The sequence below is a fragment of the Chaetodon trifascialis genome, chromosome 10 (genome assembly GCF_039877785.1).
Source record: "Chaetodon trifascialis isolate fChaTrf1 chromosome 10, fChaTrf1.hap1, whole genome shotgun sequence".
Taxonomy (NCBI): Eukaryota; Metazoa; Chordata; class Actinopteri; order Chaetodontiformes; family Chaetodontidae; genus Chaetodon; species Chaetodon trifascialis.
The window spans coordinates 8,546,932-8,617,501 of NC_092065.1; the positions used below are offsets into that span (position 1 = coordinate 8,546,932).

General features: G+C 42.9%; 5 protein-coding genes across 6 annotated transcripts in view; 3 read left to right on the top strand and 2 right to left on the bottom strand.

Annotated features, from left to right (window-relative positions):
* Nucleotides 1-565: 565 nt before the first annotated feature.
* On the top strand, nucleotides 566-36,995 carry LOC139337127 (A-type voltage-gated potassium channel KCND2-like). 2 transcript variants are annotated; one of them, XM_070971541.1, is made up of 7 exons: nucleotides 566-1,162; nucleotides 1,467-2,648; nucleotides 30,194-30,356; nucleotides 30,816-30,914; nucleotides 31,867-31,965; nucleotides 32,987-33,207; nucleotides 34,733-36,995. In XM_070971541.1, the coding sequence occupies exons 2-7, from the start codon at nucleotides 1,537-1,539 to the stop codon at nucleotides 34,908-34,910; spliced, it is 1,872 nt and encodes a 623-aa protein (XP_070827642.1). In that variant the 5' UTR covers nucleotides 566-1,162; nucleotides 1,467-1,536; the 3' UTR covers nucleotides 34,911-36,995. The 2 variants fall into 2 exon arrangements, with proteins under 2 accessions (XP_070827642.1, XP_070827643.1); XM_070971542.1 differs by lacking the exon at nucleotides 30,816-30,914 and having other exon boundaries at nucleotides 629-1,162; nucleotides 34,733-36,989.
* A 5,033-nt stretch (nucleotides 36,996-42,028) lies between these two features.
* parietopsin lies at nucleotides 42,029-43,882 on the bottom strand. The gene is made up of 4 exons (XM_070971336.1): nucleotides 43,531-43,882; nucleotides 42,707-43,035; nucleotides 42,315-42,560; nucleotides 42,029-42,184 (listed from the first exon to the last, which is right to left on the bottom strand). Exons 1-4 carry the CDS (start codon nucleotides 43,880-43,882, stop codon nucleotides 42,029-42,031), a joined length of 1,083 nt encoding a protein of 360 aa, XP_070827437.1.
* A 479-nt stretch (nucleotides 43,883-44,361) lies between these two features.
* Nucleotides 44,362-53,381, bottom strand: nt5dc3 (5'-nucleotidase domain containing 3). The gene is made up of 14 exons (XM_070973197.1): nucleotides 53,006-53,381; nucleotides 51,898-52,082; nucleotides 51,535-51,609; nucleotides 51,372-51,427; nucleotides 51,050-51,140; nucleotides 50,821-50,958; nucleotides 49,426-49,486; nucleotides 49,115-49,217; nucleotides 48,132-48,233; nucleotides 47,868-47,949; nucleotides 47,663-47,749; nucleotides 45,976-46,116; nucleotides 45,834-45,898; nucleotides 44,362-45,748 (listed from the first exon to the last, which is right to left on the bottom strand). The coding sequence occupies exons 1-14, from the start codon at nucleotides 53,289-53,291 to the stop codon at nucleotides 45,490-45,492; spliced, it is 1,731 nt and encodes a 576-aa protein (XP_070829298.1). The 5' UTR covers nucleotides 53,292-53,381; the 3' UTR covers nucleotides 44,362-45,489.
* A 1,715-nt stretch (nucleotides 53,382-55,096) lies between these two features.
* On the top strand, nucleotides 55,097-61,571 carry hsp90b1 (heat shock protein 90, beta (grp94), member 1). The gene is made up of 18 exons (XM_070973189.1): nucleotides 55,097-55,233; nucleotides 55,750-55,852; nucleotides 56,177-56,318; nucleotides 57,129-57,245; nucleotides 57,367-57,698; nucleotides 57,930-58,041; nucleotides 58,166-58,297; nucleotides 58,526-58,642; nucleotides 58,745-58,882; nucleotides 58,997-59,074; nucleotides 59,179-59,244; nucleotides 59,374-59,643; nucleotides 59,792-60,037; nucleotides 60,164-60,300; nucleotides 60,438-60,516; nucleotides 60,673-60,828; nucleotides 61,092-61,208; nucleotides 61,296-61,571. The coding sequence occupies exons 1-18, from the start codon at nucleotides 55,185-55,187 to the stop codon at nucleotides 61,320-61,322; spliced, it is 2,418 nt and encodes an 805-aa protein (XP_070829290.1). The 5' UTR covers nucleotides 55,097-55,184; the 3' UTR covers nucleotides 61,323-61,571.
* A 4,017-nt stretch (nucleotides 61,572-65,588) lies between these two features.
* The window catches only part of LOC139338204 (cAMP-dependent protein kinase type II-beta regulatory subunit), a 7,423-nt gene continuing 2,441 nt past the window's right edge, over nucleotides 65,589-70,570 (top strand). The window contains exons 1-6 of the mRNA XM_070973190.1: nucleotides 65,589-66,193; nucleotides 67,274-67,309; nucleotides 68,278-68,330; nucleotides 68,449-68,532; nucleotides 68,752-68,858; nucleotides 69,112-69,265. Coding sequence (XP_070829291.1) covers nucleotides 65,929-66,193; nucleotides 67,274-67,309; nucleotides 68,278-68,330; nucleotides 68,449-68,532; nucleotides 68,752-68,858; nucleotides 69,112-69,265 — 699 coding nt within the window. The 5' untranslated portion in view covers nucleotides 65,589-65,928. The remainder of the gene's footprint in view (nucleotides 66,194-67,273; nucleotides 67,310-68,277; nucleotides 68,331-68,448; nucleotides 68,533-68,751; nucleotides 68,859-69,111; nucleotides 69,266-70,570) is intronic.

The following is a 70,570-nucleotide window of genomic DNA, read 5'->3' on the forward strand; positions in this document are numbered from 1 at the left end:
GACCGAAATCCGTTCAAGGCTGAGAGGGAGCGTGCTCTTCATGTCCTAATATGTGGATCTGAAGCCAAATACGGTCCACGCTGCGAACACAGCGGACGCAGCTGCCTCGAATCCCCGCGGAGATGCCAGTGTTGTGTTTTGGAACACAAGAGACATTTCATTGATTATGCTTATTTTGGAAAATGTCAGTAGAGCAGTGCAGCCCGATGATGTTGACCTTTTAAAGCTCTGTAACTCCGTCGGACAGCATCACAGAACGATGCAATCCAAGAAACATTATTGATCACGATTTGTTGCTGATCTGAAATCCGTACATGTATTATTATTCAAAAAAAAATGCACGATACACCGCAGGAGTTTTAATAGCAAAACAAGGATGTCGCTCTGAACTCTCCAAACTGAGCAGTATCAGAATTATTATTTTTATTCTGTGTATTCGCAATTTTTCCAAAGAAAAAAGGACGAAAACTTCAGAGGACTTTGCGTATTAATGTGGCTATAGAAAGCCTGAATCAATTACGACCTACACAGAAAATAAGCCACCTTACTCAAGATATTTCATGATACAGTATCACATACGATACACTTGGGGTAAGTTGAATGGAGAGGGCTGATGGTGTGCAGCGGGAGGAAACACGCCAACATGAGCGTTAACTTGAGATTTGGGAGATGCCGCCTACTTAGACCACCATTACGCATTGATTAGTCCCCCCGTGTGAAGCAGCAGAGGAATCTCTGGGTGCAGATAGGACCACTCCTCTCTCTGCATATGATTCTCTCTCCTCTCTCCACAGTCGGGGCTCGGTGGTGAGGAGGGGGGGAGGGTGGTCTTGCAGTCGACGCGAGGAACAGGAGTTTATTGAGGAGTAGCTGCAACGAGAGGAAAAACGCATGCAACTGAGCGCCGCTGCCTCACGGATGGTGAGAAGAGAGGAGAGAAAGGAGGAGAAGACCGCGCTCGGACGAATGACCGCTGGCTGCTGAGAAAACTGCTGCTTGAATTGTTTAACTTGTTGATGCGACGTTATTCTACTGTTTTTCCTCTATCGTCTGGCCGCAGTGAAAGATAGATGGGTGGCGGAATCGCAAGTATTCTCTTCCGAGGATAGGTATTTTTATTAAACTCACCGTGGATGCAGTTTAAAGAGCAGCCTTACCTAAGGTGGGTGGTTTTCTGTTACTTGGATTTTCGTTGAAAATAAAAAATAAAAAATAAAAAATGAAAAATCTATTCCTGCTTATTGATGGGTGACGTTTCGAAATCCAATTCATATTCTGCCGCAAAGTAGGCTCCCATAACTGAACAATTACAACGAGGAAAAGGCTTGAGAGTGATACTCAACAGTGCTATGCGCAGTATCAGTGCAAGTAAATGGGTTTGTGTGTGTTCTTATCACATTCTGTTAAGCCTTGGTGCTCCAGAAGCCTAACCATCAGTGTCTCTCTATCTGCTGTTCCTCCTGCAGATGCAATTCATCTCTGAGCCATAGCACTGTGATAACCGGAGCAGGGTTGTATTAAACACTATAGGTCAGCATGGCAGCAGGTGTAGCGGCATGGCTCCCATTCGCCCGAGCGGCGGCCATAGGATGGATGCCCGTGGCGAGCACCCCGATGCCCATCCCTCCCCAAGACAAGAAGAAGGGCCAGGACGGACTCATCATCCTCAACGTAAGCGGGACCAAGTTTCAGACGTGGCGAACCACTTTGGAGAGGTACCCGGACACTTTGCTGGGGAGCACGGAGAGAGACTTCTTTTTCCACGAGGAGACGAATGAGTACTTTTTCGACCGTGACCCTGACATCTTTAGACATATCCTCAATTTTTACCGCACGGGGAAACTGCACTATCCGCGCCAAGAATGCATATCCGCGTACGACGAGGAGCTCGCTTTCTTTGGTATAATCCCCGAGATCATCGGGGACTGCTGTTATGAGGAGTACAAGGACCGGAGGCGCGAAAATGCGGAGAGGCTTCAAGATGACGAGGAAATGGACATGAGCAATGACGTCACGCCGGTGAACCTGACTTACCGGGAGTTCCTGTGGCGGGCTTTTGAAAACCCTCACACCAGCACCTTAGCTCTGGTCTTCTACTATGTCACAGGCTTCTTCATTGCCATATCAGTGATGGCCAACGTGGTGGAGACGGTTCCGTGCGGGACTCTGCCCAACAGGTCGAAGGAGATGTCATGTGGAGACCGTTACGCGCTGGCTTTCTTTTGTTTAGACACTGCGTGCGTCATGATCTTCACTGTTGAGTATCTCCTCCGTTTGATCGCAGCTCCCAGTCGCTACAAGTTCATGAAAAGTGTGATGAGCGTCATTGACGTGGTCGCCATCATGCCTTACTACATCGGCCTGGTCATGACCGACAACGACCAGGTGAGCGGCGCTTTCGTCACGCTGAGAGTCTTCCGGGTTTTTCGGATTTTCAAGTTCTCCCGACACTCCGCGGGTCTGCGCATCCTGGGCTACACCTTGAAGAGCTGCGCCTCTGAACTGGGCTTCCTACTATTCTCCCTCACCATGGCCATCATTATCTTTGCAACGGTCATGTTTTATGCAGAAAAAGGCTCCACAGCCAGCAAGTTCACCAGTATCCCCGCAGCGTTTTGGTACACCATTGTCACCATGACAACACTCGGGTAGGTGGCTGCATAAGTCCATAAAAGCCATAAAGCCGTCTGCTCACCACAAATCACATCTTCAGCTGAGTTATTGCCTTCATGAAACGGCAGTATTTTTTAACCAAACACTACACAAAACAAATGCGCAACAGCTTAGTTTGAATAACATCATGTATTTATCAGCTGTTATTTATATTTCTAATTTTTGAACGGTAGTTTGAATGAGCTGTGGCAGTGTAATTGGCACAAATGTTCGGCCACTCTTTCAGCTAATTGTGGAGCGGCCACAGGTGTGCGTTTATTGGCCATATTAACGACCTCGAGCGCCGCTCAGCCAATATGAGGGCAGGAGCGATCTGTTTTATAGAGGGCTCTGTGCGCCATTCACTGCCTATCAACGAGCTTGAACCCCACAAGTAGCTCTTATCTGAAGGTTAGGCCTCGCTCCTGCGCGTTTTTAAGGGTCTTTGATGGAAGCGCTCCTTTGGAAAGGTTACCGCAATGGACACAAACACTGTGGCCAATCAACAGACGGCGTAGGGGTGTTTTTTCCCCTCCTTTACGTTAAAGAGAAGCTGATAGGACAAAAAAGCACCCAACTGGCCAAGATCCTGCATACCGCATTTATAAGCAGAACTGAGGCGCTAGTGATTCATTTAAAGGCAAAGTAGTTTACAAAACGGATAGACTACACACACACACATACACACACATACACACACACACACACACACACACACACACACACACACACACACACACACACACACACACACACACACACACACACACACACACACACACCCTACACCACCACCCCTCTGTCTCTCATTCATTCTCCCTCAGCTTTAACGAGGTACAGTAAATATTTGAATGCTAATTTCATGCTCATGAACAACGTCAGCTGTGCTATGTGCTGATGTGGCATAAAACAATTAAACGCGCTTAAGACGATTACATCAAATTAATTTGTATTGATGAGCGCACTCAAGCGCTCAGCTGCTCGGCGTGGGTTAATATTATTATTGTTATTATTACCACGATTCGCTCCAGCTCAGCGTTCTGGTGCGGTGCGCTTTCCAAGGTGCTGAAAAGTTGTGTCAATTAGCTGATTGGCTTCCATTTGGTTTTTATCTGATCAAAACGAGTAAAGCCAATGCGGCGTTTTGGCTGCCTGAAGCGCGATTGCGAGTTATACAGTAGGAAGTAATAATTAGACCGTTTCTAATTTGTGTGTAAAAATATCCTGGTTGCTTTCTTTACTCTGCACGTCTGAGGTTGAACAGCCACTCTGACGGACTTAGTCCTCACACCCTCCTCTTCACTGCTGACACAGAAATGAGGTCCTGTTGAAATAATGTTGTCTTTTAATTTCAAAGTCATAACACCACAGATCAAACATTGCAGAACAAATTGCCACCGGCTGTGTGTGCTTGTGTGTGTCCGTGCCTGCCCGTGTGTCTGCAGGTATGTGTGTCTGTTTGGGATGAGGCATAATTCTGTGAATATAAAGTTTGGATGCACACTAACCGGCATTAGTTTTTGCTTTAACTGATGCAGGAACGTTCATCTTTTGTACATACCAACTGAATTGTGTGCTCGGCTTTTCATGTGTTTGATATCGGTCCTCCTTGTTTTTGTCTGCTCTCATATCTGCATTGATGCAGCCACTCTGCACCTGTTATTCCTCAGCTCTGCAGGCATCATATGTTTTTGTTATTATTGTTATTATCATTCTTATTATTACATATTGTAATGCCAACAATGCCAGCCTCTTTCTGTCTGCTGACACTGAGTTAGTGGATTTCTTGTCTTCTTAATGGCATACAGAGCATTCCCCCTGCACTCACTCAATACCAGTCGAACTACCACTCACCCTCAAAACGACCAATGAGTGCATAATTAGTGATATGCATGATCTGGTGATTGAAGCTGCCACCTCAAACGTAATGCTGCATTGGCCGCGCTCTCCATTCGGATTCAAAGCGCAGATGAGAGATGAGTTGTGTAAGAGGGGACATTATTTATCTTTGGGGAGTAACAAAGATATTGCTGCATTCAGCTCGGGATCCCCTTTGTGTTGCTTAAGATGGATTTGAAAAAGATGTTCTGTCGTGCGGGAACAAAACCGAAATGTCCTTGATAATGGGGACGTTTCTGTCACTCCATTGTGAACTATGACAGGCTGGCTGACAGATTTGCACCCTGAACTGAAGTCTTGCAGTGGTGCAGAATGCTGCATAGTGGACCACCGGTGGAGAGGCTGAATACCCATCACTGAAAGACAAAGTCGGCTCCTTCTCATGATCTATCATTGTCTTGAGGTGTGCTTTTAAAAAGACATATCTCATGCAACCCTACAGTAGAGCTGAGATGTGGTTGTCATTGTCTACCGAATACACTGAAGCGAGGAAAATATCTGTTGTTGCACTCTCCTCCAGTAACCTTCAAATGCTTATCTGATCTGGGGAAATGAGGTTATTTTGATGGTTTGTTTCAGACCTCAGCATGCACAAAAATCAATCCACTCCTAACAAATAGTTATTTAAGTCAGATATGAATAGGCTAGTCTTTTCATTCGGTTGCAAATAAGCTCTTTAAAGACTAGCGGGGGCGCTACTGGCTGGAACCTCCATTTGAAGCATTTGATTTCATTCTGATAGTCAATGATGCTTTATGCCTGCATGATATCATGATGCCTTTCCACTACATATATTTTCAATTTCCCTGACTCACACCCTGTGGAAGTAAAGACAGTGGCATGCGTTCTCTCCCCTGCTGATGGCCCATTGATTGTGCTTAAGCAGACGTGCAGACATTGGTAGAGCAGGGGCTCCTGTTCAGAGGCACTTGGCAGGCAGCCTGAATGAAAGGGAAGGGTGCCTGGAGACCAGTGGAGAATCAATAGCGCTGTGCAGCTGCGTGTCACACCTCTGTGTGTCTAGTGCTCTGTGCCACCAAACACAGGACAAGACCCACTTATCCCTCCTTATTTATTGAGCCTAATCTCTATGGCTGCTTTCGGAAACCCGACAAGGAGGAATGTGCCTCTGTCAGAATGCTCCTGCAGAGATCTTCAAGAATTGGGTGACTGGGTGTAAAATCCATGATTTTTATCTGTGGCATTGTGCTTTGCAGTATCTCTGCAAAGCTCACCACAGTCTGAGAGTATAATTTCGCGACTTGATTTAATGTTGTCCGTTTAAGGCAGCGATAGACTCCAATATAAAGATAGCGTTGCACTTTATTAGTCTGGAATCAGATGTTGCAGTGTTTTTCTGCTCTTGTTTTCTCTAGATGATCCACACGGTCAGGGTGAATTAGCTGCAGAGGGAGTTTTTGGTGCTTCAGATCTTTTAAGTGATTTAAGGTGTAATGGAGTGCACTGCTGAGAGCAGCTGTGAAAACGGTGGAAGTCAAGCGCAACCCACAAGGGAAGAGGATTGGTGAGGACAGGGTTTAGTCTGACACAGAGGCACACAGGTTCCTCTGGACACAAACAGACATTACCTTTGATAGACGTAGCAGGCCTTAGCTTCCAACACAAACACACACTTTGATCTCCAAATCCTCGCATCAATATCCTTTTCTCAGCCACTGCCTCTGCATAATGCTGAGAGGAATAATCTTTCTAATTACTGATTTCTTGCAACATTTACTATGTGCATTGTCCTACGGTGCAGCAAAGGCGGCTGTATATCGTAGTTACTCAACAAATGCAGAATTTATCATCATGTCGTTTGTCCGTGCTACAGCTCCACCCACCAAATACGACGGGAAAGGCTTGACAAGTGAGCCCTATAAACCTCTCAGGATAGGATTTATAAGACAGAGGAGGCAAGGTTAACAGACACGAGGGTCACTGTAGGGCCCATAAACCACAAGACGTATAACCATTATCATGCTTGCCAGTTTTGACACCTCAACCCCACGGCAATCAAAGCCTACAATGCAAAGCATTAACTTCATGGTTCGACGTGGTGCAGAGCAAAGCTTTTTGAAGTCCAAACCCTTCACTGCATGTCAAATGTAATTGAAATGTTCAGGGACAATCTGGAGGGCCTTCTACTGTATCTGTACCCAAGAGATAACAAATGTATTCTTGATGATGTAGTACTCATGTGGTTGGATAAGTTACCATGCCCCTGGCAGGCAATGCAGAGGATTTTCACTCTCTTTTTTTTTTCAGAGCACGACAGTCAGCGAGAACATTTGGTGTGTTTGATTATGTACTGCAATGGGTGTAATTTTTGTGTTCAGTTGAATACATTACACCACTTGGCATTGTGTATGTTATGCACATTAGGAAAATCAGCAATCCATTATGAGCGATGTGATGTATTACTGTGTAAGGCATAAGTGGCTGATGTGAGATGTGTAGGCTGCCATTAGCCAGTAGGCTCACAGTGCCCCTCCAGGTGCTTTATTGGGGAGGAGAGGTGATGCTAATATGAGGCTGGCATAATAGTCCTGAAGTGACAGGTGACTTAATGAGGGGAACCTGGCACTGAGATGTGTTCTGTGCGAGCGCCTTTCTGCCCATGTAAATGACTGCGAAATGGAGGAGGGAGAGCGAGGGATGGGAAACGGGCAGCCTTCTTCATTGGAGATTAAGATCATTGTGAAAGACAGAATCTGTGAGAAAAAAAAGAGAGATGCTGTTTTTTTTCTCCTGCTAAATTGAAAATACGCAAGCCCCTGCATTTTTTTTTATTTTCTTTGTTTTCATCACATTGAAACAGTTTCACACTGGCAGCTAGAGATTTAAAAGGGTGTTGTGGAGGTGTGAGATGAATGACTGATTAGCATTTTATAGGTATTCCTATATGACAGATTTATTACATCATATTTATGTACTTTAATCGGCAGAAACTTCAAAGAATTTCATTCGCATCTTAAATTACATTTTAATGATAGTTTATATATTTTTATGGAATAATACAATGTCAGAAAGAAAATGTATTTGTGGTCAGTCAACCCTGAACTGAAAAACAGATTGTGGCCAGCTGGTAGGTTGATGTGAGGATACTGTGTGTGTGAACTGACTCTAAAAGCAGGCATGCGTCACTGCGGATGGTCAGATTGATAAATAATCTATATGGCAAGGACAAAATGGCTGTCCCTCCATTTGATTCGATTTCTTTGACAACCCGTCTTCGAGGCAGCGCCAATAACACTCATTCCATGCGGGAGGTTTTCATTAATTCACTTTGAATGCGCTGCATTAAGCAGGGAAATAGACTAGCATGTTCTGCACTTGGGCCTGGGTAACGTAGTGTGAGCACATAAAATATGGCATCAGTGTTTTTTACACCGCTCAGCATTTTCATCTTCTTTGTATTGCAAGCAACGCCAAAGATTAATGGAATTTTCCAGAACAAGATTAAAGTTACTCTGAATGAATGCAGCATCACTGCATTAGGAAATAAGGAGATATGTGAGAAAACACATCACCTCAATTTCATTGTTGTTAGAAAGCATTTGCTTTGCCTTGCTCCACTTCCATCCAATCTAACCATCCACAAACCCTGACCCAGCCCAAGTGAATGAATGAAATGGGGAAATATTGCCTATTATGTGGCTATGTCCTGTCTTGAAAGTTGGCATGTTGTAAAAAAAAATATCAGATGTGGTAAACGCCATGAGATCAGTGGATCAAATGATGTGCAAATGATAAACCCAAGCCCAACAGCTATTCCCTCCTCTGGTGCTGCATGGATTATGTACATACTCAAAATTTACATACAGATGAAAATGCCCTGTCTGATCATGGAGATTGCAGACACACATAATGCTTCCTCATCACTTTGTTGAAATGTGCAACAGTATTCAAAGTGGATTCTCTCAGTCTTAGATCCATGCAGCTATCATGCAGGATCACAATATACAAGATTTTAGGATTGGATTAGAGGTCCTTATTCTAAACACTAATGTCTGTTATTGCTATGACTATTAGGACTGTGCCACTGTTGACAAAGGTGCATTTCATTTTAGTTGTTTGCATGAGGGATGAGCAACGCCACAAAATTTGGTTTTCATCCAAGACCAAGTAACACCATGGCCAGAATTACCAGTATCGATCTGAGAGCTCTCCTTATTAAAGGTGGTAATGTACAGTAATGTCACGCAGACATGATTTATGAAGTGAATATCAATTATGTTAATCACTCATCAATAAGCATTTGTTTTTGCCATTCTTTGTTCATAATGTTAATGTTAATGTTAATGTTAATGTTAATATGCAGAAAAGCAGAGAAGAGTGTCCAGAGAGTCCAATACATTCCATTTCCCTTTTGTATTGATCCTATTGGTGTGAGTATCGATACCCAAAATGAGACTTAGCGTTGGTGGTATCAATCCTTCAGGTATTGATCCACCGGTGGCTGCCCATTGTTCCAATGGCCCATTTTTCCGAAACCCCGACTGTCCAAAAATTGTCCCATTGGACCAAAAGCCCATTTGTCCAACAGCCCATTATCCTGAAAATAAATGGCCATTGCTCTGAAGGCCCAGAGCCTCTCCACTGATTTTATTTCCCACCCCCTAATCTGCATCTGATTGGCTCCTTTTGGCTGTTTCATGAGGGTTAGGGTTAGATGGTTGGTTTGATGGTGAGGGTTAGAAAAAAATACCAGGGTCAAAGCCAATCAGAGGCATAGCAGGGGCGGGTCTACAGGTGAGAAAAAAAAAATAACGCGGTGAGAGATGAGAGTGTGTATTTTCAGCCTTCAGGGCAACAGGCGTTTGTTTGTGGAATAATGGGCAGTGACACAGATCCACCCACCTCTACAACACAATGCAACAACACAGATGTTTCCAGGAATAAATAAAAACCAACAAACACACAAGAATGTGCGATTTGCTGAATAGGACTGCTCATCAGTGATGCTGGAAAACGAGCTAACACTGTTTATTTTAAACACTCTGATGTCATGATTCAGATATTGAATCAGAAACTGCTGTAACCCAGTGTTCACCTTTCATTCACAGCTGTTTGGTTCATCAGTTTTGCCTCCTGCTGACGTCCGTTGTTCTGAGTACGACTTGCTCCATTTCTGTGCTTTTGTTTTATATTTCGAGGCGTGTTTCTTTGGTGAACAAATTACTTGATTTGGCTGCTCTCTGGCTGTTTTTCACTTAATACCACCTATGTGTTGTCAGTATGTTGTCTTTTTTTTTTTTTTTTTTTAAATTTGCTTGCGTTAATTCATGAGATTTAGAGGTTCTGGTAGCCAGATTTTGTTAATTCTAGACAGAGCCAGGCTAGCTGTTTCCCCCTGTTTCCAGCCCCTACGCTAAGCTAAACTAACTGGCTGTTGGCTGTAGCTTTTGTAGCATTTTTGTAGCCATTTAGAACAAATCATTTTATCCTGCCATCAGAAAAGCTAGACATTATAGAGGGCAAGCAACATAACAACATTTTGGTATTTAATTCAGCGGACATGTCTCTAACATTGAGTTCTCGAAGCCGCTGTGTTGCTCTCTCATTACTCTGAATGTTTTTCTGTGTTTAATTGTGTAAATTCATATCCTTTCATTGCAGTCAGGTGTACTTTCAATACATTTTCACATAGTGTAGGAAGTTCAAGAACAGCCACTAAAAGTTTCATGGGAGAAGCATATTCACCACCACCATGTGTTTAAATTTTCATGTTCAGGGCTTCACTGTAAGGTCAGAAAAATAATTAGCAACTCAACACAGTGTTGAAACAACAGAGGAATGAATTGATGCGAGTAATTCCCCCACAGTCACATTAGCATTATGAAAAAAGTCCCTGTGATAAATTTTAGAGTGAAACACATGCAAGTCGATGGCCTTACAGTTGTTACTTGTAACGATTGAGCGAATCTGTATACAAAAAACTTGCTTTTCATGGGGAGCTGTACCGTTTTCAATGTCCGCTATGCCTGTCTGAACATCACACCACTCCCTGCATTGGCATGTAATGAGTGCTGGCTGAGGGGGAAACAGTTGTTCTTTTATTTTTAGATGCCACTGTCACTATGCTAAACACTGAGCTAGCCTTCATTATGCTGCATTTCCCACACCCAAACCAGCATTTGCCCCCTTCCTGACCTCCAAGCCCAGCAAGCCCTGCAAAGAAGGTGATGATACTCCCACGTGTCTCTGAGTTTGGGAGGGGCACAATGCTCTTTGCACCCGTTTTGTTCTCTCGAGCACATGGGACAGCACAGCAAACACAATATCTTGAAACGGTGCCAGCTTTTGTAATGCCAGAGTGTGAGTATCCCTCCCCCTGACATTTGTCTCTTTATCAAAATGCCCCTCAGCCAACAAGCCAACATCTGTGATCAGTAGAAATCCAGAGATTATAGCTAACAGCACTCATCAGTCTGCTGTGTGAACGAAGCAGAAAAGAATTCAAAGAGTGATGTAACCTCTGCTTGTCTGATACCTAATCCGAAGAGTGATGGGATATCACTGTAGATACGGCTTTAAAAAGAAAGTTGTGCTGTTTTTACAGCCTCTCAGCAAAACACGGACTGTTGTGAAATGAGACACATCCATTACTTTGACAGTACTCAAATGCTGCGTAGCATGCATTTGTTTCATGGTGAATCGCTTTCATTGTATAATAGTTTGTAATGTTAACATCAGTTCCTCTCTTGTATCCTGTGAGAGTGTTGAAGTCAATATACTTTCATGTGGCAGAGACAAGCAGAAGGCATAGCCTGCCATCAGTTTCAGAGCGAGCAATGAAACTTTGAGGCTCACACATTAATTGAAACTTCCTCTATGGTCCATTCATAACACCTGAACGTGAGCGGCTTCATGGCAAAGTCATGAATATTGATTCAGTCGGTTTGTCTACTTAAAGCTCTACTTCACTGTTCATGAACCGTCTCGTTTTTGTCAGAGCTGAGGAAACTTGCCAGTTCACAGTGCCAGGATACCACAGTAAAAGCTCCTCATGATCAATACTGATCCCACTTGAATGAAATCCACAGGGTTCGCTGTAAAGGCAGAATACAGATCCCTGTAAAGCACACAAGTGCCGCTTCGAATGGAGCTGCCCATACTAGCCACTGTTAACCCAGTTTCATTGTTGAGTCTTTGCCACAGGCGCCATAGATTATTAGTTTCTGTATGCAGTATGAATGATAAGAGGCTATGTCCCATTTCAGTTTAGGTATAAAGAGCTTCCTCCTGTCTGCCTGGCAGGGAGGTCCTGCTGAGATGAGGGATGTCAGCCTGTCACCCTGACGCATGGCAGCTGTTTCCTGCCTGCCCCAGCTTCTATAAATAGCTAAATATATCACCTAATGTAGGCCATTTGGTCAAACAGAAACTAAACAGGGCATGTGCTCTGGGGCTATATATTTCTCTTTCACCTCAAACAAATTTCTCATGCACAGGTGTATCAGAGTCACCACCACTGTCTTAATATTTTCCTCTTCTTCAACATGTGGTCTCAGATGGATTGATGGCATATTAAGTAGGATCATTTTATATGAAGTTCAGACCTTCAGACACCTTCAACTGATTGCTTCTGCTGATGCGATAAATCTGTTAGAGATAAATATTCTAAATATATTATTAGTCTGCTCTCTATCAACACTGTAATGATAACTGCCAGTTGCTATTATTACAGCTACTATTAGGCTGTAGGCTTCTGGCTGTATTGGTGGAGGACACAATAAAGCCTCTACAATAAAAAAGCATACCAATACAATAACTCTGCAGTAACTACCAGCTTGTGAAAGCTGCATTGTTTTTCAGTTATTGTGTAATTTTTTTTGTGTGCGTTGGAAAGATGTTGCTTCTTTTATGAAAGTAGTCTAAAATTCAATCACACATAACAACATGATGCAACTGAATTACCCCAAACTATGGTCTTAAAGAATTACCACAGTGTTAAATCAACACTTCGCTGCCACAGTCACAACAGGGATTGAGCATTAAATCTTCACAAAGGGAAATGGCGATGATGCTTTCATTGTGCCAACCCACTGTAAATCCAGAGCTGTCACATGACAGGTTGAAGGCAGCACATATCAGTGTCTGTCTTTTGTCTGTATTGCAGCGTGATTTACTGTCCCACAATCAGTCATAGTGTTTTTCCAGGTTTCGGCTTAAACACATTATTTATTTGTTTATTTTTAGCCGTACTAGTGGTGTGGCTCTATGGATGCCTGTGTGTCAGCTGGTGGGCCCATCACTTTGGTCCAGACCGAAATGTAGCAAGAGCAATTTGACAGATTTCCATTAAATGTTATGCAGGTATTCATGGTCCCCAGTGGATGAAGGGTATTGACTTTGGGGATCTCCTGACTTTTCTTCTACCGCCACCATGAGGTTAACCTTGACATTTTAAGTGAAATGTCACTGCAACTGTTCGATAAGCGCCATCTTCAGGTCAAAATTTCAATCAATTTTTTTGTGTATGACGTGCAATGACATTCCCATTAGACTCACCTGTACTCTGTGTTTAGTGCTAATTAACAGAAGCTAACGCACTAAAATAAGATGGTGAATGTGGTAAACATTATGCTCAGATCAGTATATTAGCATGGTCATTGTAAGTAAGTTAGCATGCTGATGTTAGCATTTAGCACAAAGCACCGTGGTGCCTTAATCTACAGTCTCCAGGGCAGGTAGTTTTAACTACAGTCTGTTAAGGTTAATGTACGACTAGTTTAAATGTTAAGACCTACCTATTCTTCCTCTAATGTCACATTAGATGACGTTCACACTAGAGGTTAGGACAGTTTGCTGTAATTGTGCTGTAGCGTCACATTTGGAGCAGGATGTTCTTATGGAAAGTAACTAGGTAATATCACATTCAAATATGACGAATATGACGACTACATTAAAGACCGCCTCCAATCAAATTCAAGTTTTTGACCTTGTTAACATGTCCATACAGTCTTTTTATATATGCTACAAGATATGTCGTGTGGGAAATAGGCAGTCATCCCATACCTGAACATTTCCACCTTGGTGCTGCAGTGGACCAGTGACAGTCTCTCAAATCTGGCCAGTGTTTCAAATGTAACATACAGAAGGAAGCAATCCTGTCAACTTGCAGGGTGGGGATACAGTGAGACAAGGGCTATCAGAGGAGAAGCCAGGTGTAGCCACATATCAGTATTCTGCAAGTAAAGTTTCACTATTTTCCAAACGATTGCAGCCACCGTTAGCCTGCCAAGTTACATGATGATTCATGTCAAATGCTGACAGGACGTTTTATATGGCCTTTGGGTGTTGACGACGAAAGTTACAGCAAACGTTTCTCAATACAGGTTGTCAGATAGCCAAGCTGCTGATGAGGTTTGTGTGTTTGATGGGTAAAGCTGCAGGTGAGTGGCAGAGGGGTGGGTAGAGATACAGGTGGACATTATTTAGATCAGAGCATGCAACATGAAGGCAAAGGTGCAGAGTTACATCTAAGACAATGTAGAGCATGAAGGGATGTTTTCATGGGAAAAAATCTAAACATGTAATTGTGCTGAACAGAGAGGTGTTTTCAGGGGTTTGATCAATGCCAGGAGAGGCACTTTAAAGTACTTAGCAGTACATAAAGCAGTTCAAATTAGCCTCACATTGACCAGCCATGTTAAACTGCTGTGTACACTTGAATGCATCACTAATAATAATAATAATAATAATAATAATGATGATGATGATAATAATCTGAAAATGCCATTCTGAATTAGAACTCTGATACTTTAAAGAACAATTTTCTGATAAAACTTGTTTACTTTTACTTTAAGCTCCCATCCACACATGTATTAAGGCATATATAAAATAAGTCTAATGTCTGTCTGACATGATTTTGGCAGGAAAAAACGTATTACCACATTAAAATCCTTGAAAGGGCACCTACTCCATCTCACTCACATTAAAGATTCCAGATGATATGAATATGCAAATAGTTTAACTGCTGGACACAAGATGTCTCCTACTTCACTGCAAAGTCCATTTCTCAGTGTTCGTGCACTGGAGGCTTCAGGTTGCCACATCACACTTGTGCATGCTGAATAGTGGACCAGGATTGGCTTCCCAACTATTTGTAATGTCACAAATCATGCTCGTTGGCCCGCCTCTTAAAATTAGCATCAGTTAGCATACAGAAAATTTGCACTTTCAACAATGAATGTGAAAACAGCCTTCTAGTGTCAAACTCATACATGCACGTACACCACTCTGCCCAGTGAAGCCCAAACATGCAACTGAAGGAGAAGAGGAAAAATGCATTTTTGACTGGAAGAGGAATACATATTGTATTGTATTTATGTGTTGACACGTTCCCCAGTGAAATATATATTACTTTTAATCTGAGTACTACCACCACTGACCAGCTCTTTCCAAGCTTGTACAGTAAAAGTGTAAAAATTCACACTTCCTTTGTGTATTCACTTTAGGTAATTTTTTAAAGCCTACATGCAGGATGTGCACACACACACACTGCAGCGGGTAAGTTAGGCTAACGACTAATAAGGTCACACCAGGTAAGCATATTAAAGTTGAAAGTAAAAAAAACAAATGACAAATTCTAATCCTGTTCTGTTAATGGCTTCTGGTTGGATTTCATTGACTTAAAAATGGCAACAATTTAAAAGCTTTATTTAGAATGGGATATTTGATAGCTACTGTAGATTGATATGTTTGTCTAGGTGCTATTAAAGTGTGGGTTCATCTCTCTCTTAGAGGATTTCCAGCTTGCGTGTCTCTCTGCGGGCGTCCCACACGGGAGTATCTCAACTGCTTAAGGATTGCATTTCCATGTGGGGATTTTTGCTTCTTTTTCAAGGTATTAGTGGAAAACCGTAAACAGTTGATTATTATTTGTATTTTTCCCCTTAGCCAATTGTCCGTAATCCCTGTGGAGGAGCTTAAGAGTCAGATTTCTGGCATGCATGGCCTTATCTTTACATAATGGCCACAGACAAATGGAGTGTGTCTCTTTTTGACTAAGCCACACTTTTGGGCCAAAAGGCAAAGACATGCAAGCGAGTTAGCGGAGAAGAAAGCTGCCGAGACAGTTTGCGCTAATAAAGCCGGACAATGCAATCTATTTCACGTCCAGCTTAGTCTCATTTGCTTTCACATTCAGATGCGCTCTCACATGCGTGGAACACGCATGGCACACACACACACACACACACACACACACACACACACACACACACACACACACACACACACACATGCAAACACCACTCATTTACATTCCTGATGTACAGTGCCTGTTGTGGCGATGCTGGATCCTCTGGTCCTTGCTGTCCTCTGGAGGTCACAGGGGAATCATGCCTGAGCATCCTGGGAGACAGATCCAGCATCAGCCGCTCTAATGTGACATTCAATTACCTCCAAAGGTGAAGCGGTCTCATACGGATCCAAAAATCAATTTTGCATGGACATTGCTGCAGTTTACTCCTCCGGACTCTCCTCCACATATTTTGTGTACACATGTTGGTGACGGAAAACAAGCTGCGTCGCCGTTGTTCCAACTCCCATCGTCTTTTCTATGAAATGGCATCCATCAAAGTTAATGGGCTGTAATCATCACCACAAATACACTGTCACACGTCCCACTGCTCGCTCCTGAGTATTCAACTCCCAGTCAATGGGATGTAAAGGGTGACAAGCGTGAGGAACACAATTTCCCATATCATTAACGGCTCTAAGTGAGAATTGGAAGAGAATCCAGAAAACTTTGCCATTTTTCAGAATTCAAAAATCTCATCCGTTCACTCAACATCTTCGGGGACTGCAGAGGAGGAACATTTATCAGAAGTGCAGGAGACATGCAGTCAATACTACTGACACTGTGTTTCAGCCACCCATCAACATTGTCATCTTGTGAAATACTTCTTATTAAAGTATGTCACTTGCTACTGACAGATCTGCTGTGTTGTAGATAGATTAATTTTCCAAGCAGACTATAATGCCAGCCTCAAACCAGAGTTCAGCACATGCTGGGTATCTAGTTATCTCCAGGCTGTATGCTTCTGGACTTCTGATTATACATCACACAGGCGCACACATATACACAGACTACTCTTTCAGTGCCTGCCATGGCAGCGCTCCAAGAAGACTGTCCCTGGTGTATTTGCGTGTTTGATAGGATGTTTTAGCTGTAGCATCCCCAGAAGACAATTTGTAGACCTCAACAGATGGAGAAGTCCAATTAGAAAGTGGGCAAATGAATGGGAGAAATGGGAGACGCATGTTCCAACTCTTTCTCTCTCCCCCAGGACAGACAGCTAATCTTAGAGAACAGGTACAAAACCAACATCACGTCTGTTTTGGAGGTGAAACATAAAAAACAAACAAACAAACAACGAATTAAATCTGGAAAGCGGGCGAAGAAAAAGCACCTGTGATTTGATTTCTTAACACTACACAGTCAGAGAAGGAAAGCGTTGAATTTGATACAGCTTGCTCTCACTCCACATCTACAGTATGTATAAATATCTCCTTCTGTTGTCTGATTCTTCAAGGGCAGACGTCCCACAAAGCAATTGCCTTGCCATCAGCCAAGACCAAAAAAAGGAGAAGAAATGAAAAAGTGCTTAAATATAGCAACCCCCTGGGATAGTGGGAGGGAGGGCGTGCTGTAGTGTGATTAAAATGAATAACCTTCATTCAGTCACGATTGCTAACGGTACGTTCGAATGTGCTGTGTGTGGTGGAGCCAAAGCTGCGCCTTTACTCCGCCTGTCCTCAGAGTGTTAACCTCATTATTCATCAGGAGGCTTGTCCTCTGCAGTGACAAAGATGTTGAAACTCTAAATAATAGGAGTTGTGTCTTTAAGTACACATACTTTCTCCCACTGGCCCAGGGTCAGTTTAATTCGGGCTGCAGCCACCCCTGCTGTGAAAGCAGACATAGCAATAAACCTGTTGATGACTGATAGATTGTGCGGATGCAAGACCAATTTTCATCGGCAAAATGACCTTTCGGTCGTGTTGTTGTTGTTCCGCCCATGGCCTTGAGTTATTATTTTTCGTGTCATTTTTTTGATTTGACAGGAGAAGTCTCATGGAGTGAAATGGAAAAAGTAATGACGTCCCCAATGCGCATGAAGTAGCATGGTGCAGGTGGGGAGAGGGTGGATATGACTGCAGCTAGCAGCTCTGCTCGGCCCCAGGGGCCAGTCAGCAGCTGTTAGAGGAGATGCAGCTCTTCCCAATACTTCCCCACAGGTTCTCGCTGGTTCCTGGTACTTGCTGTTATCTGGGCTCACTGCTGTCGCCAGTCTGGCTGCTGTCCACACTCGCTGAGAGAGTGCTCAGTACATTTTTACGCTTCACCACTCTTTCTGTCTCATCCCAACCTCCGCTATTCCCCTCAGTTTCACTGTGAGATTTTCAAGTGTTCCTCTGAACTTGCAGCTGTTTTTTTAAATGGCTGGAATTTGTACCTTGATGTTTGTTTCAAAGGCGTCCTCTGAGGAGTTGAAAAATGCTTCTTTCACTGCTGTCATAAATAATCTGAGGCCATTTCTGTATTGAGCTCTGTATCTGCTTACAGTAGCCCATATGAGGCATTAACTACCCTGCATGCGAGTGTTTTGTTTGAACAGGAAGCAAACTGGAAGATGAGGGGCTGCAGCTGTTTGGTGTAAAAGGCTGATGTAGACAATTTAAAGTTGCAACTCAAACAGAATCTAGAAGTTTTGTGGTGTTAAGCATGAAGAAAATCGATCAACATATATTATCACGAGACTTATTCTGTTTGTTCTATGCTTTATATGCTTGCCCAAAGACATTTTTAAAGCTTTCATTGTAACATCAACCTGCCCAGAGACTGCAGAATGATGCCTTAACAATTATTTGGTCAGTGATTCATGTAATTTATTCTTGACCTTGGAAATACAACCCCAATTTCAAAAAAGTTGGTTAATTCTGTAAAATATAAAATACTCAATATTGTTAATTGAAACAGCACAAAGAATATATTTAATGTTTGACCTCATGAGCTTCATTGATTTTTGTAAATATCCGCTTATTCTGAATTTGATGCTGTAAAACCTTTCAAACAAGTTGGGACAGGAAGCAACTAAAGACTGGGAAAGATGTGGAATGCTCCAAAAACACCTGTTTGGATCATTCCACAGGTAAACAGGTTGATTGGGAACAGGTGATAGTGATAGATGGACTGGGGCATAAAAGGGGCATCCTGGAAAGGCTCAGTCGTTCACAAGCAAGAATGAAGTGAGGTCCACCACTTTGTGAACACATGATTGGATGAAGGATATTAGTACATGAGCTCAGGAACACTTTGGAAAACTGATCACGTTCTGTTTTTATTTATGTTTTACACAGCGTTCCCACTTCTCTAGAATCAGAGTTGCACTAGTCTAACTAAACTAAATTAAATCTCAATATAAGCTCCAGTTACATGTTTTCCAGAGCTTTCAGTCTGATCACACAGTTTCCGTCGGAGAGTTCATGGACTTTTCTCAGCTGTGAGTGAGGTGGATCTGTTCACATGTGAGCTTGGTAGTTTTGATATTAAAACCTTCCCTGGTTCCTGCTTCTCAAATGAGAGGAAGCTTTTCTTTGTCTTCTATAATTGGAAATTAGACAACCTTTTCGGTTAAGAGCTGTTGGTCGAGATGTCAGACCAGGTATGGTAAACAGTGATTGGAATTTTTAATTATTTTTTGATGCTTCAACAGTCAATAGATGGAGGCGATGTTCCAGTGATTTATTAATGCATTTCCATTAAGTTTTAAGAGATGAATTAAAAAAAAGATAGAATGTCAACACTGAAACAGCAAAGCTGAGATATCCTGATTTTAATCCCTAGTATGTGTGTCCTGGATTTACAATTACCAAAATGCAACTCAAAAAGCATCTTTCATTAAACCCTCTTTGACTGGCAAATGCCACTTCTTCAAAGCCCACACTTCTAGTTTGTAACTCAGGCTTTATGTTATAAGTTTGAAGTTTCTCAGCCTAAGCACAGATAACCCTGATAGCACCATGAAGACATCAGTGCAGATTAATTTCTTGGATTTGACAAATCTCCTTCAAAGCCACAGAAGACATTACATATCTGTTTTTGGAGTGTCCCTTTAGTCATAAAAGCAATCACAGGATTAATCGATACTGAAAATAAGCTGTAAACACAGGTCTGAATGGCTAAAGGCTGAAACACATTAAAATTAAAAACTACAAAAATGTTCCTCAGTGGTAGGAGCCCAAAATGTGTGAGACACTGTTCTCTGCCTCAAAAATAGCTGATTTTTAAATACTGTAGCTCGTGAATGCACACGCTGCAAACTCAAAGTTAAGGGGCCATTTGGTGGAGGGAGCTGATATCCAGCGGCTGCTCTGTGTGGAATCGCACATCAAAGTTAATCTTGCACCGTCTGCTCTGGTGCCGCGGAGCACTAATCTGCTGTCAGTGTGATGAGGCTCCTGGACCAGTTCCCCTTTCCAACACAGAGGCACTAATCCACAAGACCTTTCTCGTTTCCCCTCTTCCACATCACCTGAGCACACAACAAAGGTCACATGGGTCACTTTGAAATCTCATGTGATCGATACTAGTTGGCCATTTGCATAGGTCCTTATGTACAGTATGTGCTGGTAAGAGGCCAGTTTGGTCTGCTTGTCCTTCTGAGCAGCATCCTGATGCTTCTTCCTGTATAATAAGAATTTCACACCACAATGTCGTTAACACATGCTCCTACTAATGCTATACTGTCATTACTGCTTTCATTTTTGTCTATTTATGTCATACAAACATAAAATGCCAACAAATATGTTTTTAATTGTAGTAAAGAGGATAAACCGAGAGGTACATTCGAATGTGAGGTTTGTTCATCTATGAAATCAGTCGTGTTCATGTGGATATGTGTGTGTATAGAGTCGTGTCAGGTGTGAGGTTGAAAATGAAGCAAAAGACTAAGCAAAGCGAAAGCAGGTTGCATGCGCTGGCAGGGAAGAGAGCGAGCCAAGCTGGAAGGTGAGACTTTTATATCATATGGTGCTCTGAGCCCTGGTGCTCCAGATCTGGCTGGATGCTGCAGTCAGGCTCCTCTGGCAGCTTAAAGGTCCAGTGTGAAGCATTTAGAGGGATCTGTTGGCAGAAGTGGAATATGATATTCATAAGTATGTTTTCATTAGTATATAATCACCTGAAAATAAGAACTGTTGTGTTTTCATTACCTTACAATGAGCTCTTTATATCTACAGAGGGAGCGGGTGCTCTTCCAGGAAGTTTGCCATGTTGCACCGCCATGTTTCTACAATAGCCCAGAGCAGACAAACCAAACACTGGCGCTGGAGGGCTCTTTTTGTATTTAGGTTGTAGGGAAGGTGAAGGGAGGGGTATTCAGTTGGTTGCAATCTACAAGCTCACCACTAGATGCCAGTAAATCCTACACACTGGTCCTTTAAAGACAATATAGGTGGAGAAAATAGCCAATGTAGTATGCGTACACACACACACACACACACACACACACACACACACACACACACACACACACAGCAGGAACTGTGACAATAGGTCATCTCCAAACTTCAGTGTTTTCACCTTTAACCCCAACCCAGGCCCTCGCACCAGAGGTGAGGTTACTCACCGCCTGCTTGATCAAAGCTTTCTGTGTTCAAGAAAATGCCACCACTCCATCGCTCGCATGCCGATTAACCCATGATGAATACGGAATGACTTCATTAGCATAATCGCTTGAGTGTCTGATGATTTCATTTTATTATCACGTCCTCTTATAATCCATAGCTCTGGCACCCCTTCGTGCTTCCAGCCCCTCTTTCATGTTCCTTTGCCCTCCTCATTCAGCCGCGAAGCAGTGTAATTGCATTATCAAAGTATTAGACTGACAATGTGGGAATATATTTTTAGCCCCTGGCTTGCTGAAGAAATGGGCAGAAATCTAAACATGGAACAACAAATTGGAATTAGAGCCATGTTTGAGTCACTTTACCTAGGTTTCATCATGCCCCGGATGATCGGAGAATTACATCATCCAGACCTCCCCTTGACACACACAAATTATTATTCTCATATTTGCCTGTTTGCAGGACAGCATGCTATTTTATGGATCCATGTGGATACTTAACCCTCGTAAAACTTCTATTAATACAGAGCAGCCATTCATCTAGTAATTAAAAGAAATTGCCACAAGGAATTGGTCATAATCATGATGATGAGGAGGCGAAGTAGAGGTGACTTGGCATATAATAGCAGTGAAAAAGGCTGCTTTTTTGCATAGGACAGCAGTTGTTTCTCAAGTGTCAGCAGGTGAAAGAAACTGGAGAACAGCAGAAGAAAAGAAAAATGTCAAGCAGGGCTGTGCTAGCACTGCATGATAATAGAAAAGGAGGAGAAAGGGAAAGAGAATGAAGCGTTTCATCTCCAACTCATAGTTAGAGGCAGGCAGGTCCAGGCAGAGGAAGGGTGAGTCAAAGTCAGGAATGGAAGAGCGGTAGAGAGGAAAGCTTTTTATCATCCCTGACTCTTAAGAAGATCTCTCAAATGAGAGAGGGCGTGCATGCTAATGTCAAAGCTGTGGTGATAACTAGCCGCCTGGTTTCGCGGGGTGAGGGTTAAGCTGGGATTTGGAGGGCTGAGGGAATACATGTTTGATATGTGAGCGAGAGAGAGCTGAGGTGCCTTTGCCAGAGCTATACGTGGGGGATTATTCTATATGGTTTATCTGTGTCTGCATGGCTAAAAGAGAGGAATTTCACTGGCCTTTATTGGGTCTGTGTAGTTGCTGAGACTCCAGAGTGAACGTTCAGCTGGAAGATCAAAGCCGCATTGACACTGCCGCATCACAAAGTCTTCATTTACAATGCATTAACATTGACTGGCATGTAGCCGTGCATGCCATGTCTGTTTCACATGCTAACCTTCAGCTCTACCCATTGCCTTTCATAAATCTGCAGAGACTGGATCTCAGCTGGATTGTAGAAAGCATACAAAACAATCTCTCACATCTGCTCCACGCTTCATTTTACTTCATTTCAACATCCAGTCAGAGCAACGCAGTCTGCGCATTTTTGCCCACCGAGTCGATGATGTTCACCTATCTCAAAGTTGTCCTTCCCTGTAGCTATTGTTCATAGTTACTCATACTGGAGAGCTCTGTTTTTCCTACCACACGCGTTACACCAGGCAGTGCGGTCCTCTGGCTCCCTCCTATCTCTGCTCTCCCATCTCCCCATTATGTCGTGTAGTTCTGCCAGCCTCCCCTTCTCTCCCTTATCACCTGCAGTGAAAATCTAACGGGCTAATCCCAGCGCCTGTGGGATTCCCCCCTCTATAATGATGTATATCTGAGGGATAGCATCAGAGCAGAGTCCTATCAGCCCACACACTCTTAATCCCATCAGTCTTTGGTGTCCAAACCCAAGAGAGGCAGCGCCTTGGATGTTGTGCTCCCGGGCTGTAGCCAGAGATGCAGTGCAGAACATCAGGAATGATACGTGGCGTTTAGGGATCATGTTGGAGATCGTGTTCATTTATTGTATTCTTGAAACCTTGTGGTATACCCCCCCAAAGGATTGCATTGCAGCAGTACACACTGTAGCTGTACCACTGCATTGAAAAATTCTTGCAGGCCTTTAGTGATGCTGCCAGTCTCTCTGAGATTTTATTTCACAGTCTGTTCATTTTGGAAATAGATTAGTACAGAATGCGCTTAATATTTTAACATGCTGGTCAAAACACAGAAGGGATTTACATTGGGTTCATCAATAATATAAGCGCATGGTACACCAAGGAGGGTTTCCTTCATTCAACTAGCTTCACTTGCACTTGTTTGTCTGTAAATGCAGCAGTCTGTTTGCTACATTTCTCTTTTCTTCCTCGGTGGTCAGATTCATGATGCCTGTTGGCACAGAAGAGAACGATCATATAGCCTTTTCCTTTCTTGTTTTTACGAACTACATATTTTATGAGGGCTCTGACACAACCACCCTCAAGACCTCTCCAACAGTACCCCATAAATCTTGCGGTCTTCAAGTATACACCCCAGAAAATTGATGTCTTCTTGTCACTCATGTTAGTATGCCTCCATGACATGCAGGCAGAACAATCCATTTTCTTTAGATTCTGAATTCATAGTTGTATGAGCATGATGGAGTTCAGGAGGAAAATTACATTTTTTTGGTACATCTATTATTTAACTGTCAGCAAGGATGAATATTGTGCTCTTTCAGCCTTGTGGAGAAGGTACAGAGAACCGTATTGTCGTGGAGCATTGCTCCATTTGCTCCTTGTCATGGCTTGTAAAAAAAATGGAGCCTTTCTCGGTTGGTCAGTGCAAGGCTTCATCACTTCTGTGTCGTGTTCTCAGATAAGATTTTAATGTTGTGTCCACTCTGACACTCTTTGATCCTCTGCCGTAGCTTTACATTTCACATCACGCCCGCAGGAGATGTCACCGCTGTAAGGATATCTCATACTTCCCGACCTTGCCACCATCCCGTTGTCTCTGCGCACTTTTAATGCCCCTCTCTGTCATTATCAACTTTTGATTGGTACAGTCAGTGACAGTATCAGAGTTTCGGGATAATTGACAGGATTTGGTCTCACAGGTTTGGAGGGCTTGTCTGTGCTGTAGAAACCATTGAACTGTGAAACTGAGCGAGTGAATTACCCCAGGAAGCACTGATAGGGAGCTGGGTGTGCGATGGGATGGTTGGTGAAGGTCAAACAGAAAATCATGCATTCACAGGATTATGAAAGACATGCTGAGGCCACGCGATGCAGAGAGCATGTTTGGAATGAACCAATCTCATCTTTTTGAAATGATAAAAAATGCTAATTTAATGTCAGACTGAAAGTGGTTGACCTTGACATTTTTCCTCAATTAATTGCTTTTTTCGAGTGGATGTCTTGTTTTAGCATCTCAAAGCAGAGAGGTAAAATATCAATAACACGGAGTAGAAATACTCAGTTACAAGTAAAACTACAACAGTATTATTCTCAAAGTACACAAAAAGTAAAAGCAGAATACTGTATTTTATATAATTGGATTAAACTTATTGATGCATTAATGTGCTCATTACAAGCTCTTAACTAGTTTATATAGTTTATCTGTTGTGTAGCTTCTCTTCAAGAATCAATAAAATTGTATCTTAATCTATAATATTACATCATAAATTGGTTATTGATTATATTCTGAAACAAAATCTGCAAAGTAACTACGAACTAAAGTTGATAATGGACAAAACAACTGCCTCAATTTTAGTAGAGTGAAAGTATAAAGTAGCAGAAAATGGAGAAACTCAAGTAAAGTGCAAATACTTCACAACTGTACTAAAGAACGGTACTTAAGTAAATGCACTTAGTTAATTTGTACGGCTGAATTCCGTAATAAGTTCACCGCGACTCAACAGATGCCAGTGAGTCCAATGAATGTATCTCACAATTTCCCCTGTTCACACATAATGAGAGACGACCGCTGAGAGGGATGTGAAGTTAAACCAATCTCATGGAAGAAGGTGAGATTGAAATGAATTTCAGATTCAGATTAGCAGACTGCAGGCCCCTCAGTAATTATTGGCATGAAACAACGGGGATAGATGGTGCATGAGATAGGACCGTGTGCTTAATTCATCTCGATTCTAATCAGCTGACGAATCAAAACGCTTAATGTATTAATCAAATTAGTTTCGTTCCATTGCCTCTCATTGAAATATCAAAGTGAAGTAGATCAAAGTGCAGTTTGATGAGATCCAATGTCTTTACCACGACGGATTTAATAGGATGGGACCACACAGTCCAGCAACTCCCGTATCGTCATCACAGGATTTTTCCTCATTTGAGCACCTTGACCTCAACGCTCACATCAGCGGAATCAAAGGCTGCGAGGACCTTTCAGCGTCATTCATTCCCTTTGCTTTTATTATTGCGCTTTACTACACTCACTTCTGCAGGAGGCGAGTTAGTTTCACCGTAAAACCCAGGAAGTGGAAGCGACAAGTGCCATGACAGAGGTGCCAGTGGATGATTGGATTTTAGCTCAGTTGACAAAGCCCTCTCAGCTGAAAGATCTGCCGCAATCCTCCTTGGATCCTAATTGTCAGCGCTGCTGAGCTGTTGGGGGTGATCTCAACTGGCATGTCAGCTGATGGGACAGCAGGACTTTAGACCCCTTTGATTAGATCAGAAACTTGAGCCTGCTCTCCCTCAAAAGGTTTTTTTTAAATCCAAGTGTTGCTTCTCTTCTGCCAACCCCCAGACTCTTTACTAGGTTGGTGTACGCCGTGGTTAGAATTTTACCTGCAAAGATTTCATCTCATTTTGTTTGATTTTAGGGGAAAAAAAGACCTGCCCTGTCTCTGAGAGGAGGAATCAACAAATGACGTGCCTGTAAAGTCATCCAGATATCTTGTTTGTTTTTTTCTCGCTTCCCACTAACCAGATGGCAGTCAGATTTCAGACACAGGGTTCTGGAAGACAATCAAGGAACAAGATTGCTTTTTTAGGAAGGGGGATTGGTTTAACTAGATGTCAAATTAAAGGCCTTTTCACACACGCATACAAACAAGTACGTGTTCTTGTGACTGCTTGTGTATGTGTGTGTCGTCGTGTGTGTCCAGGCGTATGCATGTTTTTTGGTGTCAGCGCTCTCTGTGAGGCGGTGAGGTCATGTACAGAAATCTGTCTCAGAGCACCCCCTGATGGAACACGGCACCGCCTTTAAGGTCAACCACACAAACTCTGCCACGCAGGTTGATACAGGGACTCATGAATGTTTGATTGGTCTATTATCCGAGCCGGGCGGGGACATTCATCCCCTGCTTCTGGAATTCAAATATTCCTTTTAGTCTGACATTTCTCCTGCACTGTCTGAGGCGAACCCCCAGTTTCACTCTCTCTCACCACTCCGGGCTTCATCTGCAATGCTGTCATCTTGCTGTAGGACAATTCTACAGAATGCGCTGTTTTTAAGACCGGTGCGAGCGCAGTATGGTTTCAGGTGGGTGGAACTGGGGAATTGATACTCAGTCATTCCGACACTCCTCTTCCTCCTCTGCAGGGTGGATAAGGATCAGGCCATCCATCTTCGTGTCTCACCCATGTCAGCTCGGGGTAGCAAATGTGGGTACCTGGTAGTCAGAGACAACAAGAACAAAGCAGGAACATTACTTTAATCTCTCGCTGCTGTTAATTCCTACCTCTGCCGTCATCCAGGAGGCAGAGCTTTGTGTATCTCAGCTTCCCCCTTATGAACAATCCATCACTGTTAGTGCTTCTCTCCAGAGTGCGCTTGCTCCTCTCTTTTTTTACCTGCTCACCACTGTGCTTTGTTTTCAAAAGACGACGCTCGCTTAAAGGACCGCAATGCATTGCATTCCACAGTTGACTGTTCAGACTTATTTTCACATACAGCAGCATCTTGACACCCCACCCCCCACTGGAATAATTCACACGTGAGCAGCCGCGTTTATATGAGGGAATGCTGTCCTGCATTTTTTATGTGGATCTCTTAATAGGCTTTCAACAGTACATCCAGAATCTATAATTGACACCTGCTGTCAGGCTTCGTCAGTGATTACATAGGAAAATGACTTGACCTGTAATGAACTGTAAAACTAATGACATCTGTGTGAGATTACTCAACTTGAAAGCAAACTGTTGTACATGATGTCCCATCAAGCGTGATATTAAAATGTCCACTTTTACATCTTTCCGCCCAAGCTCTGTAAAAGCCCAGGCTGCTGGGCACAACGTGATGCAGACCTGAGGCTAATGACTCAAGCAGACGGCCGTGGGCATTAGACAACTTCATTTATGAAATAGTCAACCTCCCGTGTAGCGATACATTCACATTACCGTGCCTCACTTGAGAGACGCGCGGCTGTCACAGCCACTGAGCAATGCTGATGTCCTTTCCTACCTGCATTCATCTTACTCTCCGGAGGTAATGGTCTTCTCAGGTCATTTGCGCATGAGGGTTTCGATCATTCATCTCACCCACCTGCAGTCCTGTGGATTGCTGGCCCTCCGCTGCATGTGGAGGGATGCTTAAAAAGACAAGGAAAACACACAACCTGAATCATTCATTTAGACTCTTTAGCTTAAATCCCTGTGCTGCCTGTGGCCTAAAGTATCTGCAGAGTGCTGCTCATGAGCATGCAGGTTATGTTCAAATGATTTGTGGGTATAATTTGCAGGTTTGTGTCTGGTGCTATTAATTGCCTGGGAGAAATCCCTAATTATGATGTTGAAGGATAATCACCTCTCTGTGTGGCAACAGAATGTCACTGAGCTTGCAACTGAATGTCAGAGTTTCTTCATCTTGGTAGTCCCGCCTGGCGAGTGGAAAAGGTGTTTAATACATGTAGGAACAAATCTTGAACACAGAATCTTCAAAATGAAGTTGTTACTGAACAAACCAGTACTTTTAGCAGGAGAGCTCCTGAAAGCATCGTTGTCATGTTATTTCCTCAGCAAAAGCTTTTTCAGAGACCACAAAGCCACAGAAACGATCATGAAATGCCTCAAATGGCTGGCTGCTGAGCCATTAACCATATAAACTCTGTATGTTCTGCTTTTGTACTGCACAGCAGCAGTCCTTATGATTCATTCACCATTTTTGACAAATACGTTTATTGTATTTTCCATGTAACATACAAATCATACACTTCACATGAAACATAAAAGACAAAAAAGGCAAAACAAAACACATAAAGGCACTTTGAATGTAATGGAAGTAAGGCGCACTCTGCTGCCGTGCTAAAATCACATCCTGGTGGATAAAAAGAAATGAGCCGACACTTAAAGACACTTCACGAGTCAAAATGAAAATAAGAATAAACAGCAGTTCACTGCAAGGCCTTAGCTTAATCGTCCCCCTGCAGAAGTTTCATGAACGAGCCCTAAAATCTTTTGAAAAGTGTTGAATCTAAGTTTCTCCACAGAGAGACACAGCAACCATCCATCAGCCTGACTTTGCCTGCTTGGTCTATTAACGGATTTCCATGACAGAGCAATTTTGTGTTTAGCTCCAAGGAAACAAACTATAACCATCTTTTTTATTTGTATTGTTTTAACAGTTTGGTGGGAAGCATCTGAAAACACACAGTTTAGTTTTGTGGCAGTGGATAAAGTTATTATCTGCTTCCAATATCCTGGTATGGCAGGGCACGTTCCCCGTGGCAGTGAAACAAGCTGCCCTCATGTGCGCAGTGCCACATTTGACACATAGGTCAGGTGTATTATGGTTGAGTAATGTGTCGTCTCATTATCCTTTGTACTGAAGCAATCTGAATTTATAATTTGGGCTTGAGAGTGCAAACTGATATCCCACCATTCTTCTTCTGTCATTTCTTCATCAAGATCTGAACACCAACAGAGCCTTTTATCTTCTGATGATTCCTTTGTTGCGGCCACATTACTAATAATTAGGTAAAAACATGGGATTTGGCTGCCTACCTCAAGATGGCTTAGGCATTAAGATTTGGCAGACCTGCAGAGTTTTGCCTCTTTGTTATGAAGTTTCTAATCTGGAGATAGAGATTTGTTCACTTACTGTTGTGCATACTGAAGTGCATTTGAATTTGAATGCAAGTGCTTATCTAAGAAGAAACAGTGAGCAAACTATAGCTGCTGACAAGAAATCTCTGAACTGAACTGAACTGAACTGAACTGAACTGAACTGAACTGAACTGAACTGAACTGAACTGAGCGAAACAATTCAAATCAGCAAAGTGATTCATAATTTGCATCTCTAGTAAATGGCACTGGAGGCGTGGGCTAATGTAAAGAAAGTGAGACCATGAAGACAGTTTGATTCGAGCTTTACCTTGAGCACAGACAGGTCCGACTTGATGGAAGACAGGCGCATTAATCTCTGTAATGGGGATGATTCAGTCCCATCTGACATATGTACAATCATTAATCTGCTCATGCTGAATGTTGCCTGTTCAACGTTTGTATTATGTTGAAAAATGACACGCTTGTGCTGCAGTACACCATCAGATCAGTGCTGCACGCCATCTCCAAAGAGCTGTTTTTCGCTTTATGTTGAACAGGAATTGTTTTCGTGTGGTTTCACCACTTATCTGCATTCAGTATTCAAGGTCCGGTGTGATGTGGGAAGAGGAACAAAGCACACAAGTGGCCCGCAGACTTAAACGATTTCTCCAGGGTTCGGCATCACACTGTTCCCTTCCCCTTTTGCTTTTACTCGATGTGATACTACTCCCTGTATCTTTCACAAGCTGTTTGGCTAACAGAGGTCACAGGGGATATGTAGCACGTTTGGTCACGTCGTGAAAGCATTAGCTCGTGCCAGCAGGTGTGTAATTATATATGAAACAGGGTTTTAAAAGAGGAACATCACGATGGCATGTAGAAAGTAGGCCAGCAAGGAGAGGCTTCAGAGAAGTCCTATTTATTCCTCACCCACTTCAAATGTGTGACTTCTTATTTGAAGTTGTGAAATAATCCAAGGTCACTGTAACTATTTCAAGACTCGTAAAAATAACATGAAACACACAACAACTTAACATGATAAAACAACCCTACAGAGCGGATTCTTTAAAGGAATCTTGTTTTTCCGCCCCGTGTGCTCACTGTCGTCTGTTTTCTGTCTTGCAGGTACGGTGACATGGTGCCAAAAACAATCGTGGGGAAGGTGTTTGGGTCCATATGCTCTCTGAGTGGGGTGCTGGTCATCGCCTTGCCGGTCCCTGTCATAGTGTCAAACTTCAGCCGTATCTACCACCAGAGCCAGCGGGCAGAGAAACGACGAGCCCAGAGGGTACTGACTCCCCCCTTCCTCTGCCTCTCTTTCCCGTTTTCCCTCTATCTCTCCTTGTTTTGCTTCTATCTGCCTCTTTCCTCTGTCCCTGTCTTATCCGCACCTAACAGGATGACAGGGCAAACACTATCTTCCAGAATATTAATCCTTTATTGTGTTTCTGTGTATGTGTGTATTCGGTGGGCTAAACTTGCTTGAGTATATTTCAGTGGGAGAAAGGAACAAGAGAGGGAATGACAATGACTGAACAAATGATCTTCAGAGTATAGTGTCAGCAGCTTTTCAATAGCAATATGTGCACTTCTTCCTAAAAGTGTTTGCTAAGGCAGAATTTCCTAATGGTAGATTTAAGCATGGCCTCTCCCTGCTAAATACTGTGGCTGCCAGAGGGAGACAGAGCCAATTAGTGTGACAGACAAACCGTCAGAGGCTAAAACAGAGGTCTGTTTGTTCAAACAGAAAACTCGGCTTGCTAGAATCCGCGCTGCGAAGATTCGAGGCACTAATGCCTATATGCGCTACAAACAAAATGGGCTCCTGATCGACTCACTGGAGGAGGTAACTGGACCGAGCGGTGGCTTGGGGGCTGACTGACCGGGGCCTCGCTGACGCTTGCATGCCGCTCTGCTCGGGGGCCATGCCACCACACACGGGGGAGGGGGTGGGGGGCTCCTCATGCTGTAACACAGGGGCTGCTGTCATTCCAGTGCTTCAGTGTGATCGTCCTCTCTCTTACATCACACCTCTCAGCTGCAGCATTGACATGCTTCGTCAACACTCTCTCTCTCTGTCCATACAGCAGGATGGCCAGGCAGGCACACTTGCCTTCTGGTGGAGCACAGCCATTACAGTCACACTGACTCATGACCAAGCTCTGCATGTCTGTCCAACAGGGTTTGGAGGGGAAGGAGGGAACCAGAGGCTTACTGGACAGTAGGTCGCCTATGGAGGCTGTCTGCTCAGCCTGCATCTCCTCTAAACTCTGTTTTTGATCTGCTGTGTGTTCTGTGTGTTATTTCTCGAGCATCCAGGTTGTAGTGCAGACTAACACAACATACCTTCCATCCCAGAGCCGCGCAGAGCTTCATCAACGTGTGTAGTGTTGTTGTGGTCCAGAATCTGTGCCGTGGTTGGTGCAATCTGTTCGATCTGTGTCTAGGTGTGCCACTGCTGTTGCACTGAAATGAGCTCAGTTCTAATTTGACTTTTCTGGTCTTTCTCACCAAATCAGCGAAAGAATGGCAAAACCAATTCTATCAGTGAAACACGTTGTAATCAGCCACTGTCTCTATGCATCTGTAAAACATCCCCATCTCACTAGGTTCTCAGTAGATTGGCTGCCGTGCTACAGATCAGCATTTCAACCCTCAGTGCTTTGCGTACTCTCCACTACATCACCGATCTAGCTGTTGCCTGAAACTCCATTCTTATGCAGAGCCTCAACCTGCACAACTGCACTGTTTCTTTTCATTTCTTGTTTTTTTTTTTAACTTTATGTTTCTGTTCGAAGGCTGCCAAGGAGGCAGGACAGGCCCTGGTGGGGAAGGCCCCCAACCCTCCTTTTGAGAGCCAGCATCATCACCTGCTGCACTGCCTGGAGAAGACCACGGTAAAATCCTGTTTTCTTTTTCTGAGACTTGAAAGCTGTGACCACTGGAAAACACACAATCCCTTCAGCATCGCTCATTCTTACTGTCTTGGTAGCAGATTGAAAATAACTCACTGCAAAAAATAACTCCTTTTAGGTAAAATTGCATCACTTTGTCACTCTACACTGTATCAGTAGTGCCAGTCTGTTACAGTGTGTTGCAAATAGAAACAAAGTGAGTTTTTTTAGGCATGCACAAACTGTAGGATCTTTTCATATGCAGCACAAGTTAAAAATAGCTGTAAATGGGGATGGGAAATGTCGAGTCCCCTCTCCAGCAACATGCTAAAGATAACATGAGTCCACCAGCCAGTAACATTATTCCTTCCAAACAAACCAGCATACTTAATTTTATCTATCTATAATTCAGAGATGTAAGAGCCTCCTTAATGCTTGGCTGTGACATGAGTTTTACACTTGCAGCTCTAAACCTCGTGCAGAGACATAGACAGGCAGTAAATCAGTGTTCCTCCTCATAGATGATCCTCCCCCCAGTAAAAGGCTTGCCAGTCGTCTGGGAAAAGCTCTATAAAGACTTCATGCCATGCAGCTTGCATGTTTACATCAGGCCTCTTCATGGTGTGCATTATAGATGGCAGAGTGTAGTGCAGGAGTGACAGGGGTAACATATAAGAAAGGATGCATGATTCAGGGCATGGCATCAGATCCTGCATGGTGTCACTCTGCCACCTGCTGGCAGTGCCCAAAACGCATTTGGAGCCTGACCTTCAAGTCATGCTCATTTGTCACAGGGATAACAGTTGTGAATGTTTTCACAGATGGCACTTAATATGGGCATCTGGGCCAATATATTTCTATTCCCTTGATGATTCATTTTCCAATTATTAAACAATTTTGCTGCAGATTCCGTTCAGTCTGTTTAGCCTTCAATGTGAAACATCTTCACTCATTGTTTAGCAGAGCCAGTCATTGATGTAATAGAGTGATTCATGAGCAACATTTTCGCCATCTTCCTCTGCAGAATCACGAGTTTGTGGACGAGCAGACGTTTCAGTCCAACTGTATGGAGATCTCTGTGATGAACAAGTCGGGCTCCCGTGCGTCCTCGCTGTCCTCGTCTCCACACGGACTCAGCTCGTGCTGCTCTCGGCGCCACAGGAAGAAGAGCAGCTTCAGCCTGCCCAGCACAAACAACCAGGAGCTCAGCACCATACAGATAAGAGAGAGGCCAGTGGCCAACAGGTAGTCTCTCAGTCTGGGTCTTTTTTCTGTCTTTACATCTCTGTCTACAGGCATGCAAACAGCGGATCCTGTGTTATAAGATAAACTTTATTAATACTATGCTGGAAATATATATATATATATATATATATATATATATATATATATATATATATATATATATATATATATATATATATATATAGACAATGATCCATTATAAATATGTTTAAAAAAAAACAAACATTTTCTCTGTCTCTGTGAAATCATGCATGTCCACATTTGGTTTTCAGGTTTTCAGACGAACTGAAGGTGAATTCAGATAATGCTCTTATGTCTTAGGCTTAAAAACACTCATTCACTGAATGATCTAAAATGCATTACGTCAAAGCTTGAAACAAAGACTGTCTTTCTGATTTAATAAAAAACCTACATCTTGGAGATATGTGGTTTTCACTGGACGTCGACAACTCGCAAGTCCAAGGCATGTGTGACATGGGTTTAGTCTATATCATTTTTACATTGTGTGTGATCGTCTTAAGTGCCAGTTCTCCCACTTGGCTCTACCTCTGCTGGTATCCACCCACAGATAGTTTTGATTTTATTTGACCTGTCTGTGCAATTTCTGCTTCCAACCCAATACAGTTAAAGTTAATGGAATTCTGCTGGTGACGCACAAAGAAAAAAATGAACAACAGCATCCCTGCTACTCTGGATAATCCACAGGCGATGCAGTTTTCAGTGTAACTACTTTCTATCAAAGAAATAGTCTCTTCTCTTGTTCCCTCTCCTGTTCTGTGGATTATCCAGAGCAACTAGGACACTGGAAGGAGGTGTTGCTGTTGAAGGTAATCCTTCGATGTAAGGAGCACAAATAAAATCCCATTCACCTCTATCATGGGGCACAGTTCTTTGTGACGATATCTCAGAACAATTCATATAAAAGCCAGACTATCTGGATTTCTTGGTACCACATGGAGTGAATGAGCAAACATGTTATTTCATAAATTAGATGAACTGATACCCATTAATCTTGGTGTGAAAAATGCAATGCATAGGTGAGAAACTGCACACTCTATTTCATGAGCGTGCCTGCTGTTGCATGTAATATTCATTTCTTGTGTGAGACTTCACATGCACCAAGACAGAACAAAATGTACACGTTCAGTGAGAAAACCAAAAAAACACATTTAATATGTGGGGTTTTTCATTTCATGTCTTTGTACGAGATGAACCACATAAAGTTCTGCTTAACATATATATTATGGTCAGACTCAGACTTTATACGCAGTATTTATACACAGCATGTTCTCTCCAGACTCTGACAAAAGCTTCAGAAATCTACACTGAAAGCTGAAATATACCTCAGTGAGCAACATGAGCCAAAGCTTATATATTCACTCTGTACAAAAAATGTGGATATTTCTTAAGTGGCTTTTCTTTAGTATAAGGAAGTCTGAAAGACCTCTTTGTATTACAGGTTTTGTGTAATACTTTCACAAGGTCAGGTCTCTCACCCGCTTTCATCCGGTGTTTTCTTTTACAGCCGCTCCAGCCTGAACGCCAAACTCGATGAGACCGTGCCCTTGAAATGTGACGAACCTTACATCACTCCCTCCATGGTCAGCCTATCTGCCCCCGTGGTGACCTCATCAGACGGGCACGGCTCCACCACCACCACCGCATACTCTCAGAGCAACATTGTCCGAGTATCTGCCTTGTAGATGTCATGCCTATCTGATCAGCTAACTGGTCTCAAGAAGCACCAGATGCTGAGGAGAGGGACCACCGAGCATCAACCTGCCATAATCTAGAGGGATTATAAGATTAGCAGAAGTCGGGTTTTTTTGAAGTAGTGATCTCATCTGATGTCAAACTCTGCATGGTATTAGAATGATGAATGGACGGCTGCCTTGGAAATGAAAGCAAACCAGCAGATCTTGCTCCATTAAGCACAGCAGAGCAAGGAAGTGTTGGGATTGCGTGGTTATCGTTGTTGCCTAAAAATACTGAGAAAAAAAACTTTATTTTTGAATATGTAATGTAGTTGTATTTGTTGTCTTCTGATACAATGGAGGAAAGGCAGATGTTAAAAGGTCACCCGTGATGGCCTCTGATGACAAAGCACACATATTCATTATCTGAGGGCCATCTTTGTGAATAAATCAGTCCACTTACACATTAGACACCTCTACTTCACTCACCTCCCAGTTAAATAGATTGTTTTGAAACCCCTCAATTAACTGGTCTCTAATGGTCCCCTCACTGTTGTAAATTCAGAAAACATACATCCACTGGAATGGATAACTGTTGTGAATATTCATTAACTGACTCATTATCTGGTTGATGTCATCGCTTGATGAGTAAAATATACTACGCATCCTGACATGTTTGTGAAATGTGCAAGTGAAAGTCGAAATGACAGAATTTGTGTTAGCTTACATATTTTGACATTCTGATATGGATCTATGTGAAAGCCACTGTCATTGATTAACCATCGATATTGAGAACTATACAGGGTACATATTAGTTAGGTCACGAGGTAGAAATACAAGTGAATGTTCTGCGCAACACTTAACTAATACTAACCCTAATGTGGACACATAGTATTGACCTGGAACGCCATATGAAAGAGTGTAGGACATCGATTCCATTGAGTTCCTCATAAATTATAATATTCATAAGGGAGACTTGGTAGATTTCACTGTGTTTAAGGGCCATTTTGTACATTTTTCATATTGTAAATATCTCAGTTAGAACTTTATCAACTGCATTTGGAGTTGGCTCCTCTTATTTCTAGATTTAGTTGACAGTTGTTGGCATACTATTTCTGTCTGTTAACTGGTTGAATTAAGGATTTGCATGCTGTCATTGCAGAATTCTGTTTTATTAAAAGTATGTCTCTGCTTCTTGTTGGGGGCTTGTCAGTAAAAATGCCGTTGATGGAAGGAAACACAATGAGGCTGGTATGTTATGATGTAAATTCTGCAACACTTTGCTTTTAATCTTGTCATGGAGTACATATATAAGAGGTAAGGAAAAGGGACAAATAATCACACATTGTGCATTTGGTGCAGTGGATAGAATAAATACTGTAGCTCTACTGAAACATCCATTAAATGACCCATGTCTTTTTTTTATTAGAACACAATTGGATGGATTTCATAAGGTTTTGCCTGGTTTCGCAAAGAGCATCACTAATAACAGGATCAGATAATAATTAGGTGCTGCTGGAGGACATGTGAAGACCTGACCGGCCCAGTGGTGGGTCTCGACGGCATGGTCTCTGGAGACGGACAAGCAGGCCTCAGTGGTTGTTTGACAGAAAACTCAGCAGCGTCCTCCTGCTGAGCTGATTGCACCGATCCAGGCTGCTTCTCACAGCATGCAGCGCCTCTGCTCTGCAGTGTTTAGCAACTGCTGAAACGTCAGCCAGCATTAAAATCTAATATAACACAGCAGCATATAAAATAATAGGCCTCCTATACCCAAATAAAGAATCACACTTTGACGTCTGGGGTTTAATTTAGTTCATATTTGGACAGCGGCTAGACAAATGTTAACCATTTTATTATTCATTTACATAGTGAATATTGAATATGGTCATTTGGCCCAGTGCAGCTCAGAGGTAGACAGATGTGGAAATATTATCATTTCTTCTTGAATATGGATTCAACCCTGTTTCTAAGCCTGTAAAATTCTGTCCGAAACTGTGGGTTTACTGCAGCATATATTATTGGGTCACTCAGTGATGTGATGCAGGCGACAGAGACCGACAGAATCTCCACATCCCGAATGATTGCTATCTGAAAAAAAAAGAAAAGAAAATGAAAACCCATTAGAGAACATTAGAGAACAGAGGTGCTCAGCCTTGGGTTCGGGGTCCCACATGTAGTCACTAGATACACAGATGAGGTCAAGAAACATTTATTTGACCTTGATAATTCAAAATTTCTCTCTCTCTTTCTCCTCTCCATACAGCAAAAAAATCTATAATTGCTGGCATCATTTTTGACCTCAGAGCCAAACAGTTTGGCATCTCCACAGAACAGCACAGTATGAGAGAACAGTTACTCATTTGCTGCAAACAAAAACATGAGTGTACACCTTTTGAAATGCAAACAGCCGGTAGACGTTGCATCCTTACCTCTGGGACTACTCACCTGTGTATTCCTGTTTTTGTGAACACCAAAATTCACCAGGATTGTTGTGATCAATGGCAGCCAGAATAAGAGGAAAGATAAAATAATGTAGCCAGCACGCTCAGCCAGTTTACTTTCCTTCTTCTTACTCGCTCTCTCTTTACTTGCTTTCGAAGGCATCATGCAAATGGCACCCTCCACCACCACGGTTTGTTTTTTAGCTTCTGTTTCAGCGACATTATTTGAGACTGGAGGTAGCGAAGATGCTTGATCTCCAGTAGCAGCAGCCAGTGTTTCTCCTCCATTGTTGTTCTTAGCATGCTTTAGGTCAGTCAGTAAAACAGAAGTGGATTCAGGATTTTGTGACTGTGCAGACGGTGGAACATGTGGGCTGGTTTCATTCATTTCAGATGGTGCTTTGTTAATTTTCACTCTCTCTTTGGACTGCTTTTCTGTGTCAAAATTGCTTGGCACCTTCTGCGGCTTTATGGTTGAGCTCTTAACACTAGCAACAGCGTCTCCATTTGTTGGTTTTCCTTCAGCTTTCCCGGCACAGACATTGGACTGCTCTGTTTTGAAAGGTTTCTCCTCACTCCTCACTGCAACCTGCATTGCAGGAAGGCGAGGTTCTTCTGTTTCCAAGTCCGTTTTTGCGAATGTATTTTTCAGCTCTGTTTTATTCTCTGAACCGATGGAGACACCTTGTGGATCTTTTGCTGAGGCCAGCAGAGCAGCCTGAGAGTCATTCTTGGAAAAATTTAGTTCAGCTTGTGTCACTTGTTCCACCTGAGCAACACTTTTGCTCAGGGTCTGGTTTTGTTCTGATTTGTCATGTCCATTCTCCACAGCTGTGGTTTCTTCTTTCTTCTGCTTATCATCTGCTTTGTCTGCTTGTGAAACAGGAAAAATACCTTTGTCAAATATTTTGCGATTGTGTGATCTCACAAGGATAAATATACGAGCATAGAATCCAATGATAACACCAAAGCAAGCTGCCCAAAGTGGGAATAACATGTAAAGTCCAAAGGTGTCATAGGAGGATGATGTTTCTCTCTGTGATCCTTTGCATTTCACATGCACGGGTGAGTCCTTCACAAACATCAGACAAAAACCAGCCACCACAATACCCAAAGTCCATGTGACAGGAATCAGAACCATAATCCGTCTTCGCCTTTGACTGGTTTTAAAGGGTTGTGCAATAGCCTGATATCTCTCTGCACTTATGCAGGCCAGCGTCAACAGCTGGATGCAGCAGCTGAAAGAGAAAGAGGCCACTTGTGCATCGCAGATCAGCTCGTCCACATGTCCTCTTTGATACACAGTCATGACGATGGTTAAGAGAATGGGGCAGTCAAAGACACATCTCAGAATGTCTATAACTGCGAGATTCACCACCAGTGCATTGTTCCATGTTTGCAGTGATTTCTGGTGATAAACTGCCACTATGACAAAAATATTTGCTGCAATCCCCACAGCAGAAGTGATCAGCAAAATCAAGCTGTTTGCCACCACAAAGATCATATCAGTGTATTCCTCCCAAATGGTGTTGTTCCCAGAGTCCCATGCTGATGCAGGCTCACCTCTCATCTCCAGGTTCAAACAGTCATGTTTTTTATGTCTGTATCTTCATTCTGTCTGTGCTGACCGAACATGCAGAAAGCCTGCTTCGCTTGTCTGCAGGTGATTCTCCACTGAATGGATTATATTAATGGACGAACCTGCAGCTTGGACAAATTACGCCAAAGTGTCCGCCCTTTTCATTATCACTCCACAGCGGCAGCAGGTCACCTGGGAGTCCTCGCTGTTCACATTCATTAAAAACTGTGCTGTGTATTCACAGCACAGACAACTGGAGAAAAGGATGGCTGTTAATTGAAAAGTGGTCACGTCACCATTGTCTCAGTCCTGGTATACAGCTTTAAAAAGCCAAGCAGGAGCTCAAAGCTGTAATACAATAATGATGATTATTATGTCACTGTGATGCAACGTCTATGTGTGAAGTGAACAGCTGTCCATTTCATTTAATGCAGTACCTCACAAAGGTTAAAAGCTTTGCATAAAGCAGGCCAGATGGATGACTGCAGAGTTCTTGATTTGGCTCAGGAAATAAAGGCAGCCATGTTCCTGGATTATAGCATGACACTGTGTAATCCTGTTTGGAGATAAAGTGTGAAATGCTCTTTGCTTGAAAAGTGCAAGATTATTGACTACGCCAAATCTGGGATTAGATCAACACAATACATTTTTCTCCTGACCATCCAACATATTAGACTGATCAAATGCCTCTTAAACCATGTGGGAAAAGCAAACAAACTGGACGTTCTGGAAAAGAAAAGCCGAAACACATAACAATTCACCAAATGTACATATTTGAGGACACCATAAACTGAGACGGTGTAATAAGCAACTTGCCACATTAGAAATGATGAGACTAAAGAGTTGTAAATGAAAAACACTTTGTTTAAAAGCAAAAATTCACTTTTTATTCCCAACACATTTACAAAAGGACTATTAGATGATATCATAATGAGGGTATCTACCACTAACATAGTGTATGTGCAATAAAATGTGTGCACAGTGTGAAGGACAGACCAATCAGATGTCTCCAGTGGAGATTTATCAACAACACAATACTACAGAAAGCGCAGCAATCAAACAAAGTAAAAGGGAGAATGAACTCTCTGGACACTTACAGTCATTATACCAGGTGTTCTGAAGTTGGTCAGACTGAAGTTCAGTCTGACCAATGAGGGACGGATCTGTTGGTGGGGAGAGACACACGAAGCACAACAGGAAAAGGAGTGCCGTTTGACTTTCAGCAGTTTACTGGATTGAATTGTGGTTTAATAAATATAATCAAATCATTGCTCTCAAAAACAAACATATAAACCAATTTTTAAAAAAAAGATCACAGCGAAATGAAGTAAAGTGAGTCAATAGATATCCCTCTTCGATCAAATCACCAACACTAAACAGGGAATCTAATCAAACCTCAGCAAAAAAGTAATTCATAGCTGCTCTTGCACACTGGCTCAACTCAACTCAACTCAGCTCAACGGTTCTCTTTAATTGTGTCCGTTTACTTCATCTTTACTCAGTGATGCATATTAATCCTCGTTTCTGGTGACTCACTGTGGGCTCACACACGTGTCACATAAGACGTGATGTCCTGGGTTTGAATCAGGCTCAGAGAGACTTTGTCATTATGTCATCCTTCTCTGAACTGTCTAATCCCCCTCTGAACTGCCTATAGGGATAAAAATAAAAAAGCAAAATAATACAAATAAGAAATTGACGACGGAGCAGGCCAGCCAAGAAATGTGAAAGTCTTTTAATGCCTGACTGACTTCCCATTGTTACATGCACAAGGTGAGGTGTGCAGCCGGTGTGTTAACCAAGTACACTCGAATATCCAATATTTTGGATTTTGTAGGTATTGCAGAACCTTTTTTAAAAAAAACAAAACAAAACACATTATGTATTAGACCAGCTGCACCATGTGAGGGATAGCATATTGTGTTGCCTTTGCAATTTCCCTGCAACTGATAAATAATTGAACTGAGTAAATGCTGTATTCACACAGGTGCTTATCAGTAAATTTATGCCTTCATACACTGCAGCATTCTTATATTCTGTGTTCTTTGTGCCGCAGGCTTCTGGGGAGTGTGAGATGTGGCAAAAGGTAGGACTTATACGTTGCATAATTCATATTAAATACAATTATTTGGGCAAGCTGTCAGTGTTGACGATATGATGGTTGACTGTTGTTGACATTGATTTCATTTATTTACAGAATAACTTTACACAGGAACAGGTGCTGTGTCATATGTGTATGACTTGCATAAAATCTGAGCGTTTGTTTCCAGAATTGGTATATAAAAGGGTTATAGAGTCTACTATGTATAAATCAATAATTCATGCCACAGAACGAATTACCCAAGACCCTGAAAATGTTAAACATCTAAGTGACTTTCAGAAAGGAGGAAGCATCTTCTCAGAGTACACAAAAACAGGTCCGGTGCATTTTATTTATGAACAAGAATTCAGCGGTCAAAGGTTTCACTTCCTCTTGGTCTCTCTCTGCAGTCTGGCTGCATTTGACTTCCCTCGTCTTGTTAAAAATGCATATAAATGGAGAAGTACAAATGGAAACTACATTTTCCACTAAACACTCATTCAGTCAGTGTTTCCCCCTTCAAGCTCTCCTTTGTTTTTGGCTAGTGTCCCACATGCGCACAGTACACACCTGCAAACACCAATAATGAAAAAGGTAACTTCATTGATCTAAAGAAATCACACAAATATAACAATCTTACAGAATACTCTCGATGCTAGAAAATGGGACAGACAACAACTACAGGAACACCTTGCAATATAATGCAATTCAATCAAATGCCAAAAAAATTTGTCTCAACAGGAGATGAATCAATGCATTTCTTACATGACGTTAAGAAAAAGTGAACAAAACAAACAGTTTTTGTTTGGTTTTGTATTGTATTGCATTACTGCGTGTGAGTTTCCACTGATTTTGTCCACCTCCTGAACATCAGCTATCCGTCTCTGAGCTGATTCTGTTCTCATTTCGCTTCAGTGGGGACCTTTCTGAGCGATACGGACCTGTAGATGTGTAGGTCTGTGTTCTTCATGAGGCACCGACAAACTCTGATGTCCATGGCATCTTCTCATTTTTGCCAGAGAAGTCACAGAGGCAACACTTTGCTGTGCGTGTTGATGTGACTGCCAAAGGAAGTCGGCCGGCTCCTCCTGCTCAAGGGGTGCATGTTGATGCTGACGCTGGTGGCCACGTGGGGAATGTAGTGGCCACAGGACAGCAACTCCAGAGCGGCGTCACGGAACTGATGGGCATAAAAACGCGGTAACATATGAGCATCATAATTCAAACATGGTTTTCTTGTGCTTCCTTTGTGCACGCTCAGTCATTGCATCTCAATTTTACAGCAGACACACACTTTAGCCTTTGCTCACCTGCTTGTTGGAAAGGAAGTAGATGATGGGGTTATAGACAGGGCTGGTCTTGGCAAAGTACATGGGCATGGTGGCAAGAAGCGGAGGGATGTAGAGCTCTGGATCCATGACGATCACCACTGACAATGTCGTGTAGGGCAGCCAGCAAACAAAAAAAGCTATGATCATGGCCAGGACCATGTTGACGGCATGATCATTCTCCTTCTGGCTGGAACGCCCACCCTGGAGCTCCACACTCCTGTTCAGCTATGAGCAGAAAGCAAAATCGACACCCATTAAAAGCTGCAGCCTGTAGGTGGTAAATTGCAACCAGATGAGAATAGAGGTATATTTAAATCTGGCTCTAATGGTATAAAAGTGTAATAAATATGCAGAAGCCATCAGGAGCCCACCTTATTCATGGATGTGAGCACTTTGCAGTAGCAGTAGATGATGACTATAACAGGGAAAATGAAGCAGAGGAGTGTGTAGAAGATGAGATAGCTGTAGTTGCTCCATGATCTCTCCTCCCAGGCCAGAGAGCAGGAGGTCTGGACTCCCTCAGGTCCGTAGGAGCTCCAGCCAAATAGCGGAGTCACAGCCCAAAACAAGCAGAAGGTCCAGACGAAAAGTAGCCCGATGATGCTTCTCCGCATGCTCAACTTTAGACTAGTTCTTGGCTTACACACCACGTTGTACCGCTCATAGGCAAGCAGGGTCAGAGTGCAGAGAGACACCAGACCTAGAACAGATGAATTACAAAAAACAAAATCTTAGCTCAAGGTCCACAGAGTTTTTCTGCAAGTCTTTAACTGCATCTCATGGTCTCTCTGTGGGAATGGGTTAGGGTTCTCCAACATCTCCATCACAACTGAGCGAACGCCATCAGGACTATGAGATGTTGTTTAAAACTGCGGGGAAGGCTAAAGTGTACCTTGAATTACAGAACTACAACAAACTTCAAAATAACATATTTTTTAAGAAAGGAGCTCGACATTTGCGAGATCCGATAACGGTGGAAAGGCAATTTCAAAAAGCATGAAACAAAGGCAGACAACATAAACATTTCACTCTCTGAGATTAGGTGAAATGAAGCAATATTGCTGAGGAGGACAGATATTTTAGCCTTACAATTTTGCTTATTGTATTTTACAACAACACACCTCCAGGCACAGAGAAAAAGAACATTGATCAGAGAAGTCTGTATAACAGAAACTGCTCTCACAACTCCACTTACCAAAATAGTTGACTGCAAATCCTTGAAACACGCAGGCGGCGTGGCCGATAAAGAAAGAGCCTTGGTAGTTGGTGATGGTGACAACCAGGGAGCCGCAGAGGCCAATCATGAGGTCAGACACAGCGAGGCTGAGGATAAAAACGTTCATAGGCTGGAGGAGAGACGGATTCCTCACCATCACCATTATGACGAGACCGTTGTTAAAAACTGACAACACTGTGTTGATGAACATGAGGAAGGAGAGTATACTGTAGCCCAGCCGAGGGAAGATGGTGGGCACCACGGTCGCCACCTCGGCCTGGATGGATGGAGGATGAGGGCCAGAGCTCCACACTGTGCTGTTGCTGTCCATGGTGCCTAAATGAAGTCCAGCTTTGGTGAAACAACTGTGAGGCTGAACCCGCAAACACTCTGCTCAGCTCAGGACACAGCGTCATCGATCTTATCATTTCTGATCCCCGTTAAACCACTCAGCCTCTCTTATTTTCCAAGATGTCAGATAGCGCACCTGTCTGATGGAGAAAGCCCCAAATGCAATATGGGAAATTGGTCTGTAACACGATTTGAGGGGATTAATCCCAATAAACCCACTGCTATAATGGTAATTGGAAAGTTGAGGGATATTAAGGAGGAATGAATTAGCCCTCAAAATTAATTTCAAATTATTAAATATTTCTTCCTCTTGCTGTTTGTACAGCTAATAGTGAAGGGGAAAAGGAGCAGAGAACACAAAAGAACCACAGGTTTAACGATTCATTCTCATTATTGCTAATTAAATCTGATTAATTATCCAACCACAAGTTGCTTTAAATTCAAGACATAAACACTCAGCAAGGTCATTAAGCCAGCTCCATTTTAATAAATACTGGAATAAAAATACACATCATCAATACACATTTAAACTACAGAGCCACTAATGAACCATGAGGTCTTGGTTCTGGCCACTGGTACTTAATAATTCCCTTATTCCAAATAAATCTAAAGATTCCAGCTTATATATCAAATATAATCTTCTCCAGCCCTCATTCCAGCACGTGTGAAAACATTTCACACATTTTCTGCAAAAGTGTCAAACCCACGAATCCCACTGCTGCCATCACAGATCAAACAGCAACACTCAGGCTAAATATAGCAATGATGCTCTATTTTTTCCTGACAAATATTAACATGTCTAACTGCTAAAATGAGACATATACAGGCTGTGCTATGCGGAACTGGTTAAACCAATGAAACACAAGGATCTCAGAAATGTGCAATGTGTATCACAATGTGCAGCTCAAAAATGAAATGAACTGAGATGCTGGCTGGCAAAATCTGAAAAGCATGATTACCATAAATTATATTAGGCCATTACAAAAATATATACATTGCAGCGATGTGAAAAAGAGATTAAGGCAGCAGTGTTTGTGATGTAAATGTTACCTCTGAGTATTTGCATTTCACTTGTGTAGTTTTACAGATGCAAAGGATAAAAAAAAGCAAAGATCCACAGCATGTACATGAGATCCGTGATAGACTTTACGTGACTGCCCCCTATTGTTTACACTGAGTAACTGCACCATTTTGCATAATCTCACCACCCCTCCTCTCTCTCACACACACTAAGACATACACATGTACAAAGACACACACACACACAAACCTAAAACAATCAGTGCATTTGATGTTTCAAACTCCGCGTGAGGAAAATGTAAAATACGATGTGTCCACGTTTAAAATGAAGACGTCAAATACTTATTCTGTCATGTATCATTTGGCTCAAAAAGCACTAAATCTGTTCCTCTTGTCTGAGAGGAAGTAACTGACTAGTTTAAAGCTTAATAAACGTCAAGAGTTTGTTACCAATTATGTACATCTTAAAATGCGACATGCATCTTCTAAAAAGCCGTGTCTCAGAACTTAAAATGTAATCGGTGGAGATCATTCAATCTTTATTCTGAACTCTGTCTTCCTGTCTCGCTAATCAGAATTGCTCCTGTGCAGCTGTGAGGAGATGCTGATACCAGCCGGACTGTGTTCGGGCCAGAAGGGGGACTCGTGTTGCAGTGGAGTGCGGCGAGGGAAAAAGGTGTGCTTGAGGTTGTAGTTGAGCAGACAGCTGATGGAGGCCATGTAGATGTCAGCAAAGCGCGACAGTCGGCGTGAGAAGTAGGTGGGGTTGTGGTACGTCCGGAAAAGACTCCCGAACTGACTGTTGAAGATGTCCTTCGTCTGCGCCCTGCCGTGAAAACGCATTCAAACCATCAAGGCGAGGTTAGATCACTTCTGCGAGATCTCAATAAGTGATCAAAAGTTCTCATTACCTCATGGCCTCTCTTTCCCTGATCCACTCCTCCACGACGGCTTGAGAGGCTGCATCCCTGTGGACCTGTTTGGGTGCAGCACAAAAATTTGAGGATGGAGGCAAAAAGCAAAAAGACAGACAAAGATCTTTATAAACCTGACCTGCATCTGCTCAATAAGTCCAGTCAGTGCCTGTAACCAGGCCATCATGTGCATGTACTGCTCTGTGTTCATGATCTTGATCTCCTTCCTCAGCTCAGGGATGATGGCGCCCGTCCTCCAGCCATGTTTCAGCGTCAGATCCTGCAAGACAAAGGACCTGAAGACCAGTCCTGAACCTATTGCCTATACAGCATGATTTGTCTAGTAAGGGAGTGCTATAAAATATACAGAATGGAGTTATAGGCTTGAAAGCCTCTTACTAAACTACGGCATGCTGACCCAATGACACTCTTCAAATGACAGAACCTGAATTTGCACAATTGAAGAAATAAATAAATTTGGGGAAATAAATGGGGAAACATACAAAGGAAGAATAACACACAAATAAATCCATCAATTCAGAAATTAATAATTAATAAATGGATGTAATTAAATAAATCGGGTATTTATGCAAAGGTGAATGAGTACAAGAAGCAGATTAAAACAGAAACATACGTAACAGTTTATAAATGAATGAATGAATTCATTTATTTTTAATATTCTTAGTGCATTTAATGGCATTTTAAGTTATTTATTGGGCCTTTTATTTATGTATGTATGTATTTATTTATTTCTCTTTTGGCAGTTTCAGTCCTCCATAACAAAAAACACCTCTTATATACACATCATGTAGCAAAAAGCTGCACAACTGCAATGTCATGTTAGAGCTGCAGGCCTCGTGCTGCATACTCATATGACAATGCTCACAGCCCAGTACTCATTGTACTCCTCTGGTTGCAGTCATACACCCAAAGCTCAAGCAAAGACTGACATATTAGGTGCAAAGAGAGCAAATTAAAATGGAAGTGCATCTGTTCCATCAGACGAGCATGAGACGGGCATCTGAAAAACCCTGCTGAAATTGATCCAGGGAATGAGTCATTTTGGTGGATTCATCAGTGTATCTGGAGGCTTTAATAAAACTGCATAAAGCAGGAATAAAATAGTGCTCCATCCTTCCCTCCTCTGTAACTCCTTACCAATTCAGAGACGCTTCTGCTCTGTGTCCACTTGCAGTAATGATCTCATTTCAGGCTGACTGCAAGCTGCGGCCCGTATAAACCACACACGCCATGTTCCATCTCCCTAAATAAGCAAGACGACATGTTTGACAGCCGGCTGCCTGCCACCAGCGAGGCATAATGCCAAACTCTGTCTTTCATTGCGACCATTTACAGCTGATCAGACACACTCACAAAAGTCATTATAACTCCTCGTGACGCAGATTTAAAAAAAAATGACACCTTCTTGTTTATTTAGCGAAGACGAGGGGCGGTTGTTGACGCGTTGCTAGGTTACAGGTATAAAAAGGTAAATAATGCACAGTGATACTCATTACTGTAGATGTGGTGAGTGTGATACATCAGGACATACAGCACTCATTAAAATGCCTTTCAACCAAACTCAATGCAGAGTTACAGCTGTGGCTCAAAGCCTGAAGAATTACATCCTCAACCCAGTTATTTTAGCATCTTTGATCTCTTTCACTCAGTATCAAACTATGTGCATCTTCCTGCAAAATGGTAAGAATGACACTGTTTAAGATTTAAACTCCCAGATACACACTTAGCAGGACTCCCCTCTTTGTTCATGATGTCTAACCTTTCATACTACAGTGTGTTGTGTAGTTATACTGGATGCTGCTTACTGCCAAGTCACTGTAGATGTGATCACCAAAGTAGAGCACTTTGGATCCCCTCCAGCCAGTGAGCCTCAGGAACTCATAAAGGTTTCCCTACAATGATCAAACAAACATATAATTAAAAAAAACATAAAAAAGGTTTTTTTGTTAATCGAGGAGACGTTTCTCAGAATTTTTCCAATAGCATGTCATAGTTTTTCTCTGTCAGCACCTGTTTGTAGATCTCCCCCTTTTCCAGCTTGTGAATCCGGTCCCACAGCAATGCACCTTTGTCTGTCACTCGCCTGAAAGGTCTGGGAAAAAATACACAAAGACAAATCTTACCCTCTCATAATGTTGGCAGCTCCCAGACAAACACACCAGACCCCTGAGATACTCTGTGTACAAAGTGTACAGGTTCAACTGGTAACTGCCAGCAGTCCCACTGAGGCCCCTAGTGGGATAAGGGAGTCACAGCAGACGCAGACATACTTACTTTCTCCTGTCATTGAAGAAACTGGGTTTGTCAGCCTGAACGATCACAACATCGAACAGGTCCCTCCAGTCCTTCCCTACAATGTAGCTCATTCCTCGGTCCCTGAGAAGGACAAAGATTCATGACATCACCCTGTCAGCCGCATCTTAAAGCTCATCATGAGGGTAACAAACACTTGAGCTGAGGGCACAGCGATACGCCAGCAACAACATGTCCATCTTGTACTTTAAATAAAACCCGGCTGTTCCCTGTTTGTTGCAAAAAAGGCGTATCGCGTGCACATCCAGCCCCAGAACAGATGCATCACAAAAAACAGCACAAAAGGAAAAGGAGAGGCTGTCTGCACACTGAAATTTGCAAGCTATCACTCATGCAGCTTTTGAATTTGCAAGGTATTTTTGATCTGCAAGGACTAGCGGGTCAGTCAAGTCAGCTTTATTTAAATAGCCCAATCACAATGTTACCTCAAGGGGCTGCACGATCTGTAGAGCATACGACACCCTCTATCCTGAGACCCTCCATTTGGATAAGGAAACAGACAATGAACACAGACTAGACCAAATAAGGACAGCAAAATCAAACATAGACTGTAAACGTGTATGAAGAATATGGATCTGGGAGGAAGTCAAAGTCAAGAGGTGCATTATTAAAAACTCAGTCTCAGTGTGCAGACAGCCAGTCCTTTTGACTGACTGTAAGAAACTACTGTAGGTTTCATGTGTTTGGACTCTGGGAAGCCTTTTGAGGTTGCATACGCATATCTAGTCACTTTGTGCAATCAAGCCCGACTTCAAAAGAGGCTCAGAAAGACTTACAATGAAACACAAACGCTCGCAGAGGGAAATCCCTTTGATGTGTGGCTGCTGCACTATAGAAGTTGGAACATTATACAGCAGCACCGACTAAATATTAGTTTGCTGATAACGTGGTGGTTTTAATTAGTCGTGCCATGAACCATGTGCACTCTGTTTGCTCACACTTACACAAAGTCAAACGGGCTATTGGTAATGAGGAACATCTTTTTTCCATGCTCTGACAGCTTCTTCAGCACAGCGTGGCTTTGTTCGCCATAGCAAATGTATTTATCTGGAAAATGAGAAAACAGAGGAAGAGAGAAGGGATGGGACGCGGGATGCTGATATAATTTGCGCAAACAAAGCAATGCTTTTTATTTGTACATCACAGTCTCATTATTACTGAATTATTTCTTTATGTCTAGGCAGCTACTCAGATGTGGCTGCGCAATTTATTTTTTATTAGCTCAAACAAAGCCATATAAATCAAAGAACATTACCAATATCTGCTTCCACAGCTCGGTACATAATGCCCTTGACGTGAACATCTCTAATGGCTTCCTGTGAAGAGGAAAAAGCAAACAGCCCTCAGCCAGAAAGTCATGACTTCAGCGACACAGTGTTAGCATTCAGCTCCAGTAGCAGCACTTTGCTCTGTATATAAATGGTTGACTTGGAAGCACAAAGAAGTGCATCTCTGAATACAAATTAAATATGAAGAAAGCGGCCCCTGGAGTTTAGTTACTTTGGTGACACAGTGAGACAGTTTCCACATTTTCAACAGTGTAACTTGTGCTTTAGAATCTGTGGAAGAGTCAACAGACTCTCCTTTGCAAAGATGCACGTTTAAGGGCACGTTTAAAGGAAGTTTATCATATGCAAAGAATATTTGATGTGCACAAAAGTCAAAGGAAAAGTAAGAAAAAAAAAAAACCAACAACAGGGTAAACGCTGAATAATAAATCAGGGAAAAAAAAAAGATTGAGCCGGGTGTCCTTGAAAAGATATGAGAGGCACTCGTGGAACAGAGAGCATGTGTGAGGGCTTCTAATGACAGCGATCTGTCAAAAACGCTGCAGTGTCACACAGAATAGACAGGACCGGCACGACAGCCGCCCTCAAAGGGAGAACACAGGCCTGATTTCCTGTCCCTCTGCCTCTGAAGTAGCAGAGCCACCAGAGAACAGACGCAGATGGCTGGGGGCGGGTTTTGCTCGACTAAAATTAGACACCGGTTTTCAGGGCTAAAATAAAGACGGCATTGAATGGCTGGAATGTCACGGCACACTGCAAACATGTAAATACATTATGTACATGTGGAGTGATTTTGTCCGAGCCCTGGAGGAAGCAGCCCTGATTCCAAAAGAGGTGGGACGCTGTGTAAATAAGAAAATAATGCAATCATTTGCAAAAGAACCGTTTAAAAAAAGTAGTTTTACAAAGTGTCCCTGAGCTCATGCAGTAACATCCTTTATCCAGTCATGTGTTCACAAAGTGGTGATCCTCGCTCGTGAATGACTGAGCTTTCCAGGACGCCAATGAGCCTGTTCACCTGTGGAATGTTCCAAACAGCTGTTTTTTGTTGCTCCTGTCCCAACTTGTTTGAAACATGATGCTGCATCAAATTCAGAATAAGCAGATATTTACAAAAATCAATGAATCTGATGAGGCCAAACATTAGATATATCGTCTTGGTGCTGTTTTTAATAGAGTTTATGTCAAAAAGGATCAGTAAATCATCATAATCTCTTTGTTTTACGCAGTATCCCAACCTTTCTGGAATCAGGGCTGCACAATAACTGGGAAAAGCTTCTACTAGCCTGCTGCAAATATTGTGTGCTGACTTCCCCAAAAACACTCAACAAAGATGGCAGAGTAATACCAGCATGGTTCACCTTTACGTCTTTGTAGAGATGGACGGGCTCGTAGTCGATGTTGTGGCTCATGAAGAAGTCGTTGACACAGGACAGGAGCGTCATCTCCGGCAGGGAGAAGATGTCCATGAACTGTTTCATGGCGTGGCCATGGGAACTCTGCCGGGCAGCGATTAACATCATTACAAACTGCTGTTTTTATTTCCACAGCGTCTCTCTTGTCATACACAAAGGAGGACATTATCGTCACCTTGCCGTAGAAGTCGCTCATGATCTCGAGAGGTACGTGACTACCTTCGTACATGGCGATGACTTCCTCATCAGGAACCGGATGAAGACCCCTGTGGGAGAGATACAATTCATACCATGTCATTTGTAACCTCCTAAACACGACAGTAAACCACAGAAACACTGGAACATGCCTAGACTGAAACAGTTAAAAAACAAATGTGTGGCCTGATTAGAAAAAGCATGGTACACTCGCACAGTGCTGTGTGAATTTCACATTCGTCATCAGTGTACTATTTACTACCCACTACCCTGGTGTGAGAAGTAACACGGTGCACAGATACCTGTAGACAGTTCCCAGCTGGATGTAGTGAAAAGCGTCTATCTTCATCAGCAACGCCTGTAACAAATCATTCAGAATGATCTCCGCACTGAGCGCCAGGTGCCATTGATGCAAATCATAAAACAAATGTCAGTGTCTGAGTCAGACAAGCACGGACCCCTCACCTTCTGGACGTCGTAGTGAAGTCCTCTTACAGCAAAGTTAGGAATGTACTCATACTTCCGCAGACCCTCTGGATACTAACATAAAAGAAAAAGGGTGCATTAGCCACAAAAGTGGGGCGATCACACCGCCTATTATAAACAAAGCTCTCCAACACGTTCAGCCCTGCTACCAATTTGTCACCATCTCTGCTGGAAACATTTGGGGGCTTAAATAACTCACTCAACAGCACAGTGCCAGTGTTTTCCTGTTGGGATCCTGGTGGGATTTTGATGCCACACACATGAAAACTGTGAATGATTCTGTCTGTATCCGGAACACAAACATGTTTGAGGTGGCGGGTTTTAAAAGAGTCGCAGACGCACCCTGTGGTTCGTGATGAGGATGTCCCGCGCTATGTTGAAGATGAGGGTGTGGAGGTGTCTGGAGTAGAAGGCCAGGGTGTAGTCGTAGTCGAAGCCATAGATCTCTATGTCTCGCAGGCTCATCTCATTGTTGGCAAAAATGCTGTCGGGGTTGACCGAGTTGGTGGATATGACTGGAATCATATCTAAGAGGAGAGAAACACCTGAGGTTATTCTGCTGCTTGCTTTCATTTCACAATATTATGCTATGACAGACGGGTGTATCTAAGGACACTGTGGGCAAAAATGAGCCCGTTTCAAGTAATTTCAAGCCTCGAGAGGAGGCAGAAATGTGGTGGTGTGTGAGGTAAAAGCATGAGGTCTGTTTGCTAGCTTAAGTTGCGAGCACCTCTGAAAAAAATTGAATTTCATATAATAAATCGGTAACGTCTGCCCTGAAATAAGAAGCTGCTGCGGCTTGTGTAGGTTGCTGATTTAAGGTGTTGATGACTTTTTAAATTCAGGAGCGGACAAAATAATATGAACGCGTCAGCATATCATTTAGTGAACTACAAAACCACCACATAGTCCATTCAATCCCATACATTCTCAACAAAGCATTCACTCAGTATTACTGCATGTTATTTCATTGAACTGCATTATATTTTACAGGCCTTTACATTGTGTTCACCCGAACTGCAAATTTCTGGAAAAATTTAGTACAATCAGGCTCCTTGAAGATGGTTTTGAGTTAGTGTTTAGGGGTTGGACAAAATACCAGAAAGCCTTAGGATAGAATACAATGCAGCGCAGGGAGATAACAATCTGCAAACACACACACAGATTTGAACTCTCAGCTAAATATGAACTGGTTTACATGTTGCAGACTTCACACAGGCAGCCTTAATTGTACAGTAGATTGGTGTTAATGTTGTCTTGTCCACACCAAAGTATCTCAGCCAATAACTCCAATACAATCTTCCCACCATCGGATCAGGACGAGTTAACTGAGCTGCAGGAAGCGTTGGTCTGCTGGAAACGTCATTGCTGGGTTATAATAAGACAACAACAGTGTTGTGTCCACCGCAGTGCTGTGAATGGACACTCTGCTGTTTCATTACGTCCATACCTTCAGTCTGCTTTTTGGTCTCTGTGTAAACAGACCACAGCTTCTCTGTCATGTCCTGACCGTCTGCAGAGCTGCTACACACAGATGCGGCGTAGTTCTGCGCTCTGGCTTGGTGTGACAGTAGTTGACCGACTCCATGTGCAACTGCACCGAAATTCCGTTTCCATAAGCGAGATGTGAGCGGCCGGTGCTGCAAACCGTGTAACGCGTTACAGAAGACGATCGCCCTCTGCAGACAGCGGCTGTGCGTGAGAAGAGACGACAGGGGCAAAGACAAGGGCGCCATGGCTGTGGAGTGTGGGTGGCAGCCCGTCTATAGGTCGCGGTGGGCTCCCGGTTGCTTACATGCGGTTGACAAGCTCCTCAGCAAATAATTATACGTCACTTCCGCGTTGGACAAGTCCCAGCCAACCAGCGAATCAGAGGCTGGTGCGTCTGTGGTCCAGCCGCTCCCTGCTCCACCCCGAACAGCTGCGACGAGTTACAACATACATGTATTTAACACGCGTAATCCACAGGAGGACAGCAGGGTTTCTCTGCTCTACAATTAAAAGGTTCGAGATTAAAAGAAGGATCACACATGTTTTCTCTTCTGGAAATAAATGAAGTGTCAGAAACTGTATCTTAAAACTAAATTAAAAGCATAAGATACTAAACCACAGTCTTGAGATAAATTCGTCATAAGTTTGGCTTTTTAAAACAACATTATTGTATTTTAAGTTGAATTCGGCTTACCGTCTCATAATTGTGATTAGGTAAATCAAATTTCTGATTTCGAAGTATTTTTTACATTTTCAGTCCTTATGGATGCCTTTTAGGACAGATTTACGAGATTATTGGTCTTAACTGACTCAATATGTTATAATCTTGACATTAAAAGTACAAAGTTTTGTCTTCACTTTGAAATAAAATCTTTGACTATTTCTCTAGTTTGACTCACTCATCTACTTAATGTCTCACAGAAGTATCTCATACCTTCAGCATTTAATTCAGAAGCCATAATAATGAGATTCTTAGTCATACTAATGAAATAATTCATCAAATATTTTACTTTTACTTTTAAAAGCAAAATTATGACATTTTAAGTAAAGACTATGATGTATTTCGCACATCACACTTTTGACTTAGCAATCATAATGCTTATCTCTCTCTCTCCCTCTCTCTCTCTCTCTCTCTCCCTCTCTCTCTCTCTCTCTCTCTCTCTCTCTCTCTCTCTCTCTCTCTCTCTCTCTCTCACACACACACACACACACACACACACACACACACACACACACACACACACACACACGCCCCTTCTCACCCCTAACTCTAAGTGCCATTTGACACCTGTGGACCTCTCCTATAACCACACCCATCACAAAGGCTAAACAATATTGTGCACAGTCATCCGGTAATCCATCCCTTACATATTCCAGTTTGGACGCAATCTAAGTTTTTCCACATATTGATCGAACTGTGTTGGAGAGAGAGAGAGAGAGCGAGAGAGAGAGAGAGAGAGAGAGAGAGAGAGAGAGAGAGAGAGAGAGAGACTTTGCCATCATCTGCACTTCACTAACTGAACAGCGCCCCCGCGTGGACAAAGATCATTGGTGCACATACTGTGTCCACGAGAGCATATTAAGTACAATGACTGCACGTCTTTACAGGAAAGACGAATGCATCATGTACACATAAGCGAAAAACATGATATCATTTAGATTAACAGACAGACTGAAACAGACATAGATATAAAGTTACATTCAGTCAGTGATAAGAGCCTTAAAGAAAACCGCTGTTGGATTTTCAATGTCATCAAGCTCTTGGTCGTAATGTTGCGTAAGAAAATCAAACTTTAACTGAAGTATTGACACACATTTTTTTTTTCACGTCGACTGGTAAATTTTAGGAAGTGATGTGCTCATTATTCATCCTTGGCCAATAGTGTCGAGCCACGATTTTAGGGTATTGACTTATGTTGAAGAATCTGATTGGACAATATGTGCCACAGACTCTGCTGGGATTGGTGGAAGGTTGTGCGTGGTGCGCAGCCATTGGTCGCTTGTCACGGGTTTAACAGAGTGGGCTCTTTTGGTGGAGCAGTAGCTTGTCAGTCTCGCTTGTAAAGGCAGTGCTGCATGCACTGATCTCCCGGCTTTTGTTCAGGAGCTAAAGACACACTTCCTTAGTCAACCTCAAAATGAAACGAGTTTGGGTGATAGGTCTTCTTTGCGCACTGTTAGCCTTTGGTGAGTAACGGAAACATTTATACCTCCTCTCACTTTTTATCACCAAACATTTAAGCTAACATTAGCCTGTAAGCTAGCGTCAACTTGCCTGTATGCTTCTTTGCTCATTCATGATTAGCGCCTTCTTATATTTGCAGTTTTCAAGCCTCATTTAGCCTGTTTCTTAAATGCAGACAGCACAGTTGATTAACTATCAGCACATTTCAAGGAGCGACGCTGGCCGTAATTCTTCAATGCTTTTCCAGAAGTTTCTAGTGGAAACACTGTGTTAAAGCTGTCTGATGCTAACATCCCCATGAAAAGCCATTGCAGCTGCGTAGATTTTAATCCATCGTGGTTAAGGAAAAAAAACAGCCTTCATAATCATGCATCCTTATTTATTTTGATCACATCTTTGCTCAGCTTCATTCTTTTTTAAATTAAAGAAAAACCATTAATGCTGCATATTTCTCCAGATACGCCTGCATTCGTGTAAGGGCTTTTTTTTTTTAAAAACAACTTTTTGTCCCTTGGCAGCTGCTGTAAAGGCAGAGGATGAAGTTGACGTCGATGGGACAGTAGAGGAGGACCTTGGTAAAAGCAGAGATGGATCCAGAACAGATGACGAGGTGGTGCAGAGGTAGGTGTCACTTTGAATATCTTTTCATATCGTGCTTGTTGACTGAATTGTGGCTGTCGGTATCAGGACAGGTCGACTAAACCTGAAGTTAACAGGTCAAAGTCAATGTGACCAAGCTTATGCACACAAACACTCATTGGCCAAACCTGAACTGTAGTGGTGGCAAAGCCTGCATGTCATTAAGACAGGGGAATCCTGTGTGTCTTCAACTTGGACACTGATCCCTAGAGGAGAGGACAGATTTGCATGCTGTTTGTTGCCTGCTGTGATTTCCTGTTGTGTACATCCCTGATCTCACCTGTGTGTGCATCTGTCTCTCCCCAGAGAGGAGGAGGCGATCCAGATAGATGGACTGAACGCAGCTCAGATCAAGGAACTCAGAGAAAAGTCAGAAAAACACGCCTTTCAGGCTGAAGTCAACCGCATGATGAAGCTGATCATCAACTCCCTCTACAAGAACAAGGAGGTGAGCAGGAAAAAACAGCATTTTGATGTACAATATAATCAGTTTTGTGGATTTCTATGGATTCACTTGGATGGGCAGGGTGGTTCTAGAGTCATTATTACTACTTCAAACATGGTGTTCTCTGTCAAAAAACAGTTTAGCTCACCTAATATACACTTGAGATTATGAACTGCTACTGTCAGCTGCCAGTGAATGAACAATCTGAGTAATATTATGTACAAGGGTACACCTGTCGGTCTCTGAGGTCCAGGGCCTGGGGCCGGTCAGTGGGTCTGCTGATTGGGCTCAGACCTGTCAGAAAGTTCAGCACTTCCCTGTCCCTGTGTCCAGGGCTTGCTTTCTTATAGTTTTTATGTATTATGATCACAGTCTGTTCATGTAGACACAATGTGCATACACTAATTGCACTACCCTACCTGCTGTAGTACTGTGGATAAGTTGTCACCTGGAGTGAATTATTAAAGCTTTTACAGCTTAGTTTTGAGTAAACCAAGCTGTCCCAAGTTATGTTTGCTTTATTTTAGTGGCCTGACTATCAGGACATGAAAGCTTGCCCTTGAACGGAGGCCCTCTGTGTTCTGCTCTATCAGCGCAATCGCTCCGGCCGTTCAGGTCAAAACACATTGGTTCCTAGGCAGCAGTGATTGGGCTTTAGTACAAAAAATACCACCGAATAATAAATCCAGACCTTTTCTGAAAACGTATGGAGCTTAAGCCTTATGAGCCCACCCTGGCACCACCTGTCATGATATTGCTGACCTCTTCAGGAAAGGCTGGACTAATGATCACGTGACTGTTTATCTGTTTCAGATCTTCCTCAGGGAGCTGATTTCCAATGCCTCAGATGCTCTGGACAAGATCCGCCTGTTGTCTCTGACCAATGAGAATGCAATGGCCTCCAATGAAGAGCTGACCATCAAAATAAAAGTATGCAGAAGGAGTGTGGTGGGGGGCACAGTTACTGAATGTTACAGTCTTTACTCTTTATTGGTAATGTTTAATACTTCTTGCTCTGTTGGTAACTGAACTGCATTGATCGTATCCCCAGTCTGATAAGGAGAAGAACATGCTCCACATCACTGACACTGGTGTCGGAATGACCAAGGAGGAGCTCGTGAAGAACTTGGGCACCATCGCCAAGTCTGGCACCAGCGAGTTCCTCAACAAGATGACAGAGATGCAGTCTGAGGGACAGTCAACCTCAGAGCTGATTGGCCAGTTCGGTGTGGGTTTCTACTCCGCTTTCCTCGTTGCCGACAAAGTCATCGTGACATCCAAACACAATAATGGCACTCAGCACATCTGGGAGTCGGACTCTAATCAGTTCTCTGTCATCGAGGACCCACGTGGGGACACGCTGGGCAGAGGAACCACCATCACGTGGGTTCACATTTAGATTTTTATTCACCTTAAAATGACTTTTAGCTGCTGTTTTAGCATCGTAATCAACTGCTGTTAGTCTCACTGCTCTTCACACCTGTCATTCCACTGTGACATTGAACACCCACTCATTTCGACTTTGAATGCTGTTTTCTTGTTGCTGTTCTACTCTGAAATATTAGAATAGTGTTGATTTGTAATTAAATCCTGCCCATATTTTTCTCGTTTCAGACTGGTCCTGAAAGAGGAGGCCGCAGACTATCTGGAGCTGGAGACCATCAAGAACCTCGTGAAGAAATACTCTCAGTTCATCAACTTCCCGATCTACGTTTGGGCCAGCAAGGTGATTACCTAAAACTCTTCCTTCATCGATTTGACTCCCACTCCATCCCAGTGCAAGTTTATTATGAAACTGACAAATATGGAAATTAACAAATTGCATCATTTCTCCCCCTCGACAATTCCAGACTGAGACAGTGGAGGAGCCCATTGAGGAAGATGCTGAGGCAGCAGAGGAACCAGAGAAAGAGGCTGCTGAAGAGGAGGCCGAGGTAGAGGAAGAAGAGGATGAGGACAAAGACAAGCCGAAGACAAAGAAGGTAGGACGTTCACACAGGGGTGGGCGATATGGGCAGAATGAATATGGTGATGACGATCAAATGCATTTAAATTATTACAATATATTTTATTTTATTATGTGGCGAGGCAATTAAAAAAAAAAAAACGTGATGAAGGCCCTAAGTGTGTGCTTTTCCATTTGGTCTGATTGTTACGAAAAGGAATCTTTTTGAGCCATTTTTGAAAATGTGCTGTCGTGCTTGTTGTAGGTTGAGAAGACTGTGTGGGACTGGGAGCTGATGAATGATATCAAGCCCATCTGGCAGCGACCAGCGAAGGAGGTTGAGGAGGATGAGTACAAGGCTTTCTACAAGACCTTCTCTAAGGTACACACCTCGGTCGCACTGCTCCATCAAACAGCGAGGTGGACCTGTAGGTCAACAAGTTTTCATTTTACAAATTCAAACTACATTTCACTCCCTTCACAGGACACTGACGACCCCATGGCCCACATCCACTTCATGGCTGAGGGTGAGGTTACCTTCAAGTCCATCCTGTTTGTGCCCACTTCAGCTCCCCGCGGCCTGTTTGACGAGTATGGCTCCAAGAAGAACGACTACATCAAGGTACGTCCCTCTGGTAGTGTTCAGTGTCCATTTTAAGGCATTCGATTACGCTCATAGATGGATAATCACAAATTCCCCCAACTCGGTTTGTAAATTGACGTCTTTCTGTTACAGCTGTTTGTGAGGAGAGTTTTCATCACAGACGACTTCAACGACATGATGCCCAAGTACCTGAACTTCATCAAGGGAGTGGTGAGGGATTTTTCTAACTCTCGTGGAGAACGCAGTCACCTGCTAACATGAACTGTCGCTCAGAATAGCACCTCCACTGTGATTAATGGAAATTTATTTGCCAGGTTGACTCTGATGACCTTCCCCTGAACGTGTCCAGAGAGACTCTGCAGCAGCACAAGCTGCTCAAGGTGAGCTCCGCATCTAACGTGAATGCTGCACCTTCCGGATGCAGTTATTTTTCGTTTTATCTTATCTCATCTTATCGGCATGAGACATCATACTGGCATGAGACATCATACTTTCCTCACCCTGTTCAGGTTATCCGCAAGAAGCTGGTGCGTAAGACTTTGGACATGATCAAGAAGATCGCAGAGGAACAGTACAACGATAAGTTCTGGAAGGAGTTTGGAACCAACATCAAGCTGGGTGTCATTGAGGATCACTCCAACAGGACCCGTTTGGCCAAGCTGCTGCGCTTCCAGACCTCCAACAGCGAGACGGTCCTGGCCAGCCTGGAGGAGTATGTGGAGCGCATGAAGGAGAAGCAGGACAAGATCTACTTCATGGCTGGTAGCAGCAGGAAGGAGGTGGGTGGATGTCTTTGTGTTGTATGGTCGAGATAAATACGGAGTTATCTTAAAGTCAGTATAAGCTGTCACATCCAAAGTGCTGAAATGACAGTTGAACCAAACAAACCAAGGTTTTCAAGTCGTCTGTCCTGTTTGCCCCCCGCAGGCCGAGTCTTCTCCCTTCGTGGAGAGGCTGCTGAAGAAGGGCTACGAGGTGATCTACCTGACCGAGCCCGTGGACGAGTACTGCATCCAGGCCCTGCCCGAGTTCGATGGAAAACGCTTCCAGAACGTGGCAAAGGAGGGTGTCAAATTTGACGAGAGCGAGAAGGCCAAGGAGAGCAGGGAGGCGCTGGAGAAGGAGTACGAACCTCTCACCACTTGGCTGAAGGACAAGTCCCTGAAGGACAAGGTAGAGACCCAGATGTTATGTAACATTCATGACATGGGAAATGAACACTAGCCCACCGGCTGCAGCTGCTAAGTTACATCTATTCCATCAGCCACATTATTTAATCCGATGCCGTCTTTCCCACAGATTGAGAAGGCCGTCCTCTCTCAGAGGCTGACCAGCTCACCCTGCGCTCTGGTTGCCAGTCAGTACGGCTGGTCTGGAAACATGGAGAGGATCATGAAGGCACAGGCTTACCAGACAGGAAAAGACATTTCCACAAAGTGAGTAATGACCCTGTTCTTTTCATCAATGTTGATGCTCATTATCACGATTTAGAATGCAAACGTCGAACCTGCTGTGGCCTGCCTGACTGTTCGCTGAGCTTATGTGGCTGTTCCCCCTCCTCCCTCTTCTTCAGTTATTATGCCAGCCAGAAGAAAACATTAGAAATCAACCCCAAACATCCTCTCATCAAGCAGATGCTGAAAAGAGTCAATGTAAGTCTGGCCGCTGTCACTTCACTGTATTTGTACGATTTTGTTCTGTTTAATATGATCTAACCGGTTAACATGAATGAATCTATTCAGTGTTAGACATAAAATGGACCAATCAGAGCAGATAAGTGAACAGCGTCTTTTCTTCATGTCCCTCAGGATGATGCCGAGGACCAGACTGCATCAGATCTGGCCATGGTTCTGTTTGAGACAGCCACGCTGCGCTCGGGCTACCAGCTGAGTGACACAAAGGCTTATGGGCAAAGGATAGAGCGCATGCTCCGGCTCAGCATGAACGTAGGCCTGGACGAAGAGGCAAGTCTATGCCAGCTGCCGCACGCTGTATTACTTTGGAAACATTTGCATAGATAATCTTTTCAGTTTCAGTGTGCATGTGTCAAGTCAGTGAACGCGCTCGTATCTGAATTAGAGATCTTCCTTTTTTGTAGTATTTTCTGTCTTTGTAAGCGTTTTTAAGCATCCACACCTTCCAGTTGCGTCATTTTAAAACGTGTCGGCTCAGTGATGGTTGAAGATGGTGGGCGTGTTGTCTAAAAAATGACTTGACTGTCCTACAGGTTGAAGAAGAGCCAGAGGAGGAGCCAGAGGAGGCAGCAGAGGACGATTCTGAAGATAAAGAGGACGACTCTGAGGATAAAGAGGACATCGTAGATGAGGAAGATGATGACGAAACGGTGAGAACACAACCTGCTGAGGCATCGTAAGGTTTCAGATTTACTACTTTGGCTGTTTCTTCATGACTTTATTTTGTTCCCCTACAGACAAAAACAGACAAAGATGAACTGTGAAGCACTGAATGGAAGAGCATGAAACAACGGAGCTGGACATGAATTTGAATCGTTCCGGCTCCACTGTGGTCGATGTTATCGTGGGTGGGGTCCCTGGGTTGGGGTTTTTTAAGGCGAACATTGTTTTGTTTTGTTTTGTTTTTTTTATCACATTCCTCATGTCTGTAAATTTGTTAATATTTAACTGACCTGTTTATGGAAAGATGCGATCCTGCCTCTTGATTGAATAAATGTTTCCTGGAAAAAGGACCAACAGTGTCTGCTTGGTGTTGTGACAGGTCTTCTTCACGTTTCATCGGAGGTCAAAACCTTGAATCAACACGACTCCATTGAATTTTCAGTTTCATTGAAACAACAGAAATAGTCTCGGTAGCTTCCTCAAACTACAATAAACAAATAATCAGACATCCGTCACTCCAGTCCCATCACACCATCCACTGTATATGACAGATGACATTGAGCTGTGCTGTGTCTGCTGTATTTGTGGTTTATTATTACCCATGGGACCATGCTGCTGCTGGCTGTCATGGCCTTCCTGCTGAACCGCAGCTGTACCCGTCTCTGCACCCAGACCAGAGAAGAAAAAGCAGAGCTGGAGGTGTATGAACTATTTTTTTTAATCGTATGGTGGAGGTTGTTTGTCAAAACTGCCGTTAAATGATTCACTACTGCAGCGACTTGGGGAATCGAGAAACAAAGCTTTTGAATTAAATGTTTTATGTTGCTTTCTGCCTTTCAGCACTGCAGATTCACACAACACACAATGTTTAATTAAAAGCTGGAAAGGTCTGAGACTTCTAATCAGCTGGGCAAGACTGATGAGCTGTGAACCTACAGGTAAGACTTGATAAACAGTTGAAGGTGTCTGCTGCAGGTAAATGTTGCTCTTTCTTTCATTCACTGAAAGTGAACAAAATCAATACTGTTCAATGGAGAGACAGTTCATCCAGGTGAGATTCACTCAACTGCTGACAAAGTTGTTAGATGTTATGGTGTTACTGTTATTAGTGTTTGTCAGTCACCAAAATGGTGAATGAATCCAAAAATCAGCTTTTACAGTAGAAACACGAAGGCCATACATGTGCCAACAGAGCTGCATCAGCAGACAGTGGTCATGTTTACTTAGCAATCATTTTTTGATCAATACAACATCAAAAGCAGGCAAAAAAATAAAAGTGAATTTCCTCTCAGCTCATGAGCTCATGGAGCGAGTAATTGACTTCAGCAGAGGCCGCTTGCTTTAGATTTTTTATGAGCAGTGTTAGTGTGTGGTTTGGTGACTGCTCTGAAGGTCAAGTTATGTCAGTTTATGTCAACATCTGACTGTTGTGAAAACTACAAAGCACAAAAAGAAAGCAAACATGACTCCATGTAGTGTTTGACACATTTTTAAAGAACGTGTGGCAGCCTGCAGGCATCTCAAAATATACTCATCATTTTTATCCTGTATGTGAGCCGAATACTAAAAACAAAACACAAACTATTTGTAGAACCAAAAAACGTTTCTGCAGATGTTCTTATTTAACAGAAGTAATAACACATTTAACCCTCTTTGGCTTCTCCTGTGGCATGAAAGTGTTAACCACTTCTCCCCTGCACTAATCTAATAAAATGCTTGTTTCACATTATGACCTGATCTCAGCTCTGTCCTCAAACCACAAAACATCTGATGTTTCTTCCAGCACACTGATGAGGTGACAGGAAACGGATCAGGGTGTTACCGCTGTTTAATGGAGGATCTGACTAATCACCAGAATGATTGATCAGAACTTCAGTAGAGGAAATATCCTTCAAATGTGATTTTAACACTGCAGCATACCACCCTGCCCAGTAGGTGGCACTGCCACCCACATCTTGAAAATAAGTGGCACTGCAGGATGTGTGTCTGAAAGAAGACACGTCTTAGCAATGTTAATGCAGGTCAGCCTTCAGCTACCCTCAGTTGCCAGTTTATTAGGTACACCAAGCTAAAACAACTGCAGTCTAATACACCAGGCCTGCAATGTCTTGATGTCTTGAACATATTTGTACCATAAACAAGCTTTAAAAAAGCACATCATGCTGTTAAAAGAGGTTAGAGAAGTCTGATTAAGAAGCATCCTCCTCATTGTCTGTACCATCCTAAGTAACAGATGTATTTTCTAGGTTTTATAGCGGGATTTAACTGCGGACAAAGTAAGGAAACACTCGGGATGTTGCTGTGGATGTGTGTGTAAGCACATTTCAGTCAGCATTTTTCCTTGGGGTGTGTGAAAGATGAGGCAAGCTGCGTGAAGACGAAGGAATCCCCACACCTGGTCTGAGCTAACATACGCAAAACTGAACCACAGAAGTTACTGATGCCAAAAGTGAGCCTCTTGGAAATGTACTACTGTGTTCATGTTTACTTATAAGATATTAACACTTAACAGAGCCCTGGGCTAGTGTCACATGTATTTTAAGTTATATTTGCATATTGGTGGCAATATATGAGAGCCATTAACACTGAGTAGAATATATTTTACTGTTGTCCTTTCATGGTGTAGCTTGACTCCACCCCTGTCTGAAGCTGCAGATGGCAGCATGTGCTGTACATTCATCAGGATTATAATGTGATGTTGTAATGAGGCACTGTGTCGTACTGCAGACGGATTTCCGTTTGTTGTCCGCCTCAGAGACATCAAGGTGCAAATAAGCAGAAACAGAACATTATAACCTTCATGAAGGAAAATATATTCTGTATGTTCGTATCTGTTCTGCCAACTAATCTTCAGAGGCCAGTTCCTGCTTCTATATACAGTAGACCACTTTATTGCAACCTGAGGAAGATCCAGCAACTCTTTGCGTTTTGAAGTGCAGTAATTCCACAGCTGCAGGCTCCACTGGTCTGTGGAGAAGCATTAAGCAGTAACAATCTTCAGGATCTACGGTTCAGAGAGCAGGGCTGATGCACAGTGCTCGTTCCCTGCTAACAGCTGTCTCTTCTCGCAGTAGATGCCACGATGTGCACATCCAAATACAATCCCTTTGGTGGACAGCTCGCAGCCCGCAGCCCTGAATGGTGAGTTTAAGAGCTGGCAGCGAAGCAGCAGCAGTGTTGCATTACAGGTCACTCTGTGGATGTGCTCCCATGTTTCGCCCCAGTGAGAAAATGTTGTGCCTTCTTAACAAAGAGTGACAGATAGGGGCCACAACAGGGGGAGGGGTCTCATAGCAGAGGCACAGAAGGCGAACAGCCATGGCAGATAATGGCTGGGCTCTGTTGGTGGATTACTTCTTTCCTCAAGTGATTCCCTGCTGCTAACCTGTAGAGTTATTCCTCCACCTGTCTTTGACCTCTGCTCCCTCGCACGTTTGGTAGTCTTTTAGGATCACCCAATCTCTAGAATATCTTCTGAAGCTGTTTGTCGTGAACATACAATTTTCATCTCATTGTTCCTTGTCCTCCCCTATATTTTGCTCTGAGTGAACTATTGTGAGCTATTAGTGTGAACTATTAAGTTAAAGCTGAGAGCACAGCTGGAGAGAGTTACCAGTGTTACAGTTTTTAGGGCTCGTGTGCGGCCCAAAATAAGGTTTTCTTCTACTGTGATGGCCTTCATAGGAGGGCCTAGGTTCAATAAAATTTCTATAAAAGGCTGTTTTATCCATTTCAAACACATAAATGACCCACCCAATGGCTGCATCCCTTGTCACATTGTTTTTGCAGCACCTGAATCTTTCATTCTGTAATGTGGCTTTTCCTGGCAGCACACAGGGAGTCACACCATGTTCTGAAATGTCCCGTGACATTAAACTGTGCATCAGATTTATTCATTTTTCACCATCTAACCTGATGGTGCAATTAAAGGGACAATCCCTCTGTAATGAGCCTTTTCCTTACAGCTGTCAATGAGTTTCTAAGTGTAATTCATAAATAGAATAAAGATGGATTTACGGTATAAATGCAGGACCGTTTGTCACTGTTCTTCCTGTACATTACATCAGTTTACCTGTTGCTGTTTTATCTGTCCCATTGTAAATGAGTAATCATATACAGTACATCATTTACTATTCATCAATTTTTCTTCTGCAGGTCTATTGCTGCTTGCTGCATTTATTAGACGTTTTATTCCATGTGCCCATTTTTATCACTATATTCCAAATTATTTAAAAGTGACATTGAGGCTACATAAGCACAGATCTTAATGAGAATTTGTAAACTGACTACATGACAGCAGACATAATATGGACATCCCGTGTGTCACCTCATCTCTCAGTGAAAATCGATGTGTGACTGATGCATCGGAGGGTTTCTTCACCCAGTATCTGACTGCAGTTTCTGCGCCGCTGCTGCTGCTCATACGCAATCCCTGGATAGGTGGTTGCCATGGATTCGTGGGTCACATGCGTGGGTTTCCTGTAGCCAGAAGCAGCAGAAGATGCTCGGACCAAAAATCCAGAGCCATTTTCATTCAAGAAAAAGAGAGGATCCGCTGTGGATGCTTTGTTGACTGGGTGGCCTGACTACACCCGTCTGCTCGTTTCGGCTCTTTTCGTCTTTTCCTCTCAGCTGTATGCTTTTGATCAGCTCGCTTCAAATTCGCAGCAAACCGGTTTTGTCCACATTCATAGACTGAGAACAGGAATGAGTATAGAAATTCCTGAAGGACTGACGGAGCTGTTACAGAGCTTTACCGTGGAAGTGTTGAGGAATCAGCCCAGGGATTTGCTCGAGTTTGCGCTACAGTACTTCACCCAGCTGAAGGAAAGCGAGACCAAAGAGGCCTCATTTGGCAATGACCAAAATTCGGCCCCAAGATCTGGAAAAGCGGTCAATTTCATTGACGAAGCCATGCAGATCGATTCGGAAAACGGAGAGGAGGAGGACGACGATGACGAGGAATTCATAGGTAGGCTTATAGGTTTACTACACGCCGGGGAGATGTGAGCCAGAGGATGAGCTTATTTAATTCAGAATGATGAGCATGTGTCGCCGTGTTCAGCGGGAGACATGAAGGCGCACATTGCGCGCAGGGATGCTCCGGCGCTCACCGCCTTGCCTCCACCGCGGCGCTGTCAGTTGCCATATATGGTCAAGGAGGATGAATAATGGTGAATGGATGTGTCTTGGTCTTCATCTGTGCAGCCACGCTTTTGTGAAAAGGACGGCGTTAAGGCACAGCTGCTACAGAAAAAAGGGACTGTGGGTTTTGTGTGTGTGTGTTTTAGAAAGACCCCGCACCTCTAGGTCATTTGAATATTTCCAGTATCAGGTGCAGGCCTGGTGGGCCTACCCTGATGATGAATCAAAAATATGACAAAGCAGAGGAAGACAGAAAGCTAAAGCTCTGCTATGACGCGCGCAACGCAAAATGAGACTTCTGCCGACCACACATTTGTTGATTTGATTTGTGCCTCCTGGACTGTGGTCATATTTAACAGAATGGCCGGTGCAGTGTTGCCATAAGGTGCAGCAAGTAGCATAGCAACCCAGAGCTCTGACACAGCATCCCAATGAGTAGTGGGCTCTGCAGGGCTGGCTGCAATGGTTACATAAGGGAAAGTACACCATATTCTGTCCTTAAACTAACTATTCTAGTATTTTTGGCCACATGTGCTCCATCACACCTCCAGTGCCTTGTCTTAATGATATTCCAATGATCCTCCTCCCATAACACTGGCTGCCAGGCTATTAATGGATGAGACCCTCTATCTAATGTATATTTCATACTGTGCTATTGTGTTGGAGGTTCTGCTGTGTTTTACATTTGAATTTATTTCTCATTGAAATGTGATTCAAAGAGGCAAATGCACTTCAAAGCAGCTGCCCTTATTCAGGTTTTAGCCGGATGAATATGGATCCTTAATGAGCGCAGGGCTGGGTATACTCATGTACTGTAAATGTAGCCTTGCAGTGCATTAATCAGTTACTGCGATATAGATTTACTACAGGATGAAATTTGACATGTTAATATTCTATTCTTCTGCAGCCCCGGTAATAAACAGATTCATCAGAAGAGCATCAGGTGAGTTGTCACTAGTTTAAGCTTGTTCTGGACAGTGTCGGAGCTGGAAACATATAAAACTACGTCAGATTTGCTCCAGTAAAAGCAGAGTTTAAGTATCTTTCCACCTGTCTTTTGTCACTGTCTTCAGCTTATAATAGCATTGATTTATTAGAGTTTATGAAGCCACTTTGTCTCCCGCCTTGCTAATATTGTCAGTGAATAACGCTGGTGGGGAGATCAGGACAAGTACCACAACTAATAATATCCTCTTCATGGTAATAGTAAGGTTGTGGCTTTACAAGAGTAACTTAACTGTTTAGGAGTGAAATCTGCATGTTTGACAGTCTGAATGGAAAACAAATCAAAGCAGCCAGTAACATATTCCTTATCTTCATCACTTCAGATGGGAAATGAACTTCCTTTATACACAGCACACTGGAAGAAGACAAACAGCAAAGACAGCGTGCTTGTATTTAACATAAAAGTAGATTTAAGGAAGTATTGGTTTGAATATTTTAGCAAAACGGTTTCAGAGGTTTAAGCATCGTGTTTTTACGGAATCAAAATAAACGTGTGAATTTAAATATAAAGCTTTTTACAGTTAGTGTCCTGTACGATGCTGGGTTCATTCAAGTAACAGTGAATGACCGCTGTATTTTGCCAATAAAACACAGGAAGGAAATGTGGTATGAGTGTCGCCACCCTCACTGCACCCTCCCAAAGCTTCACACTTCAGATGAGAGAAGTTGGGTTTGTTGAAGGATTTACTGAATGAAATGCTGCTGAAACATCCCTGGGATTTTGCTTTTGTTATTAGACGTGAATCAAAGTTGTGCTGCTGGGCCACTTGAATACAAAGCTTTATTCTTCAGAGTTTGAGTTCAAATGTTGGTGTTTCCAAAGGTTTGTCTTTTGGTTGGGTAGAAATGTGAATTTCTGGATGAATTTGAGTGTCCACCATTCATTTGTTGGTCTCTGTCATGCAGTGTGTGCTGAAGCGTTCAATCCTGATGAAGATGAGGAGGATAAAGAGCCATGGGTAAGCCACCTTTTCTAGCACAAAGACTGAATTAATCAATGTTATAGAGGTTTCTGTATGTACTTTAATGTGAAGGCCATCATAGGGTCATATCACAGGACTGTGCTTCAATTTGCAGGTCACCCACCCAAAAACCGACGAGCAGAGACAGAGACTACAGGAAGCATGCAGGGACATTCTTCTGTTCAAGAATTTGGATCCGGTGGGTGGATTATTCCATAAGCACTCTGTGCTCCTGTGGTCTGTGCTCTGCCATCTCTTAGATTACACAAAGCAGAACATGCCCTGAGGCTCTGTGCCACAGCTCAGTGCGCCATGCATGATTTTTAAAGACGGTTGTTTTTACGTAGCTGATGGATTCTGCGTGATTGTTTCAGCGTGTGGAATTCAAATGTTTGACTTACATTTCACACCATCACAGGAGGAGATGTCTCAGGTGCTGGATGCCATGTTTGAGAAGTTCTGCACCGAAGGCGAGCACATCATTGATCAAGATGATGATGGAGACAACTTCTATGTTATTGAAAGGTGATCATGTCTGTCTATCAGTCAGTCTATCCATCTATCTATCTATCTATCTATCTATCTATCTATCTATCTATCTATCTATCTATCTATCTATCTATCTATCTATCTATCTATCTATCTATCTATCTATCTATCTATCTATCTATCTATCTATCTATCTATCTATGGATAAAGCCTTCAGGAGACACCAGTATGGCTGCCATGTGATTATATTATCTTTGATTGCCTGTTTCTCCTTTGTATCTTCATTCAGTGGGACGTTTAATATTTTCGTGAAGGTTGATGGCACAGACAAGCTGGTAGGCTGCTATGACAACCGTGGCAGCTTCGGAGAACTGGCGCTGATGTACAACACCCCCAGGGCGGCCACAATAATCGCCACCTCGCCTGGAGCCCTTTGGTGCCTAGTGAGTAAACTATTAAATCCTCATGCAAGAGCGCAGTTGGCTCGGTGCTCGGGTTTTTTTCTAACACGCTGTGCTGTCAGTTGTCAGGATTTACAGTAAACACTGTGGCAGTGTTAGTACCTGGTACCACAGGTGAGATCATGTTGTCTGACTGAGATGAAATACTGTGTAAAATCCACTGAACACATCAGAAAGCGAGGGCGCACCAATCATGCCCCTGAATATGAATTGACGTGCTCATTAATGCATAATATTCAAGCTAGTGAATGGTGCAGATGGTGAAATGGTGAAAACATTTTGTGGGCCTCTGCTATCACATCAGCTCAGACAAACAAGGCTGAACTTGTCTGTTTTAGTAAGCATGCAGATGAACTTCAGTCGTTAAGGTGAAAACAATTATATTCCCTGCGTGTCTATGATTCTTTTGAAGTTAATAATCAGTTGAATGGTATTTTGGTGAATCAGCATTAACAACTATTTCCTCTATTTTGTGCAGAACAGCTGTGGTGAATATTCAGTAGCGACCCGTTCTGTGGAGCAGCTTGTTTATTAATGACTCAGTGAGGGTCGTGTCCTTAAACTGTGGGTAACAGCTTTGTTATGTCATCTGCGTGCAGCCTGGGCAGGTTGCAGCTGTATCCCCATTGACCTGGGTACTTGTAGTGTGTGTTTGAGTCTGTGAACGAGCAGTCGGTCCTGTTCAACCAACAATTCCCCCTGAGGTGGAGGAGGACCTGTCCTGCTGAAGGGCCTCTGAGCAAACAGTAGTCTGGAGTAGGATCTTAAATTAGAGTCTGGGATTGAAGTTGTGTGCAATGAACTTGCCTGGTAAGACATTAAGATACTCGACTGACCACCGTGCCACAGGGTAGAGCCATGTTTGCTGGGGAATCTTTTTATTCTAAGATAGAGGGCGCTCTATGACTCTGCTTCTGTCTCCTGCAGTACAATCATCTACCTTTATCATTTTGCTTGCCATTATTTGAGTCTTAACTGCGCATCGTCCTGCTGAAATGACATAAAACCGAAGAGATTTATTAAAACAGCAGGATGACAGGAGCACATGGGTGTTGCTTCTTGAAATATCCTGAGTTGTGTCAAGGTTTGCAGAACTTGCTTCAAATATGGTTTACAGTGACCCCTACTGCCAAATCTTACTGCATATGATTTATGGTTTGGTGAAAGGTTGCAGAACAGTCTGGAACTGCAGGGAAAATGTAAATGAGTAGTACAGCCCAGCTACCCCGGATCAAAAACTATCCGGTATTTGTTCACCTTTGAGTTCGAGATGAGTCATCAAAAACA

Bases quoted from the DNA above. Each gene is read 5' to 3' on its own strand.
- hsp90b1 (XM_070973189.1), top strand. From the start codon at position 55,185: ATGAAACGAGTTTGGGTGATAGGTCTTCTTTGCGCACTGTTAGCCTTT. The intron at 55,234-55,749 runs GTGAGTAACGGA...GTCCCTTGGCAG, and splicing joins TTGCGCACTGTTAGCCTTTG to CTGCTGTAAAGGCAGAGGAT. The intron at 58,883-58,996 runs GTACGTCCCTCT...TTTCTGTTACAG, and splicing joins AGAAGAACGACTACATCAAG to CTGTTTGTGAGGAGAGTTTT.
- parietopsin (XM_070971336.1), bottom strand. From the start codon at position 43,882: ATGGACAGCAACAGCACAGTGTGGAGCTCTGGCCCTCATCCTCCATCC. The intron at 42,561-42,706 runs GTGGGCTCCTGA...TTCTGCTCATAG, and splicing joins TGCTCACATCCATGAATAAG to CTGAACAGGAGTGTGGAGCT. The intron at 42,185-42,314 runs GTGAGCAAAGGC...TATGCCCATCAG, and splicing joins ACTTCCTTTCCAACAAGCAG to TTCCGTGACGCCGCTCTGGA.
- nt5dc3 (XM_070973197.1), bottom strand. From the start codon at position 53,291: ATGGCGCCCTTGTCTTTGCCCCTGTCGTCTCTTCTCACGCACAGCCGC. The intron at 49,487-50,820 runs GTGAACCATGCT...TCCTCTTCACAG, and splicing joins ATCTCTACAAAGACGTAAAG to GAAGCCATTAGAGATGTTCA. The intron at 47,950-48,131 runs GTAAGTATGTCT...ATTTTTTCCCAG, and splicing joins TTCTTCAATGACAGGAGAAA to ACCTTTCAGGCGAGTGACAG.
- LOC139337127 (XM_070971541.1), top strand. From the start codon at position 1,537: ATGGCAGCAGGTGTAGCGGCATGGCTCCCATTCGCCCGAGCGGCGGCC. The intron at 2,649-30,193 runs GTAGGTGGCTGC...TCTGTCTTGCAG, and splicing joins GTCACCATGACAACACTCGG to GTACGGTGACATGGTGCCAA. The intron at 33,208-34,732 runs GTAGTCTCTCAG...TTTCTTTTACAG, and splicing joins GAGAGGCCAGTGGCCAACAG to CCGCTCCAGCCTGAACGCCA.